General features: G+C 31.3%; 2 protein-coding genes across 4 annotated transcripts in view; both read left to right on the top strand.

Annotated features, from left to right (window-relative positions):
• The window catches only part of LOC115888733 (graves disease carrier protein-like), an 11,099-nt gene extending 10,880 nt beyond the window's left edge, over nucleotides 1-219 (top strand). For all 3 annotated transcript variants that reach the window (XM_030908577.1, XM_030908568.1, XM_030908558.1), the window contains exon 6: nucleotides 1-219. This exon is cut by the window's left edge and continues 532 nt beyond it. The gene's annotated coding sequence lies outside the window, so the exon portion shown is untranslated.
• A 37,393-nt stretch (nucleotides 220-37,612) lies between these two features.
• LOC115888724 (sialin-like) lies at nucleotides 37,613-70,572 on the top strand. The gene is made up of 9 exons (XM_030908546.1): nucleotides 37,613-37,778; nucleotides 43,732-43,777; nucleotides 48,412-48,560; nucleotides 55,667-55,889; nucleotides 63,958-64,076; nucleotides 64,206-64,415; nucleotides 64,665-64,907; nucleotides 66,176-66,457; nucleotides 69,671-70,572. The coding sequence occupies exons 2-9, from the start codon at nucleotides 43,747-43,749 to the stop codon at nucleotides 69,860-69,862; spliced, it is 1,449 nt and encodes a 482-aa protein (XP_030764406.1). The 5' UTR covers nucleotides 37,613-37,778; nucleotides 43,732-43,746; the 3' UTR covers nucleotides 69,863-70,572.
• Nucleotides 70,573-72,089: the final 1,517 nt, after the last annotated feature.

Raw genomic sequence — 72,089 nt, 5'->3', positions numbered from 1 at the left:
GATTTCGAATTGGCCCCTGTCTTGATTTTATCGTTTTTTCTTTTTTACTCATTGAATTTTCTTAAACTAATAAATATAAATACAAATTATCATTAAAGCTGACAACACTGAAGAATATCGACAACCCATTGACTAAAAAAAACACTAGGAATTTTATGTGAGTCAGTGAGACAAGCTGATGAAGATAAGTTGGTACTGTTTTAAACCAAATATTATAATGTAACAGCTTTAATTCCTGAAAAATATTGTACAGGGTGGGTCAAATTGGACGCTTTTAAAGGGAAAATAAAGTCTCATATATTATCTTTTATTAAAGTCTCATATAAAAAATCAAATTTTTTGTTGATAATTCCTAAATTATTAATTAAAAAAAAATAGTTAAACCATTAAATTCTACTTAAAAAAGTGCTTCGGAAATGTTTTCATAAAAATACAAAATTTTCCATAGCAAAAAAGTTACAGCGATTTGTTTAAAATGGACAATTTTGAAAAACACCCCGTATCTCCGAAACGGTCACAAATATCGATGTGCGGTTTTGACCATCCTGTTTTTGATAAAAATTAAGCTCCGGACACCTATATTAATTTTCGTCTCCTATAGAAAAGGTGTTTACCTTTAAAAGCGTCCAATTTGACCCACCCTGTACAGGGTATTTCAAAAAACACGTGCCATCTCTCGTGGGGAGATTCCGAAAGTAAAAATAAGATTTATTTTTCATATCAACATAGGTCCGATTCTGCTTTGTTTCGTAGCTACAGGGTGTTCAAATCTTAATATTTTTTCGATTTATTCTAATTTACATCCAAGTACTTAGCGTTTCGAATGAAATTTTGAAGGTAAAAGTTACTATAAATGCGACATATCATAAGTTAAAAACGTGTCGACATATTCACCAGAGAAGTGCATATGGGTTATCACTGGAATATTTTTCTATATTCCAGTAACTAACTAACTTTTACCCCCAAAATTTCATTCAAATCACTAAAAGTACTTGGAAGAAAATTATAATAAATCAGAAGATTATTAAGACTTTAACACTCTGTAGCTACGAAACAAAGGAGAATCAGACATATGTTGATATGAAAAATATATCTTATTTTTACTTGAGGAATCTCCCCACGAGAGATGGCACATGTTTTTTGAAACAATGTGTATATCCTTCAGTAGTTTATTGTGCAAGTCTGATATCGGAGTTTTATTCAATATCACGTAAATTATCTTAAACGTTCAAACAAATGTTAAAGAAACATTGATTAATAGATGTTAAAACCTTTTAAAAAAATTATCTCATTTCTACAAGCTTGGATATCCAAAATATGTGGTCTCTATTTTAACGTGTAAGATATTGATGAAATATCCCAATACGAAAAAATCAAACATGCTAAAAAGAGACTAAAAGCAGACTGTTATTCTTCTATGTGGTTTTGCCGGATTTTCTACCAAGAATTCCAAACAGTCCATGTAGGAATTTTGAATAGAATTGTTAATCTAATATACAGGGTTGTTCACCACATACGACACGGCGTATTGTAGCTAAACGATTAGATTTTTACAAATTGTAAGTTTTGGGTTCGTTAAAGGTCTATTAGGGCCACAATTTAAAAATATTTTTACAAGATACAGAGTGTCCCAAATAAATAAAAAATATCAAAGTTGTATTTTTTTAAATGGAACACCCTGTATATTATTACATTTTTAGTTTCTACGATTAAAATAAAGGTAAATTTGATTAAGGTTTATTACACTTAAACCTTACCGTTGTTGAAATATTTTCAATTTTGTGAAATTGCAGTATAAATTTTAAGGCTTCATTTCTCCGAGGGTATCAAACTTTTTAATACTAAATATTTACTGAAGTTTATTAATTGATCAGTTATTGTGTTGCAATAATAAAAATTATACTACCTTATACAGAGTGTCTAAAAATTTATTTTAAATAATTACTAGCTTTAAACGGCAATAACTTGTTTAATTTAAAAGGAACACCCTGTATATTTTATGAGAATCACATGCACAATTTAATTGTCTATCAAATTGTGTTATACCACTTTTTACCTATCCCTTCAATTTTTCGTAGAAAATGCATTTTCTTATAATTTAGACCTCATTTATCAATATACCCATGGAATATTGACATTTTAGATTGTTTTTAAAAAACAACAAATGTACAAAATGTACAGGCTAGTAATATTATCGCTTTTAGTAAAATGATAATATTACTAGCCCATTTGTATGCAAAAGGAAAACTATTTAAATCTTTATAAAAGAGTATACCATTAATTAAATATACCACCAGTATTTCCGCCCAAATACTAATTAATTACATACTTAATTTGTGTTAGTGTTCATTAATAAATTATTCTAAATAAATGTGGATTTGAATCAGAAATCAATATAATAATAAGTTATGAAAATGAACGTCTCTGTTGTTATAAATAAGCATTTGTCAAAAAATTAAATATCATTTTTAAGGTGTTAGTTTTTTTACCACACTGTCTAATACACATACATAATTCAGTTTTTTAGTATTTGGAGCAATTATTATTAATCAACGCAAACAGTCAATTAATGTAGTTTGAATACTGGAATCATAGTAATTTTTCCTCTTTAACAAATATTTAAACAGTTTTTTTTTACTTAATAAAATAAACGAACTATATCGACAATATTAGTATTTGTACTCTTTAAAAATTTGGTATATCTATAAAAATAATCTAAAATGTCAGTATTCCATGGGTATATTGATAAATGAGTTCTAAATTACAAGAAAATGCATTTTCTACGGAAACTTGAAGAGATAGGTAAAAAATGGTATAATACAATTTGATAGACAATTAAATTGTGCATCTGATTCTCAAAAAATATACAGGGTGTTCGATTTAAATTAAACAAGTTATTGCCGTTTAAAGCTAATAATTATTTAAAATAAATATTTAGACACTCTGTATAAGGTAGTAAAATTTTTATTATTGCAACACACTAACTGCTCAATAAATAAACTTCAGTAAATATTTAGTATTAAAAACTTTGATATCCTCGGAGAAATGAAGCCTTAAAATTTATACTGCAATTTCACAAAATTGAAAATATTTCAAAAACGGTAAGGTTTAAGTGTGATAAACCTTACAGTTGAGGGTTGGAACCTTTGGTGTTAAACAGCAAAATAAAAACACTAAATCACCACAATACACCAAAACAATTTTACTTTTACACTGGACGCGCGTTTCGCTAACCATGTTAGCATCATCAGCAGATGATTATAAACTAACCTTAATCAAATTTACCTTTATTTTAATTGTAGAATGTAAAAATAGAATAATATACAGGGTGCTCCATTTAAAAAAATAAAACTAATATTTTTTATTTATTTTGGACACTCTGTATCTTGTAAAAAATATTTTAAATTGTAGCTCTAATACTCCTTCAACGAACCCAAAACTTAAAATTTGTAAAAATCTAATCGTTTAGCTGCAATACTCCGTGTCGTATGTGGTGAACAACCCTGTATAACCTCACATAATATTTAAAGTCATATTAGTATACCCACTTTATTTAATTTCATTCCTACTTGTCTAACCATGCCTACTGTACGCAAAAACCGGCAACCCTGCAGTTCTTTCTCTCTGTTAATTGTCGTTTGATTATAAGTCAACTATATCTTTAACTTTGTCTAACACGTTAAAAAATACAGCCTGTATACCATTCTGTATACCGAATGTATTTTACAAGTTCCTTATTCAGGGGTCAATTATAAGAAAGGGCTCAAACAGTTAATCTATTTTTTATGATTTATTAGAGAAAAAATCAAAATTAATTTTTAAAGAAAAAATCTTGCGATCAGAGTTATATTTGGCAGTTATAGGTGTAAGTTTTTAGTATAATCATGCATCACAAATATATTAAGTACTTATGGCGATATAAATAAATATAATTTCAATATATTAAAGTTGTTGACCTAAAGTTGTAATTTTATTGTTTTAATGTAAACTGATTAGTTAATGTGTAATTGACAAAAGTAGAAATATAATTTTTTTTCATACAATAGCTTTACTCCAAAAGATATAAGTAAAATATTTTTTACCAGTTTTTCTAATGAGAAAAGTGTATATGTATAATCTTTTCAGTCAGATTCTATATGGCTTGAGTGAGAAATGTCTGTAGATTATTTACTCCATCATTTGGTGTGAATATCGTTTGTCAAAACATATTCTCCCTCTTGGATATTAACAATTAATGCAAATATTTATTTTGAATTAAATTATTAAAATTAGTACATAAAAATTAAATTTCCTAAATCTATAATTATTAATATACCTATATAAATATGTACTAAACTGATTCATTTCTCCTAATTTAAACCGCCTTTATATTCAAAATTATAGTTCAATAAGCGTTTCGTCTTCTAGAATCTTAGGACAATTACTCGTCTATGTCTGGATTATGCTCTTCGGTCGTTCGAGAAAATTTACCGAACGCAGTCAAGATGCGGCGTTGCCAAACTCACGAAATATTCGCCAATTTAAGGAATTTTGTAAGAATCTTGTCAGTCTCTTTTACCCACAGATTTTTTCCTGCTTGTCTTAATTTTTGAAATTGTTATAAAAACATTATTCTTACTACTTTTGTCCTATACTGCATATTTCTGTGAATGTTTTATTGAAGATTGTAGATCTTGTATATACTTTTCTAGAGTTATTTGTACAAATTACTCTATTAGTTAAAAAAACAGAATTACTATGTTTTCTGATACAAAGAATTCTCAATTTAATGATAATTTTTTTGAGGCTTAGTTTAAAAAAAATGTTAATTTATGTTCCATTTTTTATATAAAAATTATGAAATTTTGTATAGAAATTTATTATACAAATTATTCTGTTGTATTATTGTATTGTATCTCTAGATATATATTTTATCATGACACTGTTAAACCAAATTTTCTTATATATTTTAATATAGGTAATTCAAAATGAGTCACGTACTTAATGGATAGTTGGATATTATTTTTGTATATTTGTTTAATTACAATGTTATTGTTACCATTATTTCAAGTGAATTTTATGAAATAATAAAAAATATATAGTTTTTTGAATCACAGATGTTTTTTATTTTCCTTTTCTTCAAAAAAAACTATTTTAAAAATATTTGCGGGCAATATCAACTTTTAAATATAATTAAATGGAATGCTGTATTTTTTTGCTCAGTGGATTTACCATAAAACTTATACTCCAAAAATACCATACAATCGAAAACAAAACGGCGTCGAAGATGGCTGAGGAATGATAATAATTTTGACGAGGTCAAGCCCTAGACGACATTTACTTAACCAGTATTCTTTATTTTTAATAGCGCTTGCTGCCTGTTGGCCTTACGAAGGTTGAAGTTTATTTTTATATTAAGCAAAAATTCTTTTTAAATGGTGTAGTTAGTGATGCTGATTTTCGTTACTAATCGTTACTCGACTACAAAGTAATCATTTCAAATATTCATTACTTTTGATTACTATGATTACTTTTTACTGATTTTGGTACTGCTGTCAATTTTGTCAACTGATGTGAACCTTTGTGTAAGGGGGATATATTTTCAAAAATAGATTCTTAGTACCCACGTTTTTCATTTAATAGACATCTGTGTGTAAACTTAATACTTGTAACGTTTTTAGTTCGTTACATGTCTTTTTTATATATGATATATATGATGTCTGGCGTATCGTCATCGGATTCCGTATCGTTCAGGCCTGATAATTTATTTGGCACGCTTGGCGTAATTTTTACGTCCCCTAGTCGTCAACCCTGTTATCGCTCTGAGGAGGCGCTGCCAACATCGCTTCTGTCAACTCTCTCCGTGCTTAACTTCACTTGGCTTTGACCGTCCGACTGTCACCGTCAAAAAATCCTTGCTTCGAGAAACTGCAATTATAAAAATCTTGCTGTATAATTTGAATCAGCTACTATTTCGAAGTTACAGGTAAAAATGAGATATTATCTTTTTTGATTCGTTATTATTACTGCGTATTTTAAGGGTAGAGTTTTGGATGTCCCAACCTAACTTGTATTTGTATTTTGCTGGCACGTTGGCGTCCCTTTTCTTTTGTCCTCCAGAATATCACATGGAAGAAAAGACATGTTCTTTATTATTTAGTGAGCCCTCGGAAGCAATTCGAGGTAGGTTCATTTTGTTTATTAGACCTTGTTTGATTTTAATACAAGAGTCGTATTTTTAGGGTCTTATGGACGTACATTACCTTATGGACGTACATTATCTTATGGATGGACTGTGTCCAAGGAACGGACTATTTACAAGGTACGGGCATTATCCAAGGTCCTAGTAGTATCCAAGGTACGGGTAGTGTTCCCCTGTACCGTTGTCTTATGGACGGACTGTGTCCAGGGCTATAGTCCAAGGTTATGGTCCAAGTTACGGACATTATCCAAGGTCCTAGTAGTGTTCCAAGGTACGGGTAGTGTCCCCATATTGCCACAGTATGGATACAGCGTAAGCCCCATGCTGCTTCGCTCCCATTGCTAAGCCTAGTCAGTAGCTACGGCTGTATTGATTCATGGTGTCCTAATTCTGGCCTCTTTTGTTGTTTTGGCCAATAGGATCGCCGACAGACAGTACAGAGATATGAGCCTACCTCACGCTGCTACTCTTCGAAACAGGATTGCCCCAAGAACAGCTAAGTGTAGATTTAGGTTCAGATTTTCAGTCGATTTTCAGTCTTAACTTAATAACGTACATTTTAAATAATATCGTACAGACGATATTTAGTGGTTAGATTATTAAGAACATTTATGTCGATTTAGTAGTTACAATATGATTTAGATTTTAGGTATCATTAGATTACGCCTTGTAATAGTATTTAACTGCTATAATAATTATTAAAATTGTACAATGCTATTTACCATCAGAATTCATCATGAATAAATATAGTCATTAGTTTTAAGTAATATACAACTGTGTTTTCTTTCTCTGTACATGCCTGGCGCCCAATATCTATTTCTTTTGTTTATTGTTATTAATTAGTTTTCTTTCCAGTGAAATACCTTATCCACGACTGCTCTCCGATGAAAAGCTGCCGTTCGCAGTGGTAGTTATAAAAAAACGCTACATACTTCTATACATCTTCTTATCTATATTACATCTTCTTATTCTATCTTCTTATAAAAATTTTTGTACGAATATTCAAAAATTCACTTGTACAAAATTTCACCCCTAATTTCACTCTCTTAGGGGATGAATTTTAAAAATCGTTTCTGAGTAATTACTTTCATCACTTATGTCACAATATTCTGTGCAAATTTTCATACTTCTAAAAAAAATTTTCTGAACATTCACCCCTCATCTCACACCCTTAAAAGGCGAATTTATAAAAATCGCTCTTTAGTGCTCAATTACTTTACCTAAGGAACTTCTACGCAAAATTTCATACTTCTAAAACGTATTTTAACAAATGTTTGAGACAACTATCACCCTGTTAGGAGGTGAGTTTCCAAAAAAGATCGCTTTTAGGTACTCACTTTCGCCACTTAAGAAACCCGTACAAAATGTCATACCCCTAGGACCTATTTGAAGATGTAGAGAAGACATGTCAGAGTTAAAGACAGAAACAGGTCCATCAATTTTAAAATTGAAGTGGAAAAAGCTATACATGAAGCCAAAAACAACAAAGCAAGGTGATCTGGTCCAATCAAATATATACTGAATGGCGAAAATTGTTAAACAATGAAAACATAAATGAACTTACTGGGTTGTTTAATCAAGTATACGAAACTGGTCATATTCCAGTGGACTGGCTAAAATCTGTCTTCATTCCTTTGCCTAAAAAAACAAATGCTAACAACTGTTCAGACTGTAGACTTATCAGTCTAATGAGTCATGTGCTCAAACTACTTCTACACATTCTCCAAAAAAGAATTAGCAACAAATGCGAGGAAGCTCTGAGTTCAGAGCCAATTTGGTTTCAGACGATGCATGGGAACCAGGGAAGCACTATTTATGATGGAAACGCTTCTGCATAGTTGTTGGGAAGAAAGAAGACCGGTATACCTATGCTTTATTGATTTTGAAAAATCCTTTGATCGTGTCCAGCACAATAAGCTAATCAAGTCTACAGAACATCCAACTAGATGACAAATATATTAGGCTGATTTCGCATTTGTATTGGAACCAATCAGCTACTATTACCGTGAATAACAGAGAATCTAGACCTATTAATATTAAACAGGGCGTGAGACAGGGGTGCTCTCTCCCACCCTCTTCAACGTTTTCTCAGAAAACCCTATTTAGAGAATCCCTAAGTGGCTAAAAAGGAATTGTAAAAGGAGGAGAAATAGTCAATAATATTAGATATGCCGAGGATACCGTAATTATAGCAGAAAATCTCGTAGATCTACAATAATTAGTAAATAGAGTCAATGAAGCTTGTAAGAATTGCGGGCTATCTATTAATATAAATAAATCGAAATATATGGTTGTGAGTAGAGTAGATGTCGGCCAGTCCTCATTATTATTGAATGAAGAAACGTTGGAGAGAGAGGCGAAGTTTAAATAGGCTGTTGGCTGTTGGCTATTGGATTAACCAACATATCGATCCTTCATGCGAAATCAGATGTCGTATAGAACAAGCAAGAAATGCATTTCAGAAGTTTAAGTCGCTGCTCTCAAATAGTTCACTAAACATTAAAATACTGGAGAAGTTTACAAAGTGTTATGTGCGGTCGATTCTTTTGTATGGATGTGAGACGTGGACACTTAATATAGAAACGATAAATAAAATCAAAGCATTTGAAATGTGGACATATAGAAGAATGCTTAAAATATCTTAGACCACGAGAAGAAATGAAGAAATTCTTCGAAGAATGGAGCACGACAGACTACTTCTGAATATTACCAAGCGATGAAAACTTGAATAAGTAGGAGATATTAGCCGATTGGGCTCCTCCACATGCGCAGTTCGCTTGACCTTGACATATGTGGCTTTCAAACCTCCTTGAGTGATTCCAGAAAGAACCTTGTTGTGAGACCTTAAACGACCTTTAAGGTTGACTTTCAGATGTATTTGAAATGCGTTTGTGTACCCTTCACAAGGAGCTTGATGGACAATCTTGAACGACCTGTAAGATTGACTTTCAGATGTCTTTGAAATTAGTCACCATGAATGTTCTTCTAGGCTGCCAAGGTGGGGGGTAGTTTAACATTGTGTATATAAAGCGACTTTCATGGAAACGTATTCAGATATAGAATCTCTTGTAAAGTAACAAGTCGTGTGTATACATTCCAAAGAAACATTGTGTGGTGTATTCAAAAGTGTTTGAAGGTATATTGCGTAAAAGTTTTTTCAAATATTTATTACATTTTTTTTAAAATGAGTATTTCAAAGAATACATTTGAACAAATTAATAAAAAGCTTGAAGAAATTGAATTAGTCGAACGTAAATCCATATCATCGTTGACAGTGGGAAAAATATATATTATTAAAAATATGGTGTCGATGACAACACGTTTTGGAAAAACAATTCTAGCAACATTACACGATAAAACAAGTAACTTAACATTCCAATCATTTCTACCAAAACGTGTTGTTCAGACTTTCACAGATGATCTAGTACAGCTCATAAATAAATTCGATGATAAATATTATTTATGTTATTTAGGGCAGAGTTCGGTATTAGCTGGTGGAAATACTAGAGCCCTCCTTAATTTTGGTGTGTTGGAGTAAACATTTATTAATATAATATTAAAAAAAAATGTAATAAAATGTTAAGTAACTTGTAATAATTACATTCATTGAATACTCACACATGTATTCTTGTTAAAGATGTGCGACGTTGTCACTGAAAAGTATGATTCTAATGCATATGATGAAGGCCAAATGTTACACGTTTATAAATTAGCTGTACAATTGAGAAAAATATGTGGCGACACCCTGAAATTCCTAAATCTTCTTGGAGACAATGATGATGATGAGAAATATATTAAATACCTTAAAACCTCAATAAACTATCGTATTGGAGCACATTTGTGTGAAAAGTATGTGTATGGTAGCATTAGTCTGGATACATTTTGCTCTGAAATGGTGGAGGAAGATTTAAGAAGTTTTTTACTTAGAATTCCACATATCCCAGATGATATTTCTGAGAAATATCTCCTCTATGAAGAGACATTTTCTGCAACCATCAATCCAGCATTACAAAAAGACGGAACCAGTAGTGTCTCGAACGATGTTGACACAGTAGATAACATGGAAGTCGATGTAGCAGCTAGCCTAGGCTAATACATTTTATACCTACACATTATATATTTACCATGAAAAACAAATTGTAAAACGTCATCAATAAATATGTACTACTACTATCACCCTGTTTTTTTTTATTATATATATTTATATAAATAAGAACAATTACTGAAAATATTTTAGTTATAGTTGAATATGGCTCCTGTTAACAATACAGTTGACAAGTTTGGACGCAAAAGAAATAATATCAAAGTGCGTACAATACGTGGTGCTGCTGGAATAGGATTTAAATTAACATCCAGTGGAGATTACGACATAACTCAAAAACGTTTAACGAATGTCGCTCATCCTAGAGATAAGACAGATGCTATAACAAAACAATATATTGACAAGGAACTTGTTCAATTGAACAAAGCATTTGCAAATATATTGAATAATGATGTGGAAGAGAAAATGATGAACGCGATAAAAAAAACTGTGGAAGAAAAAACGCGAGAATACATCCAAAGGATTATCGTGTTAGAAAAAAGAGTAAATCATATTATTAAAACTGAACAACAGGGGGGTGTTACTCCACTTAATAATAAATTCATATAATAATAGTACTTCCGTAGAAAACAGTTTAGTTCAGAGATGGCGACTAACAAAACAATTGATAAATTCGGTCGTAAGAATATTCATGATACTGTAGAAGTGTTGCGCAGCATGCCAGGAATTGGATATAAATTAACACCCAGTGGTGACTATAACATTCAAGGAAAACGAAGAATGTACCTTAGTGAGCCAATAGATAAGGTTGATGCAGTTGCAATGCAATATGCAGATGATAAAATACATAAAACAGTTGAAGTGTTGCGCAGCATACCCGGAATTGGATATAAATTAACACCCAGTGGCGACTATAACATTCAAGAAAAACGAATAATAAACCTTAGTGAGCCAATAGATAAGGCTGATGCAGTTACAATGCAATATGCAGATTATAAAATACATAAATTACAAGACCTTTATACTCGTATAATAACTAAGGATTTTATGACTCTAATATTGGCAAAGTTGGAATCTGAGATAGAACACAATAAGCCCAAATACGTGACGAGGATTGCAATTCTGGAAGACCAGCTGAATAAGTTTAAGGATACTAGGCGTTTGACGGATATCTCTGAACATATATTGGCAAATGTGAAATAAAAAAATATAGTAATAAATGTAGGTTTATTTAAATAAAATACGATTTAAAAAAAAATGTGTTGATTTTTTAATAGTACAAAGTAAACATATTATAAATTTTAAATAATATCAGAAGAATCAATCCATGAGTTAAACCTGGATGGAAAGCCTAACCACTTTACATAAAATTGCTTAACTTTATTTTTCTGTCGGTTACGCAGTATTCTTTCAACTAGATAAATACCCGGGGACTTTGTCTTCTGTAATTCGGCCTCATAAAAACATCCCTTAATTGGTTGACCTTCTACTGATTCTAGGATGTATGTCGGTGGCTGGGTGATGTTAACTTTTGCAACTTTAAACTGTTCAGTTGACCATGACGGAGTATATCCCTTATCAAAAATACTTTTGAATTTGCTTATTCGAACCACATCACCTAATCGAAATTTAAATTTTTTAGGTACAATTTTTATGTGATTGTAAGCGTCAATACGTGTGTTAGGATTAACATCAACCGGTTTCATTTGGGTGGTGCGGTGTTTCTTATTATTATACGTCTTCGTTACAGTAGGTAAAAGTTGTAGCCATTGGTATGAACCTCTAGCTGAAAACTCCTTATATAAATAATTCTTAAGTGTTCTTATTACTCGTTCTACAATTGCAGCTTTTTTGGTACTGAATGTAAAATAATGATTAATATTGTATTCTTCAACCATAGCTTGAAAAGTTCTATTGAAAAATTCCTTTCCTTGGTCGCTTTGTAGATTACTTGGTGCATACCCTGCTTCTGTAATAATATCCCTCATCGCCCTGGTAACTTCAACTCCAGTTTTATTCTTGACAGGTCTAGTGTACATATATTTAGAATAGCAATTTATACACACTAATATGTAACGATAACCATTATTTTCACTACTATATTGTTGCATTTCAGCCAAATCTATTTGCCACAAATCGCTATATCCCTTAATTATTGTACGCCTCCTTGGAAAATTTTTTCTAGCAGGTCTATGAAGTTCATTGACAATTTTTAACTTTTCAGGGCTAACCTCCATATTTCTAAAAGACGTATCTTGGAGAACTGATGAAAATTGCTACTTGCTTTTCTTAATAAATTATTCGTTCTTCCCGGAGTTCTTCAATTATAGATATTATTTCGTTATCATGTCCGGTGTGTCCCGCCATCTTTGAACTCCAGAGTAATCGTAAACGATCTATTAACTCTTTCGGTTTATTCCAATATACATAATTCACATTTTCCGAAATGACACGTTTTTGGAGGGGTAAGCTACCTTTTGAATTATTTTTCTGAATCCCAGTACCTAATCGAGTTCCTTGCATTAGAGGTTTTATGATACTTGTATACTTTCTCCACCTTGTAGCTCTCAACCCATACTTTTTATTATAGTCTGTATACGGTGCTTCTGTCAACTGCAAAATTGATTTATAATTTTCGATAACTTCGGGATCCATTTCACCTTCATTACCCAATGCTGGTGGATTTCTCAAGAAAAGTAGGTCGTAAAGTTCAGAGTTCCCTTGAAATTCACTAATTTTATTATTTTTGTCCACAAGAACAACATTACCGGGTGGAAAACGTATTTCCATTTTACCCATATACATCACATATTTGTTCTTCTTTTCACGTCGAACCCCATAAATATTGTCAAATAAAGATGGTTTAGCCGTAAATTCGTTTAGATAAGATTGAATTACACTGTCCGGAGATTCCACTGAGTAGTCACTAGATGTCATTGCAGAAGTATTTGAGGGTGGTGGTGTAACAAACCTTTCATCAAGCGTGTGTCTATGTATACTCGATTCATCCCAGAGAGGCTTCCGTGGTTTTATCAATGGAGTTGACGTTTCTTTTGGTGCACGCTCCGTAAATGCTGTCTGTGTGGGTGTACTTACACTTTCAGTTGATGTACCCATACTTATTTGATCGTATTTTGGTTTCAAACTTTTTTGTTTTTTAATAACATTGGATATAGATGTTAACGGTGTACTAATCGGTTCGTAAAATTTCTCCAATTCAATTTTATCGTGTACGCTTGCAGATTTAATTTGTTTAAATTTTTTTCGAACAGCATCTGTAGCTTCGACTAATTTGCGTTTCAAATCAATTTCCTCGTTCATTTTGGCTGTGGCCTACTACTATATCGTTTAGTTGTCAAATGAGCTTTAATTAAGATTACTCTATTAATATATAGCTATCGAACCCTACACGATATCTTCCAGAGTTTAAATCACTATCTTTATCGATAACTAAAAAACCATACTTATCGTTCCAACATTTTGCACACATCTCTTGAAATTGATTAAATGTTACATCAGGCGAAACATGGTCCGAATAAATATGACGTAGATTCATTTCATCCTGTTTAAACATAATAATTAAATTGGCATTATCGCGCACTAATTGTTTGGGAACTCGTGAGTATGTCTGGGCTAGGTAAAATGAATCCACATAATTGTGACGACCCATACTAAAATATGAGCGTATAACATCCTGTTTTTCACACATTACATCGTCGAATATAAAGATAGAATTTGGTTTAGCATCAGATGGTTCTAAAATACTGTTTGCATCACTAAATGTGTAGTAACCCAAACCCTTAATAGGTGTAAAAACTTTCTGCAGATACTCATATTTCGGTTGATACAACGACTTGGAATATATGTAAACATTTTCAAAACACAATCCCAACGGATGAGTAAGTAAGGTAATCATAACATTAGTTTTTCCACAGTTTGATGGTCCTATTAACAATCCACGAATCGATAAAGGGAGTAGCGGACCATGACGCCTTCTATATTTTGAAGTGTAACTGGACCCCACCTTTTTATCAATATTTTCGATATCTAGTTTCTGTTTAAGTTTTACAATCTTCATTTTTTTCTTCTAATAAAAAAAATAGTAGGTACATTAAAGTGAACGCCTGGGTTTAATGTTCATTCAGATGTCGCTCGTCAAACGAACTGGACGCTCTCGATATTCAAATAAAACTGGTAGTGGTATAGTTAATTCGTTAATTAATAAGTTACCGTTTGAGTTACATCTTCCCGGATATCAGTACTGTGGACCCGGTACAAAACTAAAAAAGCGTCTAGCGAGGGGCGATTTAGGTATTAACCCCTTGGATGCAGCTTGTAAGAAACACGATATAGTATATTCGCAAAATCTTAATAATTTGGGTGAACGTCATAAAGCAGATAGCGAACTTGAGCAACGTGCTTGGGAGAGAGTTAAATCTAAGGACTCTACTGCAAGTGAAAAAGCTTCAGCTTGGTTAGTAACAAATATTATGAAGGCAAAACAACGCTTTGGGATGGGGTATAGAGCGAGATCAAATAAGGGTAAAAGTATCAAAAAAGGAAAACGACTCCCAGCTAAATCTTTGAAAGGTGTGCGTAAACGTAAAAGATTACCCAAACTTGCTTTTGGAAAAGCGCTGAGACGACCGATTCAAGCCGAATTACGCAAAGCCGGAGGTAAAAAAATTGCTGAAAAAGACATTCTAAACGCTTCTCGAATAGCCTTAGCTGCAGCACGGAAATTCTTGCGAAAATCCGGTGGTAAAAGAAGAATTTGCACTCCTAGAATAATACCTATTCCAAAAGTGGGTGGCTTATTACCATTAATACCAATATTTGCCGGTCTTTCAGCTTTGGGATCACTGGCTGGAGGAGTTGGAGGTATCGTTCGTGCTATAAAGACGGCAAAAAATGAGAATTCTCAAAAGACAGGCGGCCGCCTAACTTTGAATTCAAAGGGGAATGGTATATATTTAAAACCATACCGATCAGGTTTAGGACTTTTTATGAACAAATCAAAAAACTCATAGGATCCCTGCCCCAAAGACCACTATCCAATATCGACATAAGCAAGTATGCATTTCAAATGAAAATACCAAATTTTAGAGGGGTTTATATGAGGGATACTCTTCCATGGCGTGGTCCAAAATGCTATGAATGTGCTATTGTTAACTTAGATAGTAGCAAGGGGTTAGGGACACATTGGGTGGCATACAAAAAGGTAAATTCACAAGTTATTTACTATGACAGTTTTGGTAATTTATCACCCCCTATAGAATTGCTAGAATATCTACGACGAGGTTCCAAAGCTGCCACTAATATTTACTATACATACGATCGTCAACAGAAGTTTGGAACAGTCTGGTGCGGACATTTGTGTTTAAAGTTTCTCTCAGAATCATAATATGTCTTTGACACCTCAGATGGATCGAGATCATTATAAAAAAATGGCTTTATCGCTTAAAGTCTACTATCGCCATGGTAGTTTACTAGAATTAACTTCTGAACAGTTAGAAAACATGCCAAAAGAAGTTATGATTACCTGTAAACCGAATGAAATTGCATTAGTATGGGATAAGTTACCGGAACACATGAAAAACGACATTGATATCCTTAAGTATCAATATTCTAGTGAACAATACAACAATTTATATGAAGAAGAAGAGAGTGACGTATCAACACCTAGAAAACTATATTGTTGCTATTGTAAAATGAGGGATGTAAATATTACCAATGAAAAAATAGAGCAAGGTAAACGTCGGTTCAGCTTTAACCCACTAAAATGCTGCAAACAACAATAAAAACCATGTTGAAGTTAATTTACCATCAGTTATGTCTTACACATTTACCTTAACGGGACGCTCTAGCGTCTTAAGTGCAAACTTTTATCCACCTATAGAACTGAATGCTACAGATAGATATGGACTTGCACTTGTTGGCTTCTATACGTACAACTCAATTTTTAACATAGACGAAAGTAACAATCGTTTCTCTTATAAGAAAACCGAAAAATCTAAATCTGTAAATATGATAATTCCACCTGGTGTTTACGAAATATACGAAATTGAAAAAGCTATGCTCACCGCATTAAAGGAGTCTACTAAAGAAAACGAGGATAATTTATTTTCACTGTTGGCCAACAACAACACACTAAAATGTGAGATTAAATCAAAATATATAATCGACTTCACGGAAGAAAAGAGTGTCGGAAAAATGCTCGGATTTGGTCGTGTTCTGCTAAAAAATGGTATAAAACACGAATCGACATTTCAAGTGGACATTATGAAAGTACGTATAATACGAGTAGATAGCAATATAACTTCGGGAGCATATCTTAATTCAAACGAATGCCATATATTGTTCGAATTCGATATAGAATCTGAGCCTGGCTTTAAAATCACAAAGGAGCCTTCAAATCCTATTTATTTACCATTAAGACCAGACGGGCGCCAGTTCTTAGATAACATCACACTACGCATCTTGGATGACAACGGTGATTTGATCAATTTCCAAAAAGAAAAGATTATAGTTAAGCTGGAATTGAAAAAGTTGACATAAATATGGGCTTCCGCTATAATTGTCAACCGCAAATTGTGCTTTCTTCTAGACTAGCAACGTATCCCAATAAAAGCAAGCGACCACCTAAACCAGAATCCATTTATAAACCAAACTTAAGGTGTGAAGGACGTCTACCACGACTCTCTACCAGAGATTATAAATTTCTACAATTTATTGGATTGAAAGTACGTAAACAATCAAAATGATGACAACTAGCGAAAAAATTGAAGTTTTTACAGAACCTATTCTCGATAATTCTATTGTTAGCTTGCAAGAACACACGTATAAACCATATGGATCTCCAAAATTTCAAAATTCCGACGAAATTCGAATTCCAGTTCATTTTCAGGATATTATTTTGGACATATCCGAAAGTTATATCTACATTGAGGGCACATTTGAGACTACCGACGCAACTAAAAAATGTTATTTATCAAATAATTCACTAGCTTTCCTTTTTGATGAAATCCGATACGAGATGGGTGGTGAAAAAGTTGCAGCAGTCAGAAAACCTGGGATAACTACAGCTTTAAAAACGATGGTTTCCTTTGGTACCGCACATACCAAACCGCTTCTAACATGTGGCTGGGGTCTAAACGAAAAGAAACAAGATATTTTAGATCTCTCCAGCAATATTTTTTCGGGTAAATTACCTTTAAAATATTTAATGGGTTTTGCCGAAGATTACACAAAGGGAATTTTTAATGTAAAGCAGGAATTGATTATAATAATCGCTCGTACCTTTAGCAATTGCTATATTGGTGAAGTGGAAGCTAATATAAAAATTAATAAAATTGAGTGGAAAATTCGCCATATAATCCCAGAAGATCGACAAAAACTTAAAATATTGTCTCGTATCAATAAAGGTAGTAATAGTGCAAATATTCATATGACTTTTCGAACGTGGGACCTTTACGAACTGCCTGCTTTAAGAGAGACTTCGTCAGATGTTTGGGCCATTAGAACTAGCACAAGTTTGGAGAAACCTCGTTATATTATCATCGGATTTCAAGATAATAATAATTCGGAAAATTTTAAGAATAACGCAACCCAGTTTACTTCTGCCAACGTTAGTGATATTAGAGTGTATCTTAACTCAACTGTTTTCCCTTACGAGAGATGGAACCTAGATTTTACAAAAAAACTGTACGCTGCAGCCTATTACAATTATGAAAATTTCCAAAGAAGCTATTATGGACGCGAATTTAATGATCCTATGATGCATTTCGGCGAATACACAAAAAATCCAGTATTCCTAGTCGATTGCGTTCACCAGACAGAGAATGTGAAATCTTCAACCGTAGATGTGAAAATCGAGTTCCAAACACGAGATAGCAAATTTCCAAAAGACACAAAAGTATACGCCTTAATAATACATGACTCAATAATTAATTATAATATTTTAAATGGTTCGGTGTCGAACCAATCTGTATTCTAATGTTAAGGAATAATTTTTTGACACAAAAAAAAAATAATGTTTTAATAGTGCATTATTGTTATTTTAATTATAACATTTTACATTGTTCGAGTTCGACCAAGTTGTATTTTAACTTTAAGGTTTACTGTTTTACACGATAATTTTTTTATATGATATATTAAATAGTTCGGTGTCGAATAAACCTGTTTTTTAATTTTAAGTTGTTTTTAATTATCGATCTAGTGTCTAGTAAAAAGTTTTATTAAAATAAATAGATATATAAATACATTTGGTTTTTATTCTTTTTTTTTATAATTCTTATTGTGGTTCTAAAAAGAACCGATTTTATTATATCTAGTGGATCGACGATTATTTATGGGGTAGTTGAGTCTGCTTCTCCATCGTCATCATCATCCTCAACGATTTCTGGAACCCACATCCAAGAGCTGTCAGCTGGTCCAGCTAATTCGTCCGGTGGTTGACATGGAGTCCACCAACTTGAGGAATCAGGTAAAGTGTCCTCCTCCGAATCGGTTTCTTGATTGTATTCTTCCAAGTCAATCTCGATGCGTTGACCTTCCTCAAAAAATTCGGTTTCTTCCGAGGAATTCGAGTCGGGTGACGCTGGGCGCTCCACTCTTTCAGTTTCTAGACTGAATACAAACGAAGAGGAATCTGACATGATGGTTACTGATCCCAAGAATGTGAGCTTTGAGCTATTTATTTCCCGAACAGTGTTGCCGTTTCACAAATATTTTCCGAAAAAATACTTAACAAACATGCGCATAATAATTTAGTTATATTTAGTTATATTAATAAATTTAGTTATATTTATACAGCTTTTTTTTACTAATAAAAAAAAAAAAAGTTTTACGATCAAGTAGGCTTTGAACCCCCACGAAAATCGTGTCATTGTCGGTCAAAAAAAAAAAAAAAAGGTTCGGTTCGACATTGTCCCATTTTTACAACAGATAAGAACCACCCGTTGGCCAGGTGTTTCAGTTTCAAAAGAATATTTACCTGTGCGAAGAGAATGTGATAAGTGGATAAGATGGTACTTAAGCTACTGAATTTTCAAAGCTTACTTCGACGTTAATCAATTTTACAACAGGGAAGGACCACCCGTCGGGCAGGTGTTTGCGAGGGTGGATATCAATCAGTTTACAAAGGGGTGGAATATTGGCAGCGGTCGTCCCAACTCTACCTTGAAAATACTGTCATTGTCGGTCAAAAAAAAAAGGTTCGGTTCGACATTGACCCATTTTTTACAACAGATAAGAACCACCCGTTGGCCAGGTATTTCAGTTTCAAAAGAATAGTTACCTGTGCGAAGAGAATGTGATAAGTGGATAAGATGGTACTTAAGCTACTGAATGTTCAAAGCTTACTTCGACGTTAATCAATTTTACAACAGGGAAGGACCACCCGTCGGGCAGGTGTTTGCGAGGGTGGATTGTCAGCCAAAAAAAAAAAAGGTTCGGTTCGTTATCGACCCATTTTACAACAGAGAACGTTTTCAGGTGTGCCAGATGTTTCAGTTTCAAAAGAATATTTACATCGGCGTAGATAATGTGGGAAGTTGGTACTAAAAGGATACTTAAGCTACTGATTTTTCAAAATTTGGTTCAACGTCAATCAATCAATTTTACAATAGGTAAGGACCACCCGTCGGGCAGGTGTTTTCAGGTTTAGACGTTCCAAGAAATTTTACCTACGCTACTTATACGTCTTATACGACGCTAATAGTTTTGATTTTTGCCTTTCTGTTATTGGTTCAATCCCCGATAACCCAGTAAGGGTGGTTTTTCAAGATTTACTTTTTTTATTGTTAGGCTTTCTTTTGCAAAAGTAACATCCAACGTAATTTTCTTTTTTTATCTATAGAAATATAAAAAGAAATATAATATATAATATATAAAAAGAAAAAAATATATATAGAATATAACTCCGATAATAAATAAATAATTTAAATTAATATATGTGGGGTTCTAAGATTTTTTTATTTATAATAAGATTGTTCTAAGATTATTTTATTTTAAAATGTTTAACTATATACAAGAAAAAAGTAATTTTCTTTTATTTTATCTATAGAATATATCTCATAATAATAAATTAAACTAATATATATGGGGTTCTAAGATTTTTTTTATTTATAATAAAATTGTTCTAAGATTATTTTATTTTATAATTTTTAACTATATACAAGAAAAAAGTAATTTTCTTTTATGTTATCTTTAGAATATATCTCATAAAAATAAATTAAACTAATATATATGGGGTTCTAAGATTTTTTTATTTATAATAAGATTGTTCTATGATTATTTTATTTTATAATTTTTAACTATATACAAGTAAAAAGTAATTTTCTTTTATTTTATCTACAGAATATATCTCATAAAAATAAATTAAACTAATATATATGGGGTTCTAAGATTTTTTTTATTTATAATAAGATTGTTCTCAGATTATTCTATTTTATAATTTTTAACTATATACAAGAAAAAAATTTAAAATTTTTAATTTATAAATTTATTAACTATACAAAATACTATTACACTATTACAATACTATTATACAAAACTATACACATTACTATATACAAAAAAAATATATATTATTGCAAACAAAAAAAAAATATACTAAAAATTACACTTATACATAAAAAAATATTAATTTTCAATAAACATTGCCGCTAAAGCGTCCTTTTGAGATTTTTGGATGCTCATTTTTTTCTTTTGAGCATCAAGCTCCAATTTGGCTCGCTTTAGGGCTTCCTCTGCCATTTTCACTGCCGCTTCAGCCTTTGCCACCGCGGCTGCACCATCCTCTTGATTTTTTCTATAGGATTTCATCCATATCTGGATGTGTTGCGCCAAACCAAGCTTCTCCACAGGTGATGGTGCGACACGATGTGATAAAGACCCCGACAATGTAGCAATTGTTGTTGATGATGATGAAGATACTGTTTTCTTTCTTCTCCTCTCAGTATTAGTTTCATCCATCGTCAACATTCGCTTTAAATTTGGTAGAGCTGAGCCGGGCGAATGCTGTTTCTGCGATATTCTTGATTGTTCTTCATTTTCTTGATATTTCCTATTGTCTCCACTCTCGTTTTGAACAAGATCTTCAAAATCTAAGATCACTGTGTAGTTCGGATCTTCGCAGTCCGGAAGGGAATTTAATATTTCCTCACCATTTACAGAAGACATGTTTTTTATCTCTTCGGCAATATCTGAAGACTAATGCAATAACGTATGAGGAACTCTATCTTATAGCCGATCTCCCCACTGTTACACCCTCTGCGCATACTATGCAGTATTATAGAATAACTAGGAATTTTTCAAGCCTATGGCAACATCGCATTCTTCCTTCGTCTAGTTCTTACCCTGAACCCACTAGTGATCTATAAGTGTATTATTTGTATTTACTTTTGTTCTAATAAAAAAAAAAATAATCACAATAATTATTGTAAAATAGCCTTTATTTTAAACCATTTGAAAAAAAAATACTATAATTACAACTTCCTGTCTTAACCAATACACTAATTATTTTAAGAGACTTAATATAGTCCTCATTCTATGTTCACACTTTTTTAGACGCTCCTCCCTAATCTGAAGTTCCAGTTGTTGTAGTGCAAGTGTTTCTCGCGCTTCCACTACACTCAATTCAATTTGCTTGAATTCGTCCAAGAACTGTTCTTTTATTCGCACCACTTGGGCGAACAGGTTTCGCTCTTCCTCACTCAAGTAGTCGTCGAAAGTCTGCTCTTCTTGCTGTTGCTGCTGCTGCTGCTGTGGGTGTTGAACCGGTTGCGACTCTTGCTGCAATTGTTGGAGCAGCTCGTGGTGAGGTTGCTGTTCTTGTTTTTCCTTATTACACTTAGTATTACGTTTTTCACCACCACTTTTTCTCTTATAAGGTGTCTCCCCCTTCAGTATGTTCTTCAACTTTGATCCGGATTGTTTGTTTTTACCCCCTACTGGAGATGGTTTAGGCTGAACCACCTGAATATTTGATATAATATTCACTTTTGGTTTTTTCTTCTCCTCTTCCACCACTTTCGCAAATATGCGATCAAACTCTTCACTCTCAAGTTGGAAATCGATATCATCACAAATTATATTTGCCATTATAGTCTGCGTATTAAATAGGTTATGTTCGGACATCTCTCGCTAGGAAAACTAATGAAATTTATACTGTTGAGCTACTTTTTATACACGAACACCCCACTACAAACTCTCCCTATACCTGATGCATGCGGTTTGAATATTATTCTTCAATATGTTTCAAGGGTAAAGTTACATTAAACAGAGTGTATCTTAAATGTTCGGTTATATACTTTAACCTTAAAAAGTCCTTAACATCAAGATCTAAAGGGCGCGTTCAGGGACGGTTAGCGGTTGCGTAAGTGGTCTCTTTTTACACACAAAAAAACAGTCAGCCGCTTAGCAAAAGTTTCAGCGACCGGTCAGCCGCTGTGCCCCCTGAACGCACACAAACTCTCGATATTAAGATGTAACATTGTTGCCATTTAAATGTTCTCGACATTGGAATATTGAAACTGGTTGCAGTAGGGAGCTATTCACAGTCGTTTCACAAATATTTTCCTAGAAAAATACTTAACAAACATGCGCATAATAATTTAGTTATATTTAGTTATATTTATACAGCTTTTTTTTTACTAATAAAAAAAAGTTTTACGATCAAGTAGGCTTTGAACCCCGGACTAAAGAATTACTTATCATCGAATAGTTCACTTGACCATAAAACTTTTGATTAAACAACTTATTTATATATAAGTATACATATTCCTAAATTAAAAAAAATTACCGTGTATTCAGCATTTAATGTAAATATTTTCTTTTTTCTTTCTCTAATAATATCAATCAGTTTACAAAGGGGTGGAATATTGCCAGCGGTCATACCAGCTCTACATTGAAAATCGTCTCGTTGGCGGTCAGGTTCGATTTGACATTGACCCATATTTACAACAGATAAGAACCACCCGTTGGCCAGGTATTTCAGTTTCAAAAGAATATTTACCTGTGCGAAGAGAATGTGATAAGTGGATAAGATGGTACTTAAGCTACTGAATTTTCAAAGCTTATTTCGACGACAATCAATTTTACAACAGGGTAGGACCACCCGTCGGACAGGTGTTTGCGAGGGTGGATTGTCAGCCAAAAGAAAAAGGTTCGGTTCGTTATCGACCCATTTTACAACAGAGAACGTTTTCAGGTGTGACAGATGTTTCAGTTTCAAAAGAATATTTACATTGGCGTAGATAATGTGGGAAGTTGGTACTAAAAGGATACTTAAGCTACTGATTTTTCAAAATTTGGTTCAACGTCAAACAATCAATTTTACAATAGGTAAGGACCATCCGCCGGGCAGGTGTTTTCAGGTTTAGACGTTCCAAGAAATTTTAACTGCGCTACTTATACGTCTTATACGACGCTAATAGTTTTGATTTTTGCCTTTCTGTCCTTGGTTCAACCCCCGATAAGGGTGTAAATAAAGATTATTAATACATTTTTTTTATTATTATTTTTTTAACAGCCCTAATACATCAATATATGCTCAGAGTTCAGAAGAAAATCATATATAGATAGTGTTATCATTAACTTTGAAAATCTGCATTTTTTTTTCTTTAAAATGAGAAGTTAAAAGGAGTAGCTAAAAGGAGTTGTTGGGTCACAATGCTATCTTTTTTTTTTAATCAATGTTTTTTTTTTGTTAATAGACCTAAACACACTAATATATATGTTCAGAGTTTCTAACTTAAAAAAATTAATAGCTTCTAAGAAAATGTGCATTTTTCTTTAAATTGTATTAGTAATTATTGCTGATTTAAGAATAAGATATATTTGTCTGCAGCTGTACCGACTGCCAAACTATTTTTCTTCTTTGTTCTATTTTTTTATCTTACACAATAAAATGCAGTGATCTCAGTTCATGTTTGGTAGCTTTGTTAAGTGTTTAGTTTAAATCCTATCTATGGAATAATAGCATAATCTCTTTAACTTTTAGTAGGAATTATCTTAATTAAGTATTAAATTCAGATGTGAATATGATCAATTAAAAAAAACACACACAGATTTTTTTGAAAAAAAAATGATTTTATTTAAGTAAAAAAAAATAAATTACAGTTAAATAAGCTTTTCTAAAACATGTTAACAAAAAAAAATACATAAAAATTTAAACATTGACAAACCACAAATGCGTAAGAATTTATGGACACAGTTATATGCATTTACATATTCTATTTTCGATTAAAACTAATATCTACAGATAGGACTTTACTACTTATACGCTTTCATCTATTTTATCTCGAAGCATCTGTACGGCGATATATAAAAGCGATATGCTTCATCATTTACGTCTTAAGTAAGAGTTGTTAGAGATTCATCTTATTAAAAAAAGGGAAAAAATATGCGTATAATTTGTTAAAAACAAAAATTACTTCACTGTTGTGATTTGAACAGTTTAATGTATTTGTATATTGCTTAATAATAAAAAAAAAATATTTTAGTTGAAAAACTATGTGACAACTCTGTAAAGTCCTAAAAAGGATAGGTAAAAAAAAAGGTTTCTATCGCCTCATGGTACCCGTCCGTTAAGAAGAAATATATGTGGATTGGGCCGATCGGTATACCTACGTCCTAAGTAGGGGTGGTTAAAAATCAGGTAAAGCCGTTAGTTAGACCCTTGGAGATAGTCCTTCGAAGATAGTGTGCTACTAACTGATTCAAAAAGTGTTCCATTACCGAGAAGCAGTAAGATTTTATAGTTTCCAACGATATATTATTATCGGAAAATGTAGAACGAGCGTGTGACAGTGGACATTATTCGATTAAACCTGTGCGTGCGAAAAAAATGTCCATGACAGGCGACTCAACTAATACTGACTGAGTACTTCATAGAAGAAACGTGTTGTAAAATTACAAATCGTGTGTGTGTGCGGTATAGGTGTATTGCGAAAGTGCTTCGAAAACGATGAAACAAAGCGGGTAAAACGTTTTGTCTTCCCATTGATAATAATCGGAAAAAAAAGATATTAAGGATTTTTGTGATGCAGATGTAGATATGTGTAATGTACAAAATTCAGTTATAATGGACTAAGATAACATATACATTTCAGTAGCTTTTTATTTGTCTTATCTTATGTTTTACTTTTTTCTAACCATGTAGATGTATATTTATTTTTACTTATAATGCATTCTAACTACCTGTTGTTAAATAAATATTGTTTTTCTTTTTTTTATATCAGCTTTTTAATTATATTGCATATCTTCACTTGTAAAAAAATAGTGTTCACACGTAAATAGGTATACTTATTTTACTTAAAAAATGTATTCTAACTATCTGTTGTTAAATAAATATTGTTTTTCTGTTCTCTCGTTGCCCTTTTTTTTTTAATCATATTATATGTTAACTGGCTTTTATTCCGCCCTCTAGCAAATAATAATTATTATGGCGTTTTTTATGTATAAATAGCTTTTTCCTAATATATTATTTTTTGCTACTAAATTTGTTCACTTCAGATATAGAGTTATTGGAGATGCTTATGTTTTATACTAGTTTTAAGTTGGATAATTGTCATTTTGTAAATAGGTATATTTATTTTTACTTAAAATGTAATATTGTTTTTGTATTTTTTATTACCTCTTTTTTCTCTACTTATATTGTATATTAACTGGCTCTTATTCTTCTTTAAACCAAACCAAAAAAAAAAACCCTTCTTTTTTCTTAGTTCATAAAATTATTTAACTGTTTTTTCCTAAAGTAAATTTATTATTCATGTAATAGTGTATTTATTGTTTTAGTATTATTTTTTATTCTCATATCTGATAACAATGTAGCCCAATTATTTTAGATTTTTATTTTAATGAAAGAAAAAAATATTTTATTACTTTTTTTAAACTTGTGTACTATCTGACTTTTATAAAGTATGTTTTTTAATATTTTCAGATACTTTTTAATTTTATGGATATCTTCATTTTTTTACTTTTTTTTATTGATTCTAATTAGCAGTTTACGTTGTGTTGTTCACTTGTAAAAAATAGTGTTCACACGTAAATAGGTATACTTATTTTACTTAAAAAAATGTATTCTAACTATCTGTTGTTAAATAAATATTGTTTTTCTGTTCTCTCGTTACCCCCCCCTTTTTTTAATTATATTATATGTTAACTGGCTTTTATTCCGCCCTCTACCAAATAATAATTATTATGGTGTTTTTTATGTATAAATAGCTTTTTTTCCTAATATATTATTTTTTTTGCTACTAAATTTGTTCACTTCAGATATAGAGTTTTTGGAGATGCTTATGTTTTATACTAGTTTTAAGTTGGATAATTGTCATTTTGTAAATAGGTATATTTATTTTTACTTAAAATGTATTCTAACTACCTTTTGTTAAATAAATATTGTTTTTGTATTTTTTATTACCTCTTTTTTTTCTACTTATATTGTATATTAACTGGCTCTTATTCTTCTTTAAACCAAACCAAAAAAAAAACCCTTAAAAAATTATTTAACTGTTTTTTCCTAAAGTAAATTTATTATTCATGTAATAGTGTATTTATAATTTCCTAATGTGTCATACTAAAATAATGCTTACACAGTACTAAAACATGGAATGCACTTCATAATTACATAATCTATTTTTTCAACATATCATTAAGTAAAAAAAATATACCTTTAAAAGAAATATAGAAAAAAATATGTTTCTCTTAAGTTGAATTGAATAATTATAAATAAGAAGTAATGGGGTAGGAGTTCTAATGTGCTAATAGTATGGAAAATCATTTTTTTTTTACTTAGCAATATCTCATAGCTTCATGATTGAAAAATAGCATGACTTTTGTTTATATGGATACTTTGAAGCAGTGAAGAGAGTGTTAATATTTAAGTTTAAGATAATTACAACCTATACAATGCTGCACACACCAAAAATATATACGTTACAATAAGATTCTGTAGAGGCATGTCAGAGTTTAAATAAGACCTCCCCCCCCACCCATATTCTCCTAAGAGCATCGATACGCACGATTCATTCCAAAGACATCTGGTCTTTCAAGATCATACATCAAGGTCCTTGTGAAGGGTACACAAACGCATTTCAAATACATCTGAAAGTCAACCTTAAAGGTCGTTTAAGGTCTCACAACAAGGTTCTTTCTGGAATCACTCAAGGAGGTTTGAAAGCCACATATGTCAAGGTCAAGCGAACTGCGCATGTGGAGGAGCCCAATCGGCTAATATCTCCTACTTGAATACCTTGGCCATATAACCAGAGGACCTCGATATGAGTTCCTCCGACTGATCCTTCACGGAAAAATCGAAGGAAAGAAATGCAGCAACGGCTTTCGTGGTTGAGGCACTTGCGGCAGTGGACAGACTTGAGTGCAGATGAATTAGGCCGGGACCCCATTAGCCAACACCCGACGCGACGTGATGCCACGCGATGCAACGCTATCCCACGTGTTGCGACGTGGGAATGGGTGTACACATTAGGTAACACGTGTTAACACACGTGTTAACATGAATTTTTATTACGAAAATACTAGAAGTATCGATACCCATACCGATATTAGATTATAATCATAATACCAGTACACCAATATATTCAGAATCGAATATCGATATTATTAAATCAATCTTTTGGGGATCAATCTTTTGTTGCCGATTTTTTCTGGATCTATCTTGTTCAACATCGGAATGTTGAATCGATTCAAAATACCGATTAATTTTATTTTTGGGGCATCCTTACATCAACTACAAAAGTAGATAGCTGCGGGACTAGAGAGGCAAGCGGAGAACAACACGCCGTAACACACGTCGGTGAGATCTGGGACCGACGAATCGACCATCACACGTGTCATAGCGTGTTATAGCGTCGGATGGCGTGGCGTGTTGCCTAAACATACTACGTGGCGTGTTACATAAAACATACACACTGATCCACATGACGTGGGATAGCATGGCATCGCGTGGCGTAGCGTATTGGCTAATGGGGTCCGGGCATTACTCCATATAGCGCAAGATCGAGAGCGACACAGAGATATTGTCAACATGGCAGTCGTCAACGTTCACTAAAAACCGAGCTAGAAACACTAGGACACTTGAAGAAGAGAAGAGGACAAAAAAATATGTACAAAATTTCACCTCCAGTTTTACCCCCTTATAGTTGGAATTTCCAGAAATCGCTACTTAGTGCTCAATTATGTCACCCAAGAAACCTCTGTGCAATGTGCAAAATGTCATACTTTTAGAAGCGATTTTAACAAATTTTTGTACAAACTTTCATCCCTATTTTACCCTCGTAAGGGATAAATTTCCAAAAATCGAGAATCCACTTTCGTCACTTAAGGACCTTTGGGCAAAGTCTGATCTTGGGTGTAGTTTAAAATTTGAGAAGAAATATTTTTTTGGAAATAAAATCATCAAAAAATGCGAAAAATACATCGCAAAATTATCATCGATATTGTCATTCCAAAGCCGCGTCTTTGACGCCGTTTTTTTTTTGATCATTCGGTATGTCTATTAATAATCACATACTAGAACTACGTTGCACAAATTTGTAATTTAAATGCTCAACTTGTCTTGTTTTTGCAGTTTCTACAACATCCAATATATTTATTCAAGTGATTATCTGACTGCGCGATTTTTTTGTCACCCATTTAGGTGAAATTTACAATCCCGTCGTTAAAAATTCCCAACGTTGTGAAACTCGCACTGATCTAGATCATACCGTAATTCTATTTACAATATTTTATTTTTTCGATGCCTACCTAGAAATTTCGTGTTTTTGGGAATTTATGTCGTAGCGTATTCTGTGAAGATTGGCTATAAAATAGCAATAATTACAACATATTTGTAAATATGACGAACTTTGATAAAAAAAGATAAAATTCGTAAATTATAGCGAAGCATACGATTATTTAAAATGTATTCAGGCATCCAATTATTGTAGTAGTAAAATATCGATTCAGAACAGGGGTTGTTATTATAGAAGATATACCGAGTGACCTAGTGTCTCAAAAAAAAAACACTACCAGTTTTTCCATTTCAGATTTTTACTGCAATAATTTTAGTATGCGCGTTATTACGCAGAGTATTTATTATATAATAATAAAGCCAATCACTAAAGAATTCAAGGATAAATAACACCCGAGAGCAAATTGTTACCATAGTTTAAGGAAAAGAGTAGTTGCACTCTCGCAAATATTTTCTGCCGGTTTTTGCAAGCTGGCAGGTTGCAAAGCGTTTCAGTTGAATTCGGTCCGTCGAGCTGTGAGGTTCGAGCGTTGCGTCCGAGCACAGGGACGGCTTGACAAAAAATGAGGGCCTTACTGTGCGCTGCTATTAATTGTGGAAATAATTCAAAAAATTGTTCTTTGAGTCTTTTTAGATTTCCATCGGATGTAAATCGGCAAGCTGATAGTAATTATCAATTAACATTTAATTATATTTGTTTATTTTAGAAGCTGAGATATTATGTAATTAATTAAATGTTATTATTTTTTTTAGCATGTGTGCAGATTTTAAAAATAGTTTTTTAGATATACTGGTTGTCTCAAATATGTGCATGAAAATATTTTTTGGTCAGGGGATTTTCCATAAAATTTTCATTCCATTAATAATTTAAGAGATAATTTATATAAATTGGTTTTTGAAACAATTTTAGAGTAAATATTTTTTAGAGTAAATATCTAAAGTCTCCGCAAATTATTCATATTTTTTAATTGAAAGGATTTTATAATAGCATAATCTCTTATAAATTTAGCGGACTGTATTTTTTATGTTTTTTTTTATTTATTTTTTATTATAAGTGGTCGTAATATAACAATATTCAAAATATTATAGACAAAATATTGAGTTTATATTTGAGGGACGAAAAGTGCCACACCTAGCTTTAAACCACCGTAAATATACAGGGTGGCCCATTAGTGCGAGGAAGTCCAATATCGTCGTCGTTGTCGAAGATGTGAGAAAATTTTTATTCATATGTTTCAAGGTTTATAAAGGGGTGTATCCTAAAATATTTTGTTATATACAGGGTGTCACAAAAAAAGTTATGGTAAAGTTAGTTTGATTTTTTTTATTATTTTACATCATTCTATATACATTATTCTATATTGGGTATTTTTATGGCGTCACCAAAATCGCAATATTTATAATGGTATATCTCAACTTTTTAAATGCGACATTCTGTATATTATTTTTCTGTGAGATGCAGAATTAAAAAGTGAACATTTTTATTAATTTAAAGTGTTACTAAATTTTTACCGCTGTCGCAGATATTCGCAGTATTATATTACATATGGCTCTTTCAACAGTAAATTTTTTTCAAAGCCACCTAATATGATCTTTGTCTGTCTTGTCTTGTCAAAAAATGTTCACCTTTTAATTCTACATCTGAAAGAAAAATAATATACAAGGTGTTGTATCTCATTTAAAAAAAATGAGATACAACATTTTTTAAATATTACGATTTTGGTGAAGCCATAAAAAATATCCTGTATACGATAAAGTAAATTTTTCTACACGAATTTATTCCGATATCCTTCATGTTTAAGAAAACATAGCAAAATATTAATAAAGTTATATTCACTCTAGTTTTTTACCACTTTTCGTATATAGTGTTTTTAACCAAAGTTTTAGTAAATAAGAAATAGATTGGCAACACCGCTGCGTGCTTTAAATAAAGACAGTGTACTATAGCATAATTTTATGCCGAATCCAGTTATCTACAGAAAATTAAACTTGCTTTAAATAAAAAAAAAGTCGTAGAAAATCTCTGAAATAGATAATAATATAAAAATATGTCATTATATATTTTTTCCGCATTTCTTCCCATCAGAAGATTTTCAGATACAGAAGAATTGTTACCTACACGAAATGTGAAAATATTCTGTTTTCAAGCAAGTTTTTACTCGATGATCATTTTTTTTTATTTTATTGTGAACTCATATTTTCCTAAATACATATCTGTGAAACTATGGCGTGTGCCACGTCTATAGTTTGCCTAGTTAATAGACCACGACTATACAGCTACGTCGTCGGCTACGGAGGCGAGAACAAGGTCATATAAAGTGGCAGAAAAAGAACAAAGGATTTGACAAGTAGTAAAACTACTAGTTTCCTTATACTATGTTGTTACCATGGCACCAAACAGTGCCGTGGTACATATTTTTCTTAATCTAGCTGTGACCCCAAGCCTGAATAATAATTTGGTAGATACGGCCAATTATTACGTGCGATTTTAAATATTTCGAAGGCATATACGGCATATAGGCTTGGTAAAAAGTTAATTTAGTTTGTTACTGATCCATGGATGTAAAAATCTCAAAATCCGTTTTTTTTGTAGATACGGCATGTGTTTTTAGGACGTATACTACCAGTTAAAATATTTGCACTTATTTCTGGGACACCCTGTATACGCCCGACGCACCGTGTATACCCTGTGTACCAATTACAAATGTTTGTCAAGTACACGAGTCGTGCGAATCCGCCTTTATATGTGGTGCTGGGTTATTACTTCTTCTGTAGGGTTCGTTTTTGAAAAGTGGTTCGCCCTTATATTTTTGTTATTTTTTCAGATAAAAAAACGAGATTTGGTTTGTTAGTATACTTATTCAATTATTTTCGGTCACTTCCTTTTTCACCGGAAATGACTACCACTTTTGATTTAAATTAAAAATTAAATGGCACCCTCTGTATTTTTTTATTTTATTAGATAGAAAATTACTCTGAATAGAATGACGTATCATATGTCATGTTACATTTTTGCATAAAATAAAATTGTATTTTAAATTTCAATCTAGAGTGCCACGGCTGTGTTAAAAACACTATTTTAATCAAGGAGCCTTGTAAAAATAGATTTGATCGTCTAATGTTTTTGGTGTCTTGTCCTGGCCGGTTAAAAGATGCCCAAAACATGTTTTTACGAATAATTTGGTACCACCCTAAGTATTTCGAGTTAAATTGTCGTTATGAATCGCATGTTGCAATTTCAAATAAACCATATTTGAAAATGTCAAAAATTGACATATGATATTATGTTATTCTATTCAGAGTGTCATTTTCTATTGAATAAAGTAAGAAAATACCGAGGGTGCCATTTAAAAATCAAAAGTTGTCGTCATTTCCGGTGAAACAGGAAGTGACCGAAAACAACTGAATAACGTCAATCAATCCTAATTTATGTCATAGACTAACATACGAAAGCTCAATTTTTATCTGAAAAAATAAAAAAGTTATAGGGGTGAGCCGCTTTTGAGACGCACCCTGTAGAAATCTAAAAAAAAACAAACAACGCTTTATTGTGCAAAAAGCCAAAACAGCTTCATCGACAAAGTACTCACAAGACAAATAAAAGCACAAAAAAATATATAAACAAAAAATACACAATACAAATCATAGAATTCAAAAAAATATATACTTAAGTCATAAAAACGACTTGTTACATTGATTTAAGTCTATACAAAAATTACTTGACTTGAAATAAAATACTTAAAGTCAAAAACTTAAGTCATTTGAACTTTATGTTGAAACTGACTTAAGATTTAAATCATTTTGTCATCATTCATCACTCCTAATAAAACAATATATTATTTTAATTTTAGCGAGTAATATCTGTGGTAATATTAACTATTAACAATCCATTTTTCTAATCTTTGAAAAGTGAATCATTATAATACGATATTATATGTCTATGATATCTCTATGAAATTGCACAAAATTTCACCAAAAAAATGCCTTTCTGATCTTCTTCATCACATTATAAGTACGTCCTTTTACGCACGTAGTATCTCTCTGCAGGAAAAAAATAACAAACTCTTTGTTGTTATCTGCATCTTTTTCTCTTCAGTCTTCACCAGCGAAGATGAACACACATCCCGTTACTGCATCTTACCATTGGTATGGTATGGTAAGCTACCTCGAATTACGTCGGCGTGTTCTGTAAAGGTCACCTTGAGAGTGAAGTTTATGGATCCCCGTGTCCGATGGATTTACAGGCGTACAACGGTGTGGAATCAGCGTAAGTTATGACGAAAATAGTTTTTTTTTGCAGGATTAAGCTTTTGGTTCGTTCATTAAGCCAATCATTTTCGTTTATACAGTCTTAAAGTTTTTAGAGTCCTTAAATAGGTATAAATATTTTAAGGGCTGCTAGATCTCAATAAACGAAACATATTTTCTGTCTCTGTAAGTTTGAAAATTCAAAAAAAAATTGATTTATCCTGGCCGGTTAAAAAAATACTATTTTTTGTAACCGGCCAGGACAAGACACGAAAAATATTAGACTATCAAATCTAGTTTTCCAAAGTTCCTTGTTTAAAAAGTAGTGTTTTTAACACAGCCATGGCACTCTAGATTGAAATTTAAAATACGATTTTTTTTTGGAGCGAAAATGTTAAAAGTTGGCATATCATTTGTCATTCTATTCAGAATGTCATTCTCTATCAAACAAAGTAAAAAAGGTACCAGGGTTCCATTTAAAAATTAAAAGTTTTAGTCATTTCCGGTGAAACAGGAAGTGACTGAAACTAATTGAATGCGTCAGTCAACTCAGTCAACAGAGAAACACCTGATATAGGTGTTCCCTTATTCTTTGTCATTCACTATATGATTCGAAAAGCCTCTTTTATTTTTTATTCGATTTTTTCATTACAATTTTTACTTTAATAGTGTTGAATAACATAGGCATATTAACATAAACTTTTTAAAAATTTTGTGATATTTTAAAAAATCGTTTTGTGAGACCGATACTCCTAATGATATTTTGAATGACTAAATGCCTACTACACTAAAAAAAAATATTGTTCATAATATTAATGAACATTGATTATTAACTGTTGTTTCATTGAGACAATGATTTTTTTCATTAATATAATGATTTGTTAATCATAGATCGATGTCCGATTTATTAATACTATGAATCTAATTTCATCAATATAATGAAAATCTGGTTATTAAAGTAATGTAAGATTTTCATTAATATAATGAACGCGTTCATTGTCCCAATGAACGCGTTCTTTATTTTAGTGCCGAAACTTTAATGCTGGGGCCACACTAACGTTAACGTGTAACGTTCATATCGCAATAACTATCGCGTCAAAAATAATGGATTAAATTACGCGGTAAAATTTAATGGCTACACTTGTATTTGGAACAAAAGACGCGTTATTTCATAAAATAATGTCATCATGGAGGTTGAGGCCGCTGCACTGCTGGTATATTATATGAGCGTAAATTATTATTATATGAATTTATTATATTGTAATTGGGCCAGACAAAAATCAAGGCTTAAAAGAAGGTGGTGGATGAAGGAAACGTACAAGGTAACATCTATTTAAACACGTTCAAACTCGGTCGCCAACCGCTAAAAACGCAGCAAAAATAACGCGCTAATATGTTTGATGTGTCAACGAAGACCGCCACCTGTGTTATCGCCTAACGTCAAATGCCATCAATAAAAATAATAATAAATTAGCGCGCTAACTTCTGGCTACACCTACGTTTAATGTAAGATAGTGCGATAATTAATGGCATTAGGCGTTAGTGTGGCCCCAGCATAATAAACACATATTCATTATATTAATGAACTAAATCATTGATTAATGAGTTGTACATTGTGACAATGAACAATGTTACATTATATTAATGTACGCGGTTATTAATATCATGAATAAAATATTAGGGCTTAAAAAATGTCCGCCATGTTGATCGGTTACTTTGGCACTTTAATAACGTCTGTGTGGTTGAGTTATCCAGTGAGGCTTTAGTTTCATTAGAGCGGTAAGTGTTCTCTTCAATATTTTAAATATTTTAAATAAAAGTCCTATCGTATTGTCACAGATTATACAGATTATAATCTTTGTTTTTTATTTATTGTTTTTCGTGGTTCCAATTTTTGGAATCGGGCACTAGTTAGGTGACTAGTACTACTTATGGCCTCTAAAATTGTGCACAGCGCCTGACCGGCGCGGCACAGTTATTAGAGGGATATCGGGAAACCGAATAGCGTCATCCAGTATTTACACGTACCTTATTATGGTTACGATATGCGCGAGTCAATTTTTAACGCAATACCCGCTAATAACGTTACCGCCTGACGTAATTTACGGATCAATTACATCAAGCGCTCTTTCAAAATAACCTCTGATAACGTTTAAAAATTGCTTAAATGGGCATGTGCGGGTATTTGACAACCGGAGCCGGCCGGCAAGATCTTTTATTTTAGGTTATGTTTGAATTGTTTTGAATTATTGCTTTAGTTTTATTAGGTAATTTGATATTTAAGTAGCTGGGATTAGTTTTAATTAAATAAATATGGCCCAAAATATGGATTCCACCTCTTCCAATACTAAAGAACCTATAAAAAGTCTTAGGTTTACAGCAGATAACGACTTAGCCCTTCTAAAGAATTTGTTGCTTGTTGCCCTAAACTCACTGGCAGACGTTGAACAATAAAGCACTGGAAATAAGCACTTTAGCCCTTTAATTTTAAAATACCTAGTAAACAAAACAATTTCAAAGTTTTAAATTCAAAGTTAGGTTAAGTTTAAATAGCGGACGCGACGCGATCAGAATTCTTTCCGATCCGATAACGATAAATGAAGAGAGTTAATACCACCTCACGTAAAGGAAATAACACCTGGCCTTATTAACGTCCATGCACGCTATTCGGTTTAGCGACATCTCTCTATTACGCTGTTTATTGTTATTTTACGCCAGTTTATTTTTGCGCACAGGAAATTTGACTCGTTTGCACATCGTCATAAAAAAACAATTTTCGTACCACGAATTAGGGACAACATTTTTATCTGTATACTTATAGGATACCTAATCTGTGGTATTGTAAAGTACGTTTGCTGGATCTGTGTCTATGAAAGGAATGCGGACAAAAAACATTTAAATAAACAGCAATATATTTTATACGTCGACTTCACGAGTACGTCACCGCAAATCGCTCCGCCCACTTATTTTATTGGCTACTTGCAAATTTGTCGAATTTTTATTGATGGGACGCGTCGTCTAATTTTTTACGAAAAACATCGAGAAAATATCGTTTCCCCTCTCACGGATACCCCGAAGCTACAGAACGGACAGACGTACTGTAGTTAATTTGTTGTGTTGTCAAATCAAATTCCGCTGTGTGAGATCTCTGGTGAGGGTATTCATTAAAACAGCGGTTTCCAAATATGTTTCAGAAGATAAAAAACAAAAAGAAGAAAAACATAGTAACAAGTCGAGGCATGGAACTGATTATGGTAAATTCGAATGTTCTTTTAATATTCGGCATTTTAATTATTTTGATATACGTCTTTTAGAAACGGAAGAAGATGTTGAGACCTGCCTTCAAGCCCCCAAATTCAACAATTTAACATGGGACCCATTTGATGCGACTTGGAAAGCCTGTTGCAAATTCGTCTAGACGTTATCAAGTCTAAGGATACAGCTAATATAATGAAGAAATGTTTTTTTTATAAAAATCCCTCAGGATATCGACTGGTAAATTAATTTTCTTATTATAATTTACTATAAAATTAATAATAACATTACTATTCTCTTCGGCAATTCGATTTTTTTAATTTTTAATTTGTATATGCTATATCGAGTTTAATAAATTATTATTAGTTTATTGCACTTGTTTTTTTATTAATAATCCCTAATGGAAAAATTTACTGTGCTCGTAAGTAAGTTGGCACTATTAGTAATTTTGTTACCTTTGTAGCTAAGGGCTTGTTCAAATGGAAATCTATTTATAGTAGAATTATTTCAGGTAGTTGGCTGGGAAATGACTATCAATGACATTTCATATCAATGACAGCGATCTTCATCATCGATTATACGGTGTAACAAGAGTTACTAATAGTATCGACTTTTAAATGTATAACTAAATAGGTTATGAAATTATTTCATTGTATTAATAATACGGTTCATTAATATAAGGATTTAGGTACATTATATATATTAATGAAATCTGTTCATTGTACCAATGAATGTGTTCTTCAAATTAATGAACACTGTTCATTGATTTAATGAACTTAAAGTTTATAGAGTTAATGAATTACTTAAATCATTCATCGGCTCAAAATTAATGATTTAATTCATTATATTAATGAACTTTTTCATTATATTTATGTCGACTTTTGGTTCCGTGTAGCCTATTGTATTATTAAGAACTGTAAAAATGTGGAAAACATTCATCTAAAATAAGATATAATCGCATATATAACGCATTTCGTGAATGTCGAGGTTTTCCGGAACTTCTGGATTTCCTGCCGAGTCGGAAAATTTGAAAAGTTTTCCGGACATTTGGACCACTGTGCGGCGACGCGACGCCTGCTTGGATTATATTGGAGTTTCCAGCGTTTCGAACGGATAGTCGATTGTAAACATACGCGCTAAATCGTACGCTTCAGGCTGGTCCTGTTCCTGAAAAGCACTGAAAATTTCCCGGTTTCCTCTAGTCAAAATGCATTTTTGAACGAATATTTTGGTGGGGTATTGTAAAAAAGGTCGGGTTTAAGTTATAATCGAGGTGAAATAGAAGTTTTAATAAGGTAGGATGGAATTTTTAATAAATTTGTTTGACTAAGTCATTATAATACTCTATAACACCTGATTTAGAATATTTAGACAATATACATTAGCAACATTATTTTTTAATTTATAGATGTATGTTTTGCCTTTATTTTTGAATATATATTTAATTTAAAAAGACAAAAATTTAATAATAATATACGCCTTTCTTAATTTTTTGTGCACCTATATAAATATTATCGAAAATCTAATAAATAAGGTTAATTATATTAAATTAAATAAAAACAAAAAATGAAATGAAAATAAACATTTATTTATTAGAAAATTCAAAAAATTATTCCAGATTTTGTAAAGGTCGTGACCTAAGTAAAGTCATATTTTTCTTGTATTTAGCACATCAGTATTTATTAAAAATGATGTTCAAGCAATATAATGTGTATCTTTTGGGTGAAATAATATTTTTTTCCTGCATATTCATAAAGTTTACAGAAAAAATCAATGCATATTGTAGATCTAATAAATAAGACACAATGTTTGTTTATTTTTTGGATAACTGGAAGAAGTTTTCAGGATCTCTCAAGGTCGTGACCTTTCACAACATCTGGTGCAATAGGAATTGCAGGATGTTAAATAACAGGATTTCTTAATATTCCAAAGTATCTGGTTTCCTAATTAAGATTTCCATTCAAATCTTCTTTACAAAACAGGCAGGCTATGTTTTGTGATTTGTGCGTGTATTTTCACAAATAGGTATATACCGGGTGGGTATCGAAAGTGGCTCACCCCTATAACTTTTTTATTTTTAACATAAAAAAAGTAGATTTGGTATGTTAGTATATGACATAACATATGTATATTTCTACTTTATTCGATAGAAAATGACACTCTGAGTAGAATGACATATCATATAAGCATATGCCAATTTTGGCATTTTTGCTAACACAAATCGTATTTTAAATTTCAATCTAGAGTGCCATGGCTGTGTTAGAAACACTAAATTTTAAACAAGGAACCTTGGAAAAATAGATTTGATAGTCTAATGTTTTTCGTGTCTTGTCCTGGCCGGTTAAAAGATGCCCAAATCGTATTTTTAATCATATCTTAATTTTTTCAAATGGAACAAGTAAAGGGAACAAGGGTGGTTCATTAGCATATTTGGAAAAAGCATTTTTTTAGGAATAATTTGGTACCACACACTTGGGGTTTCGAGTCAAATTGTCGTTATGAACCGCATGTTACAATTTCAAATAAACCGTATGCAAAAATGTCAAAACTTGACATATGATATGTCATTCTATTTGAAATGTCATTTTCTATCGAATAAAGTAGAAATATATCGAGGGTACCATTTAAAAATCAAAAGTTGTAATAATTTCCGGTGAAACAGGAAGTGACCGAAAACAATTGAATATGTCAATGAATACTAATTTATGTCATATACTGCTATACCAAATCTCGATTTTTTATCTAATTAAATAAGAAAGTTATAGGAGTGAGCCACTTTTGACGCACCCGGTATACTATAGGGTAATTCAAATACATATTGTTTATTTCTTTCGCTCAGCGGATTTGTAATAAAATTGGCATTTCATAATATAATTTTCAAATATTATTATTATACATTTCAAATACCATAATAAAATAAAAATTTTCTGAAAATAAATCTTTTGCGCGTTTATAGATTTCCCAAAACTATGAAATTTTCATTTAGTTGGAGAATATTTTATAGCAGTGTTTTCTTTAAACTAAGAATACTAATACATACTATATGCCACAAAGAATACTGATTTATTAAACCCACACAGTACACATATGTAGTAAGTACGTGCGAATATACATTCGCACATTTGCGAATATTGCACAATGTGAATTAAATGAAGCGACCCAAATTTACATACAAACTCATTTAAATCATTTATTAAAACGTATGTCGCCGGATTAAATTTACAAGAGGAAGAACTTCAATCATGATAAAAAAAAAATTGCGTCGTATAAGTACCGTTGCCGTTAATATAATTTTCCAAATTTCCATATTGCTTTAGAGAAAATTAAAAGAATTTTTCTAAAAATCCTTCATAAAGTCCTAAAAATTAAAAAGCGTTTCTATGGTAATATAATTTCGTTTTCATTCTTTCATAAATTGTTGTTAATAGAATTTTAATTAACGTCATAATTTTTTATAATGTTAAAAGAAGCACAACATTTATTTACTTCAATGCAACGGAAAGGGTGATAATAGTTATCGGAAAATGTGATATTTTAACAACAGCAAAAAATATGACGTTAATCAAAATTATATAATAATATCTGTCTATCAAAGAATTAATTAATTTTTAGGAAAAAAATTCAACGATATTTTTATGTTTTTCTATTATTTATATTTTCAAAGATTTTGCAAATTCAAGATTTGCGTATATTTAAAATATAGACAGAAATAAAAATTTAAACGATTTTTAATAATATGTAATATAATTATCAATTGAACAAATTTTTAACATTATAGGGATGTATAAAAGATACCTAGACTAACCATATAATTTTCTGTTGAAAGAATTTTTAAATAATTTGTTTTACAAGGAAAATTTAAATAATTTCCAAAAATTTTTTCGAAAAATAGCAAATTCTCCCAAAAAAAATTTTTGCAAAAAAACCCTCATATACGTGTTTTGTGTTGTCTAAATATAATATACCACCCTAAAAATATTTGCACTTATTTAAGACCTGTATAACATACGATCATAACAACAAACGCTATCTTTAATTCCATTTTTAAAATAATGCTAAAAATGGTGCTAATTTTTCCTATCAATTTTATAATTTTAACTAAATATACCGGGTGCGTCTCAAAACTGGCAACAATAGAAAATGATACTCTGAATAGAATGACATATAATATGTCAACTTTTCACATTTCCGGTGAAACAGGAAGTGACCAAAACAATTTTCTTATACTAACATACTAAATCCCGTTTCTTTTATCTGAAAAAATAAAAAAATTATAGAGTGAGCCACTTTTGAGACGCACCCGGTATACATGTGTTTGTGGATAAAACGTCAATATTACATTCGTGTTTTAGTTGGATTTATCCACTTAGGAAAATTAAACGCTCGAACAACTTTAACATTCTTGTATGGATAAGATGTCCCCTAAAACACATATTATAATAAATATAACTATATTACATTTCTAGCGTTAATTCAGTCGTATTTATATTAACCAACCATTATCTGGAAACATACTCACATTAAGTCATTTTAATAAAAATAATAAATACATAATATCTACTTTTATGTGCCTAACTAAAGTGTGTATAATCGATGGATTTTAATCCATCACACTGGTCACTTCTCTAATTGATTGATGAGAAATATTATTATTGAAACGATCTTCATCAAAGTGAGTTTCTAAACATTGGAAACCATTCACGTTAATATTTTTGCAAAAATCTATTATAACAATGAGCTTGATCTATTTTATTTTGTTTTTATTTTAGGTTGAGTTCATTAAAATTTTAATTACCACAATTCATTAAAAATAATACGGTATTTTAAATAATAAGTCAATTATTTTATTTCAATTCAAATTTAATTTTACTATTTGTGCAAAGGTCTCTTAACAGGCTTTAATGTTACGTTTTTCGTCGGTTTCGTGTGGATAGAAAGTCACAATTTATTTAAACACTATTTATTTAACACTAATTAACAAAAACAATAACGATAAAAGACTTATAAGAACTATTTACAAACGATTTATAACTAAGAATTTATTTTGAATTTTTGCGCGTCAACTGCACTCGTATATTTATGACTTATGACTGCCCTCTCTAGGCCACAGCCGCCGGCTTTTATACCTACAGCTAAAGGTTACTAGAATAGTCCATAGATCGTTAGGTGCATAGAGAAGGTTTCGAATGTTCTCGTATGTACTACTCCATTCCAGTGGGACTCGATTCTTCTCGAATCTTCGAATGAATCATTACGGTGTCTATTCTTTAATGCGATGTTAAGGTCATCCGAGGGCGGGCCATATAGTTAGGTTAGGTCGAGTGACTCGAGTGCACACCGGTCCGCAACAATATGTTCAGTAAGAGAAGGAACGGTTTTTCGACTACATCTAAAGAATGACAGAAAAACAGTTTAATTTTGTTGGCAATGATAGTTCTAAAAAAATTTTCAAAAAGATATACAGAGTGATTAAGCTGTATTTTATTAATGGAATATTGTTTTTGCTCAATTGAATTTGTTATAAAATGTATGTCTCATTCGCACTTATTAAGATACATTTGTCAAACTGCATTTGTGTGACTCTTTGTAAAAAATACAAATCCATATTAAATATTAGTTTTTGACAAGTTTTTTTCTCATTTTTTTTTAAATGACATCGATTCGACAACAATTATCATCGATCATCGGCCGTTTTGCCGTCTTTTTTTTGACCGAATCTTATTATCTAGCGGAAGTAAAAAGTATGATTAGGGGAGAACTGTGTAAATATAACATGCTTAGTTGAAGTTCATTCCTCCCATCGTATACCTATTTGATGTTGGTTTAGGCGCATCTTTTTTCACTTCATACTGATTTAAGTTATACAGGGTACGTCTCAAAAGTATAAGCTCACCCCCTATAACTTTTTTATTTTTTCAGATAAAAAAACGAGATTTGGTATGTTAGTATATAACATTGAAAATGACACTCTGAATAGATTGACATATTATATGTAAACTTTTGACATTTTCCCATATGGTTTATTTGAAATTGTAACATGCGCAAAGTGTGTTGGTATTTGGTAGCAAATTATTCTTAAAAAAATGCTTTTTCCAAATCAGTTAATGAGCCAGTTGTTCCATTTGAAAAAATTTAGATATGATTAAAAATACGATTTGGATATCTTTTAACTGGTCAGGACAAGACACGAAAAACATTAGACGATCAAAACCATTTTTCCAAGGCTTCTTGATTAAAAATTAGTGTTTTTAACACAGCCATGGCACTCTAGATTGAAATTTAAAATAGTATTTTTTTGAACGAAAATATCAAAAGTTGACATATTATATATCATTCTATTCAGAATGTAATTTTTTATCGAATACAGTAGAAAAATACCGAGGGAGTCATTTAAAAATCAAAAGTCGTAGTCATTTCCGGTGAAACAGGAAGTGACTCAAAATAATTGAATACGCCATTCAATCCTAATTTATGTCATATACTAACATACCAAGGCTCGTTTTTTTATCTGAAAAAATAGAAAAGTTATAGGGGTGAACCACTTACGAAACGCACCCGGTATACTTAATTTTAACATGTTTCGTTTAGCAATTTCTTATTTATCTCTAAGTAATATTCAAGCCTGTATAATGGGTTTATTAATGTAAGTTTCTTAGAATATCACGAGTGTTGAACTAATGATGAACTAAAAATTCACACTACAACATATTTCTCATTACTTCAACACAGATTTGCCTAAAATCGAATTCAACTTAATATTTTGAAAAAAGGTATATGTTCTTCATAGAAAATAAAAAATAAAAATAAGTCCATTAAAACAAAAATATTTTAAATTTAAACGGTTTCACACTTCTTAATAGGTATATCACTATTCAATATTTAAACAACAAAGGACAACGTATCTCATTGAATTTTTAACACACTAGTTTTTACACGTATATACCGTATGATCGAAAAAACAGCGTCAAGTTGGCATGGAAATGACGGTCAAGAGCATTCACCATATAATTTACATTTTTTAAAACGACAGCTATCCCCATTTCCTGGCTAACTCTGACGCCGTTTTTCTTTTCAATTGAGTATGGCATTTGACTTTTTAAATGTGACTAAGTCTTTTTGATCTCTAACTGGTATCTGCGCTTTTTTAAACTGCTCTATATTTAATCTGATTGTAAATGAATAATTTATAATTGTTTTTTTTAACGTTTCATATTTAATTTTTCACACTCAATATTAATTTGTTTTCAGAAATAGAAATAAATCATGAGGGAAGTGGAAGCTAGAGGAGGATTTGGTGAGTAAAATATGTTAATTGTTTTTAATAATAGCCGTAGACATTAGACATAGGGTTAAAATATTGTGATTTTATTAAAAAAATTATAGAAGTTCTCCTTGGTTCTCTGCAATAACGAAACATTTCAAATTTTACAGAAAATATTTCATTTGAAATAAAACTATATGTCGAACTTACAAAAGGTTTACGTTCCCTCAGTTGCAATAGATCCATTTTAATGGTATGATCTTTCTGGTTTGCATTCTTTTTGATGACACTAAAACATTCAACCTTCAATCACTATACCAAACCAAAATTCAGTCTTCTTAGATTTACTTAAAAAAGCTTTATTGCTGTTTTTATTTTTAGTATATCTGAATATAGTGGAGTGCCCAGAGACTTTTACCTCGGAATTCAATTACTGTCAATGTATTAATGTGAAACCTTCTGTATTGTGTTTTATAGATAAAATACTAAAATGTTTACCCACTTTTTTTCGTTGCTTTTAATTTTTTATTTTAGTAATTTTAGTAAATTCTTAATTATTTCCTTCTTAATATTTTGATTTTATTAATTCTTTTTCAAAGTAAATTTATTGAAATAAATAAATCTATTACATAGTCTATACCTATTCTGCTTATATTCTAATAATTGAAATTTTGATTGAAATCGAATTATACAGGGTGGCGCGTCATATATGACGCGGTTTTTGCAAGGAGAACAAAAGTTTGTATTGAAGTGAAATTTTGGGAGCTTAAGTAAGTCAATTTAAAGTATTTTCTAAAATTATGTAGGGTTCTACAGGGTGTCCGCAAAAAAAGTTACACATCAAAGTTATGTTTTTGGTAACGGAACACCCTATATATTAATTGATTTTTGGATTCTAGTAAAAAAATAAAGGTTTGGTTTGGTTGCGACTAAAATGTATAGTTTTTGAAAGACATTCATCGGCACGAAAAATGGGCACCTTAAAACTTTGATGTATTTTAAAGGTTAATATATTTTATTTTAATGGGACGATTTTGATGATTTTTTAAGCAGTGTGTTGTCATATTATTTGATTTTTTAGTATCTTTTTCTAAATTAAAAATGAAACTCACCATCTGTTAATTATACGAGGGAAACCAAATTGTTGATATTTTTGATGAAAGTTTGAAACACTCAGTGAAATATGTTAAAACAGACACAAAATTATTTTATCATCTAGATACATCCTTTCTCGATGGTTTATTTTTTGGTTCATCTCATTAGCTTTATTTTGTTGGAAATATTCGGTTTTAAAGAAGGCACTAACATTTTTCGTAATTTTTACATTAAGACCATGCCTTTTGTAGTCCGTTAGTTAATATGTACGGTTCTTAAGTGCAATTCATTATCAATTTGAAAAGCTGGCAAACGGCGGTTTCTTAGCGATAAACTTACAATAAGTCGATCGTCTCGGTTAGAAGTTCTCATACGAAGGTTCCTGGACGTCTATATTGACGTCCTCATGGACGTGGTCATAATTCAAAGACCATTTAATATACTCTATGGTATTAAGGTATTTTTGGAACCAGAATTTTATAGCAAATTCACTAAACTCGAATAAATAAATGATATATATTTGACTCACCCTGTATATCTATAAAAATATTTTTGAAGTGTGAACTACTATTAAACATATATTTTGTAAAAGGTTTGGAGTGAAAATCTCAAATAGGAATCCTGATACAGAGCTTTTCCGGAAAACGAAGCCATCTTGTATGTATGCATTTTTATATGTGTGTGTTTATTTAAATACTAAAGTGAAAGCAACGAATTTAAATGGGTAAACTTTGTAATATATCTTATTAACAATACAATACAAAAAGTTTTCTAAAAATTTGTTCACAGTAAATGAATTCCGAGGTTTGTATCTCATAAGGGCATAAAGCACTCCACTAATAAGATTTTCTTGTTTTGAATTATTTGGTGATGTTAGACACTATCCAAGACTTCAAAGACGTACACATGTCAATACACTATCCAAGACGTAAAAAAATTGGAACTTGAATAAAGATATTTTTATGTTAATATAATTATTGTAGAAAGGTTTATTAACAGAACAAACAAAACAAAAATATTTTAACAGAAAATATTATTTTTACTTAATTTCATGCTTGTTTATGAAATTTCATTATGAGCTATTCTTAGTTATGATTTATTTAAATTCACTGTTATAAACTGTTACTAATTTGGCAAATTACTTCATAATAATTTGGCATTAATTCTAACTGAAATTGAATAAGTATACCGGGTGTTGCATCGTCGTTGGGAACATAGGAAATCCCATGCAAAATTTGAACTGTCCAGATATTGGCTCCCCTATGGATTTTATAGCAAAGTCATAAATAGACTTTTTAAAGGTCTACATTTGGTAAACACACATGCCAAATTTGAGCAATTTTGAACAAGTCGGTTTTGAATAATTTGAGAAAAACTGCAATTATTTTTAAATTAAAACCGAACAGGTAACAATCAAACACCAGTCAAAAACCGACATTCCTTAAGTTGTCAGCCTCATTTTCAAACGTCACTTAATTTTAATAAAATTTTAATATTCAGTACTAGTAATAATTTATTGTTATACACATAAAGAAAAAGTGTACATGATAAAATACGCGGGAAATAGATTAGACAGTGTATCTGCCATGTTTCGGTTAATTTTCCCTAAATACTAAAATTTTATTAAAATTACTTTTGACAATGACAAAATCATAGTTGGTAAACCTAAGGTATGTCAGTTTTTGACTGGTGTTTGATTGTTACCTGTTCGGTTTTAAAATCGATTAAGTTTTTCTCAAATTACCTAAAATCGGCTTGTCCAAAATTGTTCAAATTTGGCATGTGTGTTTACCAAAGGTAGACCTTTAAAAAGTATATTTACGACTTCGCTATAAAATCCATATGGCAGCCAATATCTGGACAGTTCAAATTTTGCATGAGATTTACTATGTGCCCAACGACGATGCAACACCCGGTATGTATATCTGTTTGCAAGCAAAAGTAATAAGTTAAAGATATAAACTGTATTATCTATTGTTTATTTCGTTGATGTGTTTCAAAATTTGCGGCAAAAACATAATGGTGATCTAAATTAGGATTTTTATTATTCGAATCGTCGCTATTTTTAAATAAATTAACCAGATTTTATAGCCGGTGGTTTAATTATAGAATCGGTGTGTTCTACTTTCTTTTTGCGACAAAAACCAAACAACATAAATATAGGTATGTGGGTACGCATTAAATTGTTTTTAGAATGATGTGACATTTTGTTATAAAATATACGGAATATATATTTTATTAACTATTAATTTTCTTGTTGTTCTAACAAAAATACCGTATGATCGAAAAAAACGGCGTCAAAGACTGCTGGGGAATGACAATCGATTATAATTTTGGCGAGGTCAATTTACTAAAAAGTGATATAAAACTTTAACAATACGTAATTTTTCATAAACGTTTAATGGGACATTTACACTCCAACGCCCAGTGGATAACATACCAAGAATTTACAACTTTGAGAAGCACCTCACTGTAGTATTGAGTAATAAAAAGGATTGGAAGAAAGAAACGCTTACTCAGCATATAAAAGACCATATACCATCACGTGGTATACTGATGCTTCCAAAACCAAAGCAGGGACAGGGATAGGAGTATTTGGGCCGAAAACTAAATACTTCGAACCAAAAGGCACCTACCCCAGTATCCTTCAGGCAGAAATTTACGCTATCGAAAGATGCGTACAATTTATCTTAGATAGGAACTATCGAAAACAGGGAATTGCCATCCTATCCGATAGTCAAGCAGCACTTAACGCCATCAACTCAGTAACCATGAATTCGAAGTTGGTCAAAGAATGCCTAGAGAAGCTTAACAAATTAGGCAAAGAAAATAAAGTCCTCCTACTCTGGGTGCCTGCTCACCAAGGGATAGAAGACAATGAAAAAGCAAATGATATAGCTAGAAAAGGAGCAAACACTCCACTAACTGGACCAGAACCGTTCTGTTTTCCAAACGAGAACCAACTGTAAGCGGAACTGAAGAATCTGGAAGACTTCCATCCGTAACTTGGAATGGGTGTCCTCCAACGGTGTAAGACACTCGAAAAAGTTCCTCAGAACTTACGACCGAGAAAAAACAAAGGTTTTCCTTGACTTAAGTAAAAACAATCTTCGAATTGTCACGGGGTTTCTAACAGGACACTGTCTCCTCAACGAACACTTCAGTAGGCTGAAGCTGAGAAACAACGGCGAATGCAGGTTTTGTGAGGAAAATGGGGAAACACCAGGACACCTTATCACTGAGTGCGCCGAGACGACGACCATTCGTGCCATGAACTTTGGTACGTCTGATGTCGAGGATGGAGAGCTGGTCTCTGTGGAGCTGTCTCAGATACTGGCTTTGTATGATGAGTTATAACTGGTTATAACTCAAGAAAGGGGAACACACAATAGATAAGATCGAGGTGATTAACTTCCCTCCTAAACATTCTAAATTCTACATGGGACACTTATCTTGATTAACCCTGTATACTTTGATAAATGGTAGAATATAGTAATACTAATACTTTTAAAAGTGCGTAATAATGGTTGGTAAAAAAGATGAATTTTTAATATAAATACTTTATATTCTAGGTAAAATATCCTCTCGATACCTTCTTGCGATACTGGGTTCAATCGGTTTGGGCATTGTCTACGGGCTGAAAGTAAACTTCCATGTCGCCATTGTGAGTATGGTGAACCACACTGCAGTTGGTGGGAGTGAACATGGAGACGCTGGTGAGGTATGTATATTTATAATTGAAAAGTTGCAGTTTACCCGTAAGGGTGTAAGATATTCATGCTTTCTTGTCATAGTCAAATGAGGGCAAATGACCAGTCTTATCCCAAAAACGTTGTTTCGAGATAATAAGCAAAAACTGTTTTAGCAAATGTTTGTGTGTGTCCAATGAGTGGAATCATTGTTTTGTATCTCGTTTTTCTAGAAATAAAAATTAATATTTAATTTTTAAACAAAAACAAACACAAAAATAATTAGGATTAGGCGGATTTTGTAGCAGTATGGTGCATATTGGCTATGAAATGAAGAACGCTGTCATTTTATATGTAAATTTTTAGGAAATGTCAGCGATCGTCATTTTTCAGCCAATTGGACGCCGTTTTTTTTTCGATTTTACGGTATTTGCATCCTAACTTGATTTATTAAATGTACTATTTTATTAAAATTAAGTAAGAATTTGAAAATACTTCAGTAGTAATATTATATTTGTAAAAAAAGCTTATGAAAAAATGCGGGATTTGTAAAATAATGACAATAAAAAGCAAATATAAGTGGATAAGGCGGATTTTGCTGCAGTAACGTAATTTGTAGTGAATTTTATATAAGTATAAGCAACTTTTACTGCAGTTTGGGATTATGTTTATGTATATCTCAGGGTCCCACTATTAATATAATATATCATTAGGCCATTTAAAAAAAATGGATAAGGCGGGTTTTGCAACTTGACACCTCAAATGCAGGCCATTTTTTCCCATTTTAGGCCAATGCCCATGGGCACCCACTGTTTTCCCTTCACGGATGCTGGGGCACCCGAGCACCCACGCCATTCAGCGAACCTTAACAACCTCTATACTATCCCCGAAATGTTTTACGAAATATTTCTGGAAATATTTCGTGAAACATTTCGCAAAACATTTCTGGAAATACTCTCAGAAGTGAACTCAAATATAACCCCCAATTGATTGTTTTTATTGTTAACCCAGATTAACAATAAAAAACAAACAACCATTCACGGCGCGTCTCGATTTATTTTAGGAAACGTGGGAACTAATTTTTATAACACGGGCTTATATTTATCGTACTATTTTGTGAAATAGCACGAAGGAATCAAGATCAAACGTCGTGGTGGCTTCAGAAATATAAGCAAACATGGAGTATGAATAAATATCATTAATTTGTAATGGAGTGTAATGTAATACCACTATATTAAACTGATATGAAAAATCAAAAACAGTGCATTTAGAAAATAGTTACCGATGGTAGATTAAATTGGCTATTTCTCTAAGGTTACACAAGAATATTTAGTTTTAATCATTGTCTAACATTATTAATACATATAATAAAGAAATATATTTCAAAAACTTAAAATCGTAAAACTGCAGGGCAATACGCAGTGACTAACGATTCTGGCGGTCCGCCTTTTATAGGTTATAATCCACAGTGTTAAACTATTTAAAAAATCGTCTAATTATTTCTTATTTTTAAATGGATTTATATCAAACCATGTTATAATTAAAATATCTACTATTTAAATATCTACTCTACATATAATAAACGTGTGTTCAAATATTAATTTTGTGGAATATAATATGTCCACATAAAACAGAGATGTAATTAACGAAATATCATCGTAACAACAGCTAATTTAGAAACATCTAGATTTACATATTTTACTGAGATTTATAAAAAAAAGTCCTTTGCCTCGGGTACAGATACCGCCACGTTTTGGAAATAGCTCAAAACGAAACAAAATTGAACGAGGCAACAGGAAACGCTAAAAAATACCCCACGCCCTCCTCACGAGTAGTTTTCAGGCGCTTTTAAGAATTAAAAGTAGGTCGAGGCAAACCGAAGTGGATCAAGACAAAACTGGAAATAAACCGAAACGCGACAAAGTTGGGCGTCAAATTGCGACCTTGACCTGCTTCGAAGAGTTCTCCGCATAGTGTAGAGGTTGTGTTAGAGTTGCAAACTTTCAAAATAGAAAACATAGGACGAGGGGGTAAAAAAGCACCACAGATGAAACATTTTTCGAAACCTCACTCAAGTGTAGTCAAGAATTTACCCAAAAGTTAGGTAAACATGTTAATTGCTCCACAAATATTTCTTGCTCTTAAATATTTCTGTTCTGTACGAACGAGTGGGAGTAGTGAAAGACACATAGTTACCAGATTAAAAATTTGTGTAAAGGGAAATTAAAATAACTTTCGTTGCACGTCATCAATGACACCATGCGTCGTCTTATAGAGTTTGCTGGTGCTCGTATTATGATGTGCAACGAAAGTTGTTTTAATAAATAAATAATAAATAAATAAATGCCTTTATTGTCAAAAAATTTTACAATTTGTAGACAAAGGTAAACTAAACAACAAAGTAAACAAACAAACAAACAAAAGAGAATACAAAACATTATACAAATAACATTGTCAGTCTTGTTGTTTAAAATAAACATTTATAAATGTTTACAATGTCAAAGAATAAGAAAATAAAAATAATATTCAAAAATATTTTACAAGATCAAATTTTTTCAAAAATCAAAAATTTTGAGTCGCACAACACGTACCCCAGAATGGAAGGGCATATCTGAGGTGCGACTCAAAAAGTGCATAATAAACAGTTCTAGCCACTGACAAGTTAAGCTCCTTAGAGAAACACAGATCTTAATGCAAAACAGGCATAGCTTAATTTTTTCGACAAAGCGTCGATATGCATGTCCCATTTCAGAGAATTGTTTACAACAAGCCTTAAGAACTTTACAGATTTGTTGGTGTTGTTAAGTACAAAGGCTGGTTTCTACGACAACACCTGTTGACGTCATCCGTAGAACTTTGGGCAATGGTTTGCTCTACACCCATCTGTAATCGATAACTAAATATTATGCCTGAAGTCACGCACCTCAGATGCTGAGGCCACGATTTTGTGATATTATTTGTGTGACCCATAAATGTTATTACAAGACTGGCTATTATCAAAAAGACCCTGTACAGATAGACCTTAACTGTAAAAATCTACTTATTTTGATCATCCTGTATACAGAAAAATTAACACAATTCCAACGGAATTTTAATTTGAGACTAATTTAAAACCACCTATTTCGCTAAATAAATTTTGCACACACTTGATCGTAAAAAGAAATCATTTAATTGAGGTTAAGAACCCGGGTTAAGTTTGCATTTTCGTATGTTGACCTCATTCCGTTAAAAGGACGGAAAAACTTATATATCTTCTTTAAAAAACAGATCGTTTTATTTTATTGCATTTTTATTAGCTAATTTTAGATATTGAACTGAATCTGCGCCAACAATAAATTGAGACTCATTGAAATTATTATAAAAGCAACAAGATTATTATACAATCTGCGCCAATTGCGTTACATACCTCAATTTAAGGACCGAAATAGAAGGATCTGTAGCATCATTACGAATACCATTTAGTTATACCATTTTTATAAAGAAATATAATAGATTCAATAATTCAAATATACAGAGTGGTTCGAACTGTATTCCGGAAACTTCAGCAGCATATTCTGCAGATAAAAATAAGTAAAAAAGTTCGTATAAATGTATGTCCGAAAATGCTTAGTTTCAGAGATACAGGGTGTAGAAGTTTCTTTTTTATTTCGATGTTTTTCAAATAATTTCTGAAGTAACGTCAATATTCGAATGAAAAGTGATTAACTGTTTTGAAAAGTAATAACTTTTCGTCAGTACCTGTACAAAACGTAATATAAATATAAACGTATAAACGTATTTTACGTAAAAAATGTCTGTTGGTAAAAATCGATTGGAGCAACCATTCTCAAGATTATAATATATTTATAATAGAAATAGTCAATACATGTCATTGTTCACAAAAAATAAACATGTTGAGTTGATATAGTTATTTGACAGAAAATTATAAATTCGGGAACTTTTTATTTTTTTAAATTAATCATAAATTTTTCTTCGAAAAAATGATGATAAAACAGTTTCTGTTGAACTTTTGGCACAAAAACATTTCAAATTTATGATTTCAGTCTAATAACTATTTAATCATCCATGTTTAATTTATGCCAATGCTGACAGGTATTGATAATTTCGATTCCAAATATCTTGAGAACCATTACTCGTAGCGATTTTCACCAAGAGATATTTTTAACGTAAAAAACGTCCTAAATGTATATTTTTTACTCAATAGTTTTATACAGGCACAGAAGAAAAGATATTACACTTCAAACAAGTTAAAAAACATGTAGGTGGCGCCCTCTACAAGTAAGAGTCATATTGACATCAAAATCAAATTTATCATGTCAAAAAACTTCTAGACAACAAATTTCATCTTAATATTGACGTTACTACAGAAATTATTGGGAAAAAATCGAAATAAAAAGAAATTAACCCCCTCCGAAATGCACCTTATGCAATAACTTAATGTCAATGAGACACATTCTTTTTGAATGCTTACCTGTTGCCTCCCATAGGTCTAGATTTTTTAATGCTGTTACCTATGAGAATATTTTCGCGCCTTTTTTAACATTTCGAAGATTAATAAAGTTATGGAATTCTTAGACAGCATCAACATAGTGAAAAGGCTTTGATTGCTAACTTCAAATTACCTCATATCGGATCACCCTGTATAATGAGTGGCAAAAACGGAGAACACGTATATACAGGGTGGCCCATTAGTGCGAAGAGGTCCAATATCGTCGTCGTTGTCGAAGATATGAAAAAAATTTTATACAGATGTTCCATGGTTTTTACAATTTAAAAAAACATAAAACTTTATCATAACTTTTCCTATGACACCCTATATACAACAAAATATTTTTAGGATATGCTGTTGACGCGCTCTATACATCAGTATCTCTCTCTCTCACACATTTATACAAACTTTTTTACTTATTTTTATCTGCAGAATATGCTGTCGAAGTTTCCGGAATACAGTTCGGACCACCCTGTATAATGAGTGGTAAAAACGGAGAACACGTATATACAGGGTGACTCATTATAGTGAGAGGATGTCCAATATCGTCATCGTTGTCGAAGTTATGAAATAAAGTTTTATACGAATGTTGCATGGTTTTTAGAATTTAAAAAAAACATAAAACTTTATCATAACTTTTTTTCTGACATCCTATATACAACAAAATATTTTTAGGATATGCACCATTATAAACCATACAACCTCTCTGTATAAAACAACAATTCAGTTGTTACATTTGCAATACTCTTTTGGTTAAACATTATTGAAATTCTTTACAAAATTCTTAACACATCAATGAAGGTGTAACGGATATCACGAAAATGTGTTTCTATTAATATAAAATAAATATTATTGTATTCACTCACTTATTTTGACTGGCACCAGTTTCAAAACAAACTGAAAACTTCGAAAATTATGTATTAGCCTGTGTTAATGGTCCAACAATATTATACAGGATGTTTCCTACGATGTTCTCTATGAGTATCTCGGAAACTACTGGAGATAGAATGTGGGGTCATAAATATGCCCCTTTCAGATTTTTGAAAAAGTTCATAGCTTACTAGATGTACTAGATAAAAAAAGCAAATTTTGGCTATTTTAAAAATTGTCCCTAATTCCATTATAATCTATTTTAGAAAAAAAGTTTTCAGATAAAAGTTGTAGGTAAACACATCCTTAATGAGTTTATGTCCTCCGATTTTTTCTAAAGCCTGTTATTTTTGACATATGACACAAACATATGGTTTTTTAAAATGGAAACCATAGTTGGCCATGACTTTATAAAAAGCGCCATTTTTAATGTTTTCAGCAATATATAAGCTATAATATGTTTTTTTTTTCGCAAAATTACTGAGTTATAGCCAATTCTTATCTTTCTTGACTAATTTCCGAGCTAATTTCACTTAGTTAACCATGGTGAGTTCAATCGTCGTTGCTGTCAGAAATGTGAAATTGTCACATCCAATCTTTTCAAATTAAAATAAAAAAAAATTGTAAATATGAATTTTTCACATGAAAAAAAGCGTGTAGGATTATTGGTTCAACTTTTCTTGGCCATACAGTTTCGAGGATACGTTGACAGGTGAACGTTACTTACGTTTTTTAAAGAACGGTTTTCAAGACATGTTAGAAAAGTTAAATTTAGATACTCGCGCATTAATAGAGTGGTTCCAACATGACTTTCATTATGACACCCCCCCCCCTCCCTCCACAATGAAAGAAATGTAGAAATTTTAAAAATTATTTATATGTTAATTATATAGACTCAGGGATAGAAAGAGTTGGACCAGTTGCATGGGCCTCCTCGATAGCCTAACCTATCCATTTTAGATTTTTTATGCGGTATGGTTAACAACAAGGTTTACAAAAAAACTTATGAATTAAGAGAGGCACTCGAAGAGGCGGCACAGAAGAAGTTTAATTAAGTCGGTTGTTTAAAAAGATGCATTTATGTACTCGAAACAACAGCGGATTTTTTGAACATTATCTAAAATAACTTGAAACTGTATGTAGTGATATTATTTTTTTAAGTTTTAGTTTGTGTAATAGGAGCCGTTTAATAATATATTTTGTCTTTTTATAAGTTATAAATCATAACAAAATAAGAACGCCATGCCAACTAAGTGAAATTAGTCAAGAAAGTACGAATTGGCTATAACTCAGTAATTTTTTGAAAAAACATATTATAGCTTATATCGCTGAAAAGCTTAAAAATTGCGCCTCTTATGAAGTCATGGCCAATTATGGTTTCCATTTAAAAAAAAAACATATGTTTGTGTCATATATCAAAAATGACAGGCTTAAGAAAAAATCGGAGAACACAAACTCATTAGCGATGTGATTATCTACAACTTTTATCTGAAAACTTTTTGTCTAAAATAGATTTTAATGGAATTAGGGACAATTTTTAAAATAGCCAAAATTTGTTTTTTTTTCATCTAGTACATCTAGTAAGCCATGAACTTTTTCAAAAATCTTAAAGGCGCATATTTATGACCCCACAAAACTGCAATTCTTTCCCCATTTAACCGACTCTCTATCTCCAGTAGTTTCCGAGTACCCATAGAGAACAACGTAGGAAACTCATCCTGTATTACGATTGTTTATAAAAATAATAATTTTTTTAAATATTATTTCTATTTTTTTTAGGATGGCCCATTTGAGTGGCCCAAACTGGTCCAAGGTTTATTGCTGAGTTCCTATTTCTGGGGATATATGGTCGCAGAACTTCCTGGTGGTCGGATTGCTGAATTGTTCAGTGCAAAATGGGTGATGTTTTTTTCAGTCGCCATTAATATAATCGCGGCTTTATTGTCACCCCTTATGGCTGAACTGCATTATGGTGGGCTCTTTGTCATGAGAATTGCTCAAGGTACACCATTTTTAGTAGATATCTGTTAATATATCACAAAATGAATTATTTGTTTTACTCTGAACCGTTTGTGAAAAACTTTAAGGTTTTCTAAATATTGAAGAGGGCTATTTTGTATTTCATCGCCTAATTTTGTCTCGTCTCAGCTTATTTTCATTAGACCTACTTCGGTTTATTTCGCGAGTAGTGTAGTGGTCGTTTATCACCTAATAAATATGCAGAAAAATGCCATATCAAAAGATTTTATAAGAAAATCACCAATTTAAAAAAAAACATTATCTGATTTTTTTGGTGTTGCAAATAGTCTTTATTGTTGTGTGTTTATCCATGCATAAGAATCACAAAAGGCGAAGTTGAAGAATGCTTCCAGTCTTAACCTATTCACAATGATAAAAATCATTGTATACAGGGTTGTTCACCACATACGACACGGAGTATTGTAGCTAAACGATGAGATTTTTACAAATTGTAAGTTTTGGGTTCGATGAAGGACTATTAGAGGTACAATTTAAAAATAATTTTACAAGATAGAGAGTGTCCCAAATACGTAAAAAATATCAAAGTTGTATTTTTTTAAATGGAACACCCTGTATATTATTACATTTTTAGTTTCTACGATTAAAATAAAGGTAAATTTGATATTTACCTTTATTTTAATCGTAGTAATTATACTTAAACCTTACCGTTTTTGAAATATTTTCAATTTTGTGAAATTGCAGTAAAAATTTTAAGGCTTCATTTCTCCAAGGGTATCAAAGTGTTTAATACTAAATATTTACTGAAGTTTATTTACTGATCAGTTATTGTGTTGCAATATAAAAATAATACTACCTTATACAGAGTGTCTAAAAATTTATTTTAAATAATTATTAGCTTCAAACGGCAATAACTTGTTTAATTTAAATGGAACACCCTGTATATTTTACGAGAATCAGATGCACAATTTAATTGTCTATCAAATTATATTATACCATTTTTACCTATCTCTTTAAGTTTCCGTAGAAAATGCATTTTCTTGTAATTTGTTGGACTATTGACATTTTAGATTATTTTTAAAGATGTACCAAATTTTTAAAGAGTACAGATACTAATATTGTCGATATAATTCGTTTATTTCATTAAAAAATAAAAAAAAACTGTTTAAATATTTGTTAAAGAGGATCAATTAATATGATTCCAGTATTCAAACTACATTAACTGACTGTTTGCGTTGATTAATAATAATTGCTCCAAATACTAAAAAACTGAATTTTGTATGGGCATTAGAAAGTGTGATAAAAAGTAACACCTTAAAAATGATATTTCATTTTTTAATAAATGCTTATTTATAACAACAAAGACTTTAATTTGATAATTTATTATTATATTGATTTCTGACTCAAAAATCCACATTTATTTATAATAATTTATTAACGAACACAATTAAGTATGTCATTAATTAGTATATGGGCGGAAATAATGGTGTTATATTTAATTAATGGTATACTCTTTTATAAAGATTTAAATAGTTTTCTTTTTGCATACAAATGGGCTAGTAATATTATCGTTTTGCTAAAAACGATAATATTACTAGTCTGTACATTTTGTACATTTGTTACTTTAAAAACAATCTAAAATGTCAGTATTCCATGGATATATTGATAAATGAAGTCTAAATTATAAGAAAATGCATTTTCTACGAAAACTTGAAGGGATAGGTAAAAAATGGTATAATACAATTTGATAGACAATTTAATTGTGCATCTGATTCTCCTAAAATATACAGGGCATTCCATTTAAATTAAAGAAGTTATTGCCGTTTGAAGCTAATAATTATTTAAAATAAATTTTTAGACACTCTGTATAAGGTAGTATTATTTTTATTATTGCAACATAATAACTGTTCAATAAATAAACTTCATTAGGTATTTAGTTTTAAAAACATTGATACCCTTGGAGAAATAAAGCTTTAAAATTTTTACTGCAATTTCACAAAATTGAAAATATTTCAAAAACGGTAAGGTTTAAGTATAATAAACCTTAATCAAATTTACCTTTATTTTAATCGTAGAAACTAAAAATGTAATAATATACAGGGTGTTCCATTTAAAAAAATACAACTTTGATATTTTTTATTTATTTGGGACACTCTGTATATTGTAAGTTATTTTTAAATTGTACCTCTAATAGTCCTTCATCGAACCTAAAACTTGAAATTTCTAAAAATATAATCGTTTAGCTACAATACTCCGTGTCGTATGTGGTGAACAACCCTGTATACACCTACAATGATTTTTTAAACTCGAAAACAAAATATAAAATAAGTTTGTGTTAAAAACATTAATAAGAGAAGATAAATATAGGTGATTGCTTTTAATAATTTTTGTTAATTTATTTACATTGATTAAACCAATTGAATTGAAGTTATATTTATTAACTAGTGTTTATTATTGTGCATAGATTGTAGAAACGGTTGTAACTGTATAAATTATAGTTAAGCAATTAATTGTTTATTTACTGCAGTAGGTATAGATCCGTTGATGACATAAATGTAATTTAAAATTTAATTGTAATTGTAAATGTCCATATAAGCATCATTTTGATTTAGTTTGCTTGATTTATTTATTTTTGTATCATAAAAATGTATTTTATTACTTGTTTAAATAATAGAAATATAATAAACAAAAGTCCGTTTAAAAAAAAAAGCAAAGTCTAAAATATCTCTCTATATGAAATACTTGTTAATAATTGTTTAGTTAACAATTATTGTGGTTGTGGTTATTGCGAATACTTAGTTTGGTGTCTTCCATAAAAAAATAAAATTCTTCTTAGCATTATGTCAAGAGAAATATCAGTTTTTCAAAAGCCTTGCAAATGGTACGATTCAGGAAACCATGTTGCCCAAGTCGTACCATTAAGCTCCGTGCGCACTGAATAGGTATCGGCGAGAGCGAGCGGCACGACCGGTCGGAAAGTCGATTGTAGCCGCGCACTGGAGTCGCACGATCGACGGTCGAGAGTACGTCACCAGCATAAATTTGAGCATAGACGAGGAGAAGTTTATTCAAATTTAGTCAAATTCATTCGGCATTTCAAAAAATTATAAAGTATTATTACTATTTATATTTTTATGCAACTTTTTATATTTTATGCTTTATGATGGAAATTGATATTATTTAGATATTAACCAAACACACATTAATATATTTAGATCTTAACAAACCACATAAAATTAGTGAAATAGAGTGGAAGATGGGGATAAAATATACTACATGACTCTTAGCTTAACCGATTTTAACAAATTTGGTATAACTCCAAAGGGTTTAATTTGTTCTTTAAAAACAAAGCTAGATATAAAAAATAGTCAAATAAAACTTCTATTTTTAGTTTTTTAATCTAAATAAGTGTCATTACAAACATTTATATATAGCTTTTATTTTAAGTTTTTAAAATCTTTGTTTTAAGTCAGTAGTAAATAAAACGAAACTTGTGTTTACATTTGGTTAATGATTGACGTTTCGACCAATTTTAATTCGGTCTTCTTCAGAATCTATAATATACGTATAAATAATTTTCTACGTTTGTGTTAAGAAAAAATTATATATTAAACACATTGTTAGTGATAAAATTGTATTGTATATTATAGATTCTAAAGAAGACCGAATTAGAATTAGTCGAAACGTCGATCATTAAACAAAATGTAAAAAAAAGTTTCGTTTTATTCACTACTGACTTAAAACCAAGATTTTAAAAACTTAAAATATAATAAAAAAGTCAAAGAAAATTGAAAAAAGAAAAAATATAAATAGTTTTTATAGTACCGTATTATCGAAAAGGAACGGCATCAGCGATGACCATGAAATGAAGGTCGGTGCCATTTTATATGTAAATTTATATAGGAAATGTCATCAATCGTCATTTCCCATCCAACTGGATGCCGTTTTTTTCTATCATACGGTAGATATATGTACAAATATTTTATTCAAACATAAATATTATTTTCTCTATTTGTACCTTTTACGGAGCGATCAACATAGTAACATAGGATGACTATTTATCAGCTGTTATTACTAACGTCGAAACAAACCAAAAATTAAATAATATGATAAGTTTTTTGACGATATTTAAATTATTTTGACGAGAAATAAATGGGTGTAATCGGAAGGTTTTCTACGTCAGTTATTGAATAAGTGTAGTAAACAATATTCGTTACGTGCTTGTAAGAAATTTTTATAAAAAACCGCATATTAAGTATGATATGGTCTCGTACACTTTCGATTAATAATTCATCGGACATGTTTAATGTAAAACCGCTCCACTAAAAACAGTCGCTCGGCGTAGACTATTCGCCCCCTCCCATGCATTCTCTGATTTCGCCTGATGGCGCGAGTACCGCCGATAGCTCGAAGCGCACCGAGCGCACCGATCTAATGCGGTGCGCGGGCTTACATTTATTTCAACGTAAACTGAAAATTACGTGTCGCTCGCTCTCGCCGATACCTATTCAGTGCGCGCGGAGCTTTAGGGTTCCTATATCGTACCCACAATCTGAAATATATCTGACACATATCTATACAGGGTGGTCCGAATTATTCCGGAAACTTCGGCAGCATATTCTGCAGATAAAAATAAGTAAAATAAGTTTGTATATATGTAAGTCGTAAAATGCTTAGTTTCGGAGATACAGGGTGTAGAAGTTTTATTTTTATTTCGATTTTTTCCAAATAATTTTTGAAGTAACGTAAATAATTGGATGAAAATTGGTGACTAGGAGTTTTTTAACATAAGAAATTTGATTTTGATATCAATATGACTCCTGTTTGTTGGGGGCGCCACCTACATGTGTTCTAACTATTTTGAAGAGTAATAACTTTTCGTCCGTACCTGTATAAAACTACTGTGTGAAAAAATATACATTTCTGCGATTTTCTACGTAAAAAATGTTGCGAGCAACCGTTTCAAGATATTTAGAATGGAAATAGTCAATACATGTCATTATTGACAAAAAATAAAAGTGTTGGGTAAATAAATTATTTGACTAAAATGATAAATGTGGGAACTTTTTGTTTTTTGTTAATTAATCATAAATTTTTCTTCGAAAAAATTATGATACAGTTTCTGTTAAACTTTTAGCACAAAAACATTTCAAATTTATGATTTCAGTCTAATAACTATTTAACATATAATTTCGATTCAAAATATCTTGAGAACCATAACTTAAAAAACATCGTAAATGTATATTTTTACTCAGTACTTTTATACCCAGGTAAGTATTCTTGATTTATATCAAATGGGATAACCAAACTCTCTCCGTCTAAAATAATTCCATCGATATTAGACATATCTGCATTCTTTTCGAGCACTTCTGTAATAATATTATCTATGCTCTTTGATGGTGACGAATTTGCAATTGGTAAAATGGCTTGGTTGATATTTTCTAATAAAATACTGAAAATAACAATTTCCATACAGTTATGTTTGTGAATTTATTATTGACCGACCGGTCAACAGGTAAAATCCTATAGACCCAATTACTGACCAAAAGAAAGCTAAAGAATGACTCTAATAGGGATCGCATATTTGTTTTAAAAATACTAATTATAGTCAAAATATTATCATGGTCATTATTTGGCCTAAGTGTAGTTTAGTTGGCCTAAGTGTAGTTTATTTGGCCTAAGTGTAGTTAATTTATTTTTCAATAAAAAAATGTTACACTATTAAAATAGATAAAATAAAAGGAATTATAATTAGTATTGTAATAAACCAATTATTGACCGGTCGGTCAATAATTAGATTTTCTATGGTTAAACGCACCCAAATATTGACCAATAATTATTTTACATTAAATGTTATAAAATATTTAATTTAAAGTATGCATTTATCAAAAATATACCCTCGTTAATGTCTAGAAACTAAAATATAGAAGTAATGTGCTTATCTTAATTGTATTCGCCTCAAACTAACAAAGCACGCTGTTAACACCTTCAACCCCTAATAACGACTAAACGGGCTGATCAAATTACCCGAATGTGTCTTCACAGGTAGGTATTGTTTCCGCCGCGCCGTAATCGCCGTACATAGGCGTCCCACAAGGGAGCCTCTCACAATTAAAATAATTTCCAATTATATTTGTTGAATTTTGAACTATTAAAACAAGAACGTAGTAGCCGGTAATTGAATTATAATTCGTCTCAATTACTACTTAACTGTTGTAGATCATAACAAATTTGAATATAAACGTTGCATTTGAAACTTTATTATAAGCCAGAAAGTGACATTTTTTTTCTTAAAATTGCGTCATATTTTGGTCATTATATACGATATTCTAAAGGAATTTTGCTCAATAAATAAACAAAGATGTTTACCCGCCCTTTTTTACATTTTATTGCATTATTATATCTGCCCCTTCGGCCTCGTTTAAACAATTTTTACCACCGTACAAATACCTCTTCCTAGAGTTATTTGTACGGTGTGTTCTTTTTTTAGAATGGGACGAACTGTAAATAATTCTTAGGCTACTAGTTTTATAGATACCTATATACAGAGTGACCCAGGTCTCCAAAAAAGCTTTTACCTATTACGTTTTAGGTTTGTAATTTTATTTCAATTTTTACATAAGATGGGGGCCATTGTAACGCACATTTTCAAAATATTTTTGTCAACATACAGGGTGATTCTCGGGGTGATTCAAACCGCAATACATATGCTTAATACAGTTCATGAAGATTGGGACATTTAACTAAAATTTGATTGTCTGATGAAGCTACCTTTAAAAGTAATGTATTTGTAAATAAACGTAATATTCATTATTATGCGACAGAAATCCCATACTGTAGCATACAGATTTGATACTTTTAATGATAAATGCCTTCTATTGAGAGACTAAAAGGTAATTGCCTCGTATCAAAGCCATCATAATACAAGAAGAAGACCGAAAGTCAAATCTTGTCTTATATTTTCAAAAAAACACAATTTTCTCATTAAATATTGATTTTAGGTATAGGAAGTTATTAATAATACAAGATTAAACAACTATTACATAGTACTTTACAGGAAGCTATCGATTGCGAACTAACTAAATCGTTACTAATTACTAATTTTAAAAAGTTCTTTTTAAGATCAAAAAAGGTAAAACTATTCCTAAACGACTAAAAAGAACCCCTAATAACGACTAAACGGGCTGATATGTTTTAAATAAATTGGAGGCTGATTTAAAAAAGTAAATATAAAAATTATGTGAAAAACATAAACCTTAAATAAGTCTAAATGAAATGTAGGCGTTGAATTGTTTATAAATGTTTTAAAATTCTTATTTAAGAAGTATAAAGACAAAATCGGCCAATAATTGGCGATCGGTCACTAATTGGCTACTTACCATACGGACGAAAAGTTATTACTCTTTAAACCAGTTAAAAAATATGTAGGTGGCGCCCCCTACAAGGAGTAGTCATATTGACATCAAAATCAAATTTCTCATGTCAAAAAACTCCCAGACCCAATTTTCATCCAAATATTGACGTTACTTCATAAATTATTTGGAAAAAAAAAGTGTCTACACCCTGCATCTCCGAAACTAAGCATTTTAGGACATACATTTATACGAATTTTTTAACTTATTTTCATCTACAAGAATAGGCTGTAAAGTTCCGGAATACAGTTTGGACCACCCTGTATAATGAAAAAAGCCCGTTTTTTAAAAAGCAAAGTTTAAAATATATCTCTAAATGAAATACTTGTTAATAAAATTTATTAATAAACCGTGGTGGTGATATTTGCGAATACCTACTTAGTTTGATCTCTTCCATAAAAAAAAAAGATTTTTATTAGCACTATGCCAACAGAAATATAAATTTTTCAAAAGCCTTGCAAATGGTACGATTCAGGAAAAATTAAATAATTTATAATTAAAATTAATTAATTAATTTTTTTATTTTCATTTTATTTATTTATTTTAAGATATTATTAATTGACTATGTCAATACATTGTATTTGGTGCATAGTATTGCTAATAAGTATTAGCAAATACAATGTCAACAACTTTGTTGACTAAAGTTTAACTAGGTAATGAGTTTCTATTTGCTTTTTTTAGGAATTGGTGGAGGAGTCAGCTTTCCAGGTATGCACGTAATGTTAGCACATTGGGCACCTCCCAATGAAAGAAGTGTTATGAGCAGTATTGTGTATGCAGGCACTGCGCTAGGTACAGTAGTAAGTACCTTTTAAGTTCCTTTCTGTCTGTAAAATACATATTTTTCAACTGTTACAGTGGATGATATAGATAATAAAAAAGTTAAAGATTTATATATTAGATTACTTAACATTACTTAATCATTTTAGGTATTCATGCTGGTATCTGGCTTGATAGCAGGCAAAATAGGTTGGCAGTACATTTTCTATCTCGAAGGAGCTATCAGCGCTGCTTGGTTGCTTCTCTGGGGTATCCTGGTAGCTGACACGCCGGCGAAACAAATATATGTTGATAAAAAAACACTGAAAAGCACATATTTGTTTTCTACTGAAAATAATTCCAAAATAACTTGCAATCTGGCAACATCGAAGATGTGCACATGCGTAGTGTCTGTGACTATATGCAGCAAAAACTCGTTTCAAGGTCAGCCACCGGATCCACACCATTACCATTTTTTTTATGAAAATATAAAAACACTTGTTATAAAGTCCTAAAGCAAGTAACAAAATATATTAAACTTTAAATCATTTGAAAATGTTAAGATGTTAGGTTAGGTTATAATGAAAGAAGAATCTGTGCAAGTAGTTTAAAATGTTTGTGTTCTTTAGGAAAAATTGAAGATGCCCTGGAAGGCAGTTTTCCTGTCGCCTGCTTTCCTAGCCATCTTAATAGCGCACACTTGTTCAAACTGGGGATGGTACATGGTACTTATCGAGTTGCCTCTGTATATGAAGAGCGTGCTCAAGTTCAAGATATCAGAAAATGCTGTTCTGACGGCATTACCTTTCTTCTGCATGTGGTTGTTCTCGATGGTACTGAGCAAACTGTTGGACTCTTTGCGAGGAAGAAATGTAAGTATTTTTGTATATTAACCTGATTAACAGTCGTTTATATACCGTGCTGGCAACTCTTACTTTTGGGTCGGTATTTACATGTGTGGAAATAAATCGCATAGGGATCTTATTAAGTCGGAGTGAGAGAAATGCGACGGTATGCAGTTGCGGCGTTGCCACACTACTCCGGTACGCCTTTATGAAGTAAAGTAAAATTACGATTGAGCATCTGAAATGGAATTATAAGGATCTCGTTAAAGTGTCTATATTTTTTATAACGAGAAAACGTCAGTAATCGCAATAATTTAAAAACTCAACTTTTTAAAACATAACAGGCGATAACTCAAGAACTACTTTAGATATTGAAACTTTTTTTTATTTCGAAGTCTTTTTTAAGAAAGTTTGTTGTGTTTATTGTTTTTTTCCATTTAAATTAAAGAAAACATCCATTTACTTTTAGTCTCGTTTTTAGTGCATTGCAAAAATCAATCGTGTATCTTTTTTATTTATAAAGATTTTCACATACTGTCTGCGAAGAAAATATAGCAAAAATAAAAAGCAATATAGCAATAAATATTCTAATGGATTTCGAGATATCGATTTTTGAATTCAGAGTTCTAATAGCGACGACCACTGTCGAACACCAACTCAATTCCACTTATTTTTACCAAAAGTACAAGTGTTTCTAACTTGCACTTAAAAATTTACATGCTATAGGAAAAATTACAACGACTCGTTAATAAATAAACAAATAAAGCACTGTTCCCTAGAATTTTAAGCACTGATATGGTAGTGATTGGGTCGACCGGTCGACCGACACAAATCTGCTATATCCCCTTCCACGGCTCTTAGCAATGTACACAGCCTCTCAGTTTATTTCATACGTTTGGCAACGTTTTTACTGTTTTCTCTTTGTTCAGTACATTATAAACGCATTGTACTCTTCTTACATACGGAAATCTCGACCCAAGACTAACCTTTGTCAGCCCTTAGTATTAACAGTTGTGGTCCTTATACGAGATCCTTGTAGCGTGCAAACTTATATAGGACACTGTGTATAGTATCGATATTTTTTTTTAAACTAAGTATCAGAGTTTTTGTTTAATTAAGTGGAGTATACAAAATTCTGTTTCATTTGTTCTCTACGTTTTTGTGATTTGTAATCTTTTGGCAGTACCTAAAGTTTAAGGCAGACCAACTATCAACAGAAATAAAAATCTCTAGTCTGCCGCGGTTCTTGAAGCATATACAATTGTACGATTTCTGACAACATATTATATTTGCAGAAAATCACAACGACCACAGCTAGAAAACTAGCCACAGGATGCGCTAGCTTCATACCGCTGATATGTTTCGTCGCCCTGTGTTACGTGGACAACAGAGGAGCTGCAGTAGCTCTGATGACCATCGCCATTACAGCCATCGGTGGAATGTTCTGCGGATTTTTATCGAACCATATTGACATTGCTCCGAACTACGCCGGAACACTCATGGCATTGACCAACACTGTAGCTACAATTCCCGGTATTGCAGTTCCTATTTTCGTCAGTGAACTGACCAAAAAAGACGTAAGTATACCAATAATTTTGTCCTGTTTTATAATAGTTATTTACAGTACAAGTGTGTTTATGAACATGATTATAACAACGAGTGTGAACGATTAGAACGACGAGGTCGTGTGATTAGAACGAATCGTTCTAATCACACGAGTGTTGTAATCATGTTTAAACGCATGTGTCATGTACAACGTTTTATCTACAACCGAAAAATAAGAAAATGCTGTTTTAATTTTCGTCTATTAGTCGCCCACCTTCAACACCTTTAACTATGACATTTGTCACATTTTTTTCTGATAAGTCAGTTTGCCCTGTCAAGTAAACGCGAGCACTTTTTGCCCAGAAAAATCATTTTAAAAATTACGATGAGCGATTCCCAAAGTCTCCCTTCAGATGTAGAAGTTGCCGCAGTACGTGCCACGGAAACATTATTGCCGGAAAAGTTAATATATTTAGATGTTCGTAGTTGTTTTTCATTATTATAAAAACTAGTTGTGTTATAGATTCATAACACCACTAGTTGTGTTATGAATCTCATAACGATCGGTCGGAAAGTCGATTGTAGCCGCGCACTGGAGTCGCACGATCGACGGTCGAGAGTACGTCAGCAGCATAAATTTGAGCATAGACGAGGAGAAGTTTTTTCAAATTTAGTCAAATTCATTCGGCATTTCAAAAAATTATAAAGTATTATTATTATTTATATTTTTATGCAACTTTTTATATTTTATGCTTTATGATGGAAATTGATATTATTTAGATCTTAACCAAACACACATAAATATATTTAGATCTTAACAAACCACATAAAATTAGTGAAATAGAGTGGAAGATGGGGATAAAATATACTACATGACTCTTAGCTTGACCGATTTTAACAAATTTGGTATAACTCAAAAGGGTTTAATTTGTTCTTTAAAAACAAAGCTAGATATGAAAAATAGTCCAATAAAACTTCTATTTTAGTTTTTAATCTAAATAAGTGTCATTACAAACATTTATATATAGCTTTTATTTTAAGTTTTTAAAATCTTTGTTTTAAGTCAGTAGTAAATAAAACGAAACTTGTGTTTGCATTTTGTTTAATGATTGACGTTTCGACCAATTTTAATTCGGTCTTCTTCAGAATCTATAATATACGTATAAATAATTTTCTACGTTTGTGGTAAGAAAAAATTATATATTAAACACATTGATAGTGTGTTGTATATTATAGATTCTAAAGAAGACCGAATTAAAATTAGTCGAAACATCAATCATTAAACTTATAACCAAGATTTTAAAAACTTAAAATATAATAAAAAAGTCAAAGAAAATTGAAAAAAGAAAAAATATAAATAGTTTTTATAGTACCGTATTATCGAAAAGGAACGGCATCAGCGATGACCATGAAATGAAGGTCGGTGGCATTTTATATGTAAATTTATATAGGAAATGTCATCAATCGTCATTTCCCATCCAACTGGACGCCGTTTTTTTCTATCATACGGTAGATATATGTACAAATATTTTATTCAAACATAAATATTATTTTCTCTATTTGTACCTTTTACGGAGCGATCAATATAGTAACATACGATGACTATTTATCAGCTGTTGTTACTAACGTCAAAACAAACCAAAAATTAAATAATATGATAAGTTTTTTGACGATATTTAAATTCGATTTTCAAAATAATGTGAGATAATCAAAACGAGATGCGAAATAAATGGGTTTAATCGGAAGGTTTTCTAAGTCAGTTATTGAATAAGTGTAGTAAACAATATAGGTTACGTGCTTGTAAGAAATTTTTATAAAAAACGCATATTAAGTATGATATGGTCTCGTACACTTTCGATTAATAATTCATCGGACATGTTTAATGTAAAACAGCTCCACTAAAAACAGTCGCTCGGCGTAGACTATTCGCCCCCTCCCATGCATTCTCTGATTCCGCCTGATGGCGCGAGTACCGCCGATAGCTCGAAGCGCACCGAGCGCATCGAGCGCACCGATCTAATCCGGTGCACAGACTTACATTTATTTCAACGTAAACTGAAAATTACGTGTCGCTCGCTCTCGCCGATACCTATTCAGTGCGCGCGGAGCTTAACTGAAATACTAAAAAAATAGTGATGTAAAAACGTTATAACTAAACGGTTGTAGATAAATGTATTTAAACGCTTAAACATGTTATAAATTTTTATATATAATCATTCAATTTTATAAATACAAAGTCAAAAATTGTACAGGGAGGGCCAGATTGGACGCTTTTAAAAGGAAACACCCTTTTCTATAGGAGATAGACGAAAAATAATATCTGAGCTCAATTTTTATCAAAAACATGATGGTGAAAATCGCACATCGATATATGTTACCGTTTCGAAGTTACTGGGTGTTCTTCAAAAATGTGCATTATTAAAAAATCGTTGTTTTTACTATGGAAAATTTTGTATTTTTATCATACATTTATATGCATTTCCAAAGCACCTTTTATGTAGAGTTTAATGGTTTAAGTATATTTTTTTTAAATTAATAATTTAAGAATTATCAACAGAAAATTTGATTTTATATATGGGACACCTTAATAATTTAATTAATTGAAAAGAATTTAAAATTACCTTTTCAAAAATATAGCATACTTGACATTTTGCTCGATACCTCTTCGAGATATAGAGTTTTAAAAAATTCGCCCACTTTGAATAAGTAGGCTTTGAACGGCGCCGGCTGTAATGCAAATTTTTTTTATTTAATTAAAAATATACAGGGTGTCCGAAATAAAAAATCAATTTTTCTGTTAATAACTCTTAAATTATTAATTTAAAAAATATATATTTAAACGATTAAATTCTACGTAAAAAGGTGTTTTGGAAATGTTTTCATAAAAATACAAAATTTTCCATAATAAAAAAGTTGCATCGATTTGTTAAAAAATGCACATTTTTTAAAATACCCGTAACTCCGAAACGGTAGCAGATATCGAAGTGCCGTTTTCACCATCATGTTTTTGATAAAAATTGAGCTCCAGACACCGATATTATTTATTGTCTATCTCCTATAGATAAGGACGTTTCCCGTTAAAAGCGTCCAATGTGACCCACCCTGTACATTTTCAAGAAGACAATAAAAAGCCAAAAAAAAAAGAAAAGAAAACTCTGTCAATTATTAGTAAATTATAATTTTAAAGTCTCAAGATTAAATTTGTATCATGAATAACGAAAGCAAATGTTCTACTCCTTTTTCAGGACTCCATTTCTTCCTGGAGGATAATATTTTGGGTGACGATAGTACTTTACATAGTCGAAATCGTGGTTTATATGGCATTCGGATCTGGAGAGGAACAGAAATGGAACAGAGCAGGACAGATTGAAGTTGGTGAATCTCAACCGTTAAAGTCACAAATTAGTCCGACTACAAATAAAAGTGACAAAATATAAATGTTTTTTTTATTAAAAATTTATACATCGTGTATTGTCTATGTCTCAAATAATATGTTAGATAATAATTTATCAACATAGAACCATCCTGTAATTTAACTAAAGTCTGCCCAACTTGTTAGGGATGATTTCGACAATGCCGTCTCTAAATAACCAAAAGAAATAAAGTGACAGCTACAACTCACTCACTCTTAGAGATAGACTATAACTGTCTTTCATTGGACAGACTATAATTTATTTTTTTATTGTACAGTATTGGCTTTCTAGAACAGAATATACAGTTACATACAGATTGTTAACTGGACAGTTACCTATAGGGGAACAGAATGGCAACACTGACTATTGAGAACGCATGCACTTATAGGATTTTCTGCCGACTCGTCCCGTCGCGTCATCTATCGATGAGCGGGCCGAGTTTGCCATATTTCAACCATAAAGCTTTTGCTGCGGGTAATAAACAAATTAACAACCTGTAGAGTTAAACTTACTAAGATTCTATAGGTTTTATCTTCATTTCTTCATTCAAAAAAAAATGACCAAATTGATATTTATTCGATTAATTCTTACAAATTTGATTGTAACTGTATTTTTGTACAACTTTTTTTAGGTTGAAGCTTTGAATAAGAAGACTAAGGAAGGAGCATAATGCTATCCATGTATTCATGCATGGTGGGCGGAAAAAGCACCATAAAAGCACTCTAGGGTGGGCATCCTTGACAGTTCTGTTTGACGATTCATTTGACACATTTGAATTTGATTTGAAATTTTGTGGATTTGTCAGTCTTTACGGAGCTTATTTTATGTTATTTATTATTTATTCTACTACTGATAGTTGTATAAAGGTAGTAAATCTAGATGGAAATTGTGGCAGAACTTAAATTAACAGTGACACTATCGCGATTTATCGAAAAAGATTCTAAAATAGTTGGTTGTGTAGCGTGCGGTAGATCTCGGAAAAAATTGAGTGAAATAATGGAACAACTTTTCGCTAGTAAGTGACTATATAATATACATACGTGTAGTAAACCGATCATTTATGAAATTCACTTAAATTAACTAAATTATATATTTTCTTGCATTTTAGCTTTTATTTATTACTTGTCAAAGATTAGATGTCAAGGAATTTAGATACGTTAATTTGACTTACCTGCTTCAGTAGCGTATCGGATGTTTGTGTTAATAAATACTTATTATAACTTATCTATTTTTATTAGAATTATATATTTTTATTACAATTTTAATAACTACCAACATTTATTCACAACGTAAAATAAAACAACAAATTATTGAGTCTACCCTACATCATAGTTTTACATTTTTTAAATAAAATTAGGACGACACTGATAAACCGGAATTTAAGTCGGCCATATTTGAGGCCCATCGCGGTGTACCTAAGATTTTTGATATGCTCCTTCCTTAGTCTTCTTATTCAAAGGGTTGAAGTGTGACTTTTTAGTTGTATAATATTGACTTTAATTACGATTTCATTGTAAATGGCATTTATTTTCTGAAATGTATAATCTTATGTTATATTACGCTTCTAGGAATCATATAATTATTGTAGTTTCTTTATATGATAATATAAAGAAAAAAGAATAATTAAGAACCCCAGATTATTGCTTATATTTCTAATACTAAACTTATAATGTCAGTTCAACAGTAGGGATATAAGATTAAAATTGAAATTAATTTTATTAATTAATTTTAAGTGATGTGAACTTGTTTTTAAAAACACTTAAATGCTTTATTCTACTAGTCGGTAATAAAAATATAACAATTAGGAGATCTGTCATATGACATATAAAGCCTCTCCAACGAGTCAGGAAAGATTTCGACAGAGAAAATGATAGAAAATGCAATTTATCTGTGAATTAAAATGACAGACAACTGTCACTGTCAAGGACCATCTTGTTGGACAGATTTTACCTTTTGTCATCTTCATATTAATTTATTTATACCTAATTATATAACAAAATATTTAGTTATATTATAAAGTACATAAGAATTTCACTTAAATTATATTAATATTTTTAAGTGGCTTTTAGCTTTCATAATTATTTTCCAATAATTAAGAATCTCATTTTAGACAAAATAATATGCAAAATATTATACCTATATGTTTATTTTTTATATTAGATAATTGAAGCTGATTGTAGGGAAGAGTGGCTTACGCAGGTGCATTTTAAAGATTGACTTCAGTATTTTAGAGACACTATTCTTCGATATA

This window comes from Sitophilus oryzae, unplaced genomic scaffold (assembly GCF_002938485.1).
Source record: "Sitophilus oryzae breed Bouriz unplaced genomic scaffold, Soryzae_2.0 scaffold_1167_pilon_pilon, whole genome shotgun sequence".
Taxonomy (NCBI): Eukaryota; Metazoa; Arthropoda; class Insecta; order Coleoptera; family Curculionidae; genus Sitophilus; species Sitophilus oryzae.
Note: the sequence above shows the minus strand (reverse complement) of the source record. Positions and strands in the feature narration are given on the sequence as shown.

Coding starts and splice junctions, on each gene's coding strand:
- LOC115888724 (XM_030908546.1), top strand. CDS start 43,747: ATGAGGGAAGTGGAAGCTAGAGGAGGATTTG. Junction 48,561..55,666: donor AACATGGAGACGCTGGTGAG/GTATGTATATTT, acceptor TATTTTTTTTAG/GATGGCCCATTTGAGTGGCC. Junction 64,908..66,175: donor ACTCTTTGCGAGGAAGAAAT/GTAAGTATTTTT, acceptor TTATATTTGCAG/AAAATCACAACGACCACAGC.